General features: G+C 35.0%; 3 protein-coding genes and 1 pseudogene across 3 annotated transcripts in view; 2 read left to right on the top strand and 2 right to left on the bottom strand.

The window, feature by feature from the left end:
- Positions 1-4,662, top strand: part of LOC149189293 (nematode resistance protein-like HSPRO2) — a 7,854-nt gene extending 3,192 nt beyond the window's left edge. The window contains exon 2 of the mRNA XM_089410183.1: positions 4,582-4,662. Within this exon, the coding sequence (XP_089266309.1) occupies positions 4,582-4,662 (81 nt within the window). The remainder of the gene's footprint in view (positions 1-4,581) is intronic.
- A 12,775-nt stretch (positions 4,663-17,437) lies between these two features.
- Positions 17,438-19,221, bottom strand: LOC149189292 (uncharacterized). The gene is made up of 6 exons (XM_089410182.1): positions 19,031-19,221; positions 18,636-18,869; positions 18,439-18,525; positions 18,093-18,209; positions 17,867-17,992; positions 17,438-17,623 (listed from the first exon to the last, which is right to left on the bottom strand). Exons 2-6 carry the CDS (start codon positions 18,774-18,776, stop codon positions 17,438-17,440), a joined length of 657 nt encoding a protein of 218 aa, XP_089266308.1. The 5' UTR covers positions 18,777-18,869; positions 19,031-19,221.
- Positions 19,222-19,737: 516 nt separating this feature from the next.
- Positions 19,738-20,342, top strand: LOC149189291 (LRR receptor-like serine/threonine-protein kinase ERECTA pseudogene; annotated as a pseudogene).
- Positions 20,343-55,155: 34,813 nt separating this feature from the next.
- LOC149189290 (UDP-glycosyltransferase 85A7-like) lies at positions 55,156-59,105 on the bottom strand. The gene is made up of 3 exons (XM_089410181.1): positions 59,021-59,105; positions 58,534-58,887; positions 55,156-55,617 (listed from the first exon to the last, which is right to left on the bottom strand). The coding sequence occupies exons 1-3, from the start codon at positions 59,103-59,105 to the stop codon at positions 55,163-55,165; spliced, it is 894 nt and encodes a 297-aa protein (XP_089266307.1). The 3' UTR covers positions 55,156-55,162.
- Positions 59,106-72,089: the final 12,984 nt, after the last annotated feature.

Here is a 72,089-nt window from a genome sequence, read left to right as displayed (position 1 = left end):
CCTGGAGCAGACGTTGGTTAGACTCACTTGGATTTTCCGGGGGGTTCACTTCACTTGAGACGGTTAAAGTGGAGGAACTTGTGCCGGTCTATTCATTAAGCAGGTTGCCGGGGTAACTGTTCCACCCGCCACTTCTGTACTAAATCCGGCGATGTTGGGTTTCATCTCCAACTAGCGCTTTCGGTCCGGAAGGCTACTGTTTGTGCTTGGTTTGATGCCCTAGATTCTTTAGGCGTGTGCTTCAAATTTGTTTGGTTCTTTAGAGACTTTAGGCAGTTTGCTTTGAGATTTTACTTTGTTTACGTGTGTAGTAGTTAAAAGTATTTAACTGTGGTGGAATTACCGAGACAGTCCCGTAGACTTCGGGGCCAGTCTCCTGAGATTGTTTCCGTGGCCGAATTGTTGAGGACATCCCGTAGAATTCGGGGTGAGGACACAAATTGTGTCTGGGGGGCAACCTCAAGGACAGTATATACCTGTGGTACAATACATTCCTCAAGGTCAACCCCAGCCTCAATATGTACCCCAAGGTCAACCCCAGTAACAGAGCCTTGTTTTGTTCATTTGTTATTAACCTTGGAATTCCCTAGCATTGGTAATCTTCAAGCTTATTACTCTTGATATTGGGGGTTTGTTGGGGACAGGTTTTATGTCTCTCCCTTTCATCCCTATTTGAAGGGACCCATTAACGCACCATCTTATGTGTCAGTGTTAGGCAGTTCCCTTTGACGAATTCCAGCACAACGACTCATCACAAGTCGCCCCTCGACAATAACATGGTGGCCCCACCTCCAGAAAGAATTCATATGTCATGCATGGGTTAGTCTAAATTTGTCAGAGATATTTAAGCTTATTAATGACCCAATTTCTTATGATCTTAGTTATCGTACAATGTTATCTAAGATCCCTTGAATATTACTTAATCCCAAAGTGGTTTACGTGAAAAGTATAAAATATTTACTAAAAAATGAGACTTCCATGCTTAGTACGCTATGCATTGATCAAGACCATATTATTTACTCAAGCTAAATTATTTTCAATGCAATTTGTATAGATATTTTAAGAATGAATAAGTGGGGGAGGATTAACGAGTTGGAAGTTGAAGACCCGGAAGATATGATACAATTTTCAGCAAAAGACTTAACATGGACAGAGATTGAGGGGGACCAAGTTGCAGTTATTCCATATTATCGACTTGATGATTTCATAAGTGGAGAGGAATCAAATGAAAGTGCACCCACCCAATTTCTTCTTAAGAATCACTGAAGTAAAAAAATAGAGGATATCAAAGTCACCAATTACTCAACATTCTTGGAGTACAGTGTGTGAGTCTCTATATGCTTTTTCAAGATATGTGTAATTTTTTCAATATGCATAAATATTATATCTAATTTGCAGTAATTTTTTTACGTACAGTTATTGGTGTTCATATGTTCCACAGTCGACAAGGAGAATTAGGAGTGCATCATCAGATCCAAAGACAACCCGCAATCGACATGAAAGTATTAAAGTTGGTTGCCAATGTCACTTCTTTGTGCGACGACTTGTGATGAGACCAGATGATTCTGTAATAATATATACTGCCTGTAGACATATTGATGAATCCAATGTTATTTGTCATGGGACAGATGCAATCGGAAGGTCCATGAGATTCAATTATGCACCACATTTAAGTTGGCATATGCGATCTACAGTCCAACATTTCGTTAAAAGAGGTTTTAATGCTACAATGATATGGGACAAGTTCATCTCTGATGTGAAGGATGGATCCGGTGAGTTATACACAGGGATACTTCGAGATACCTACATGACAAAAAAATATATAAGTAACATTTACAATGATATCATAAGGCTAGAGTATGTTAAAGATCAAAGTGATCCAAAGAGTGTGGAGTGCTGGTACAAGGAAAACCCAGAGAGTTTTTTCTTCTACCAAAAACAAGATCTTGTTGAAAATATCCCTTTTATCATAGGCATACAAACAAAGTGGATGTGTTCAATGATGCTGAAATACTCTCACAATAATATTATCTCAATGGATTCAACCTTTAGTACAAATAAGTACGGGGTGAGTACATATTTATCCTAAATCCGATTCATTTATTTAACCTCATATTAATGCATGTATCTTATATAAATGTAATTATGCATATTTTTTGTAATGCAGTATCAACTTTACACCTTAATGGTTTTCGACGAACATCACAATGGGGTTCCAATAGCTTGGGTGATATCATCACGCAACACTATAGCTGATCTTTCTAAATGGATGTTGGCCTTACTTGCAATTGGAAACAAAGAGCGACCAGATTGGCATGTTCTTGCCTTCATCACGGATGACGCTACTGCTGAAATTGAAGCATTGAGGTGATGTGTTTATTATTTTTACAAGAGGCATAAAAAATATTGTTAATGTATAATCTCACTAAAAATTATGTTATCGCAGGTCTACGATCAAGTGCAAAGTATTATTATGTGTGTGGCATGCTCGTCGTGCATGGTTGAAAAATGTTGGAAACAAGGTCAAAGGGAGGGAAAACCAAATACGCATTTTTCGTGGATTAGGTGAAATCATGCACATGTGTAAAGATGATGAATCTGTGCGAAAGAAAGTTGAAAGCTTATTTGAAGAATTCAGTGAACAATTTTTTTTTTTGGAATATTTTAGAAATACTTGGCTGTCCAACAACAAAATATGTAAGATTCTTATTGGTGGTTATAATGACTCTATTTTTCATGTCATATGTATACTTATTAATATATAACTAATAAATTTCTTTCTACAGATATGTGGGCAAAAGCATACAACAATTTTCCACATTCAAATATAGATACGAACAACGCCATTGAATCTTACCATCGATATATCAAGGAAAGGTACCTATGTGAGAAGAACAATGCATGCCACAGAAGGGTTGATTGGTTAATCTATGTTTTGTTGACAAAGGGTGTATTATTTTACAATCATATGCACCGTTTAAAAGAAGCTGGTTTTGTACGACCCAGAAAAATACAGGAACAACTGAATTCATCCAGGTGTAGAGCTAAGAAAATCCCAAATGAAGATTGTGTGCCTGATGAAAAGAGTAATGACTACTGGGTTCGTAGCCAAAATAAGGATACTCGTGACATTTGGTACAATGTCATATATAAGGGTTCTAATCTACACTTCTGCAATTGTAATTGGGCCCTAAATGGAAATATATGTAAACATGTATTGAAAGTTGAGATGTTAGTGAGTAACAATGTTTTGGGTGAAAATGTAGCACCTGGTGTCACTGATCCCACGACAGAAAGGCCTAGAATTTTATTTGATTTGAATGAAACACCTATATTGGTCCCAGAAATCCAAACAGAGCTTTTTCCATGCTTTGATTCTCCTCCCAATCTAAATTATCATAATGAAACAAGCATTGATAATTTCGAGAATTTCTCATACAATGTTGAATCGACCAATGTACGACAAGATAGTGCATTCTCTGAACATGATGAGATGGAACGTGTTAACTCATCAACTCTTGAGAAATTGAGATCTATAATACCTACAAATTTGGAACAGGCATATGCATTGAACAACTTGGTAGACAAAGCATGTCAAGAATACAACAAAATGTTTTTCAATACTATAACTCCATCCAAGATCACTACCAAGAGAAAACATAGTTTCTTGAGTCTAGTAAATAAAAAGAGGTGATGTGGTCGCAAGTCAAAGTCAGGGACAGATATACTACAATTTGAAAGGGTTGGACGAGTTCATGCAAGGAAAAAAAGAATGGATGAACAATTGGAGTCATCTTCTCAAAAACAAGGAAATATGGACCACGCGCCTGAGATAATTCAAGATTCTATTATACCCAATATTGGTATGGAAATGTCATGCTATACATTGTTTTACGTTAAATGCGATATATTATCATGTTCAACACATTTGCATGACTATACGAACTATTTTTATTGTTACAGCTGAGGGACCCACATCTCACAACATTCCAAGTTGTCGAATTCGTTTATTCGATGAACATGCTACCGAAAAAAGATCTAGCATTGGGAACACTGCTTCAGCGATTAACACCCCAATATCCTCCCCAAGGGTGCTCCCCCCTATTGTTGAACCAATTAAGATGTATCATCGCCCACACCCACCACCTCTTTCCTCCACAAATTCTTCCATGCCTATAACCACCTCTATAATACCTTCCCAATGCTCACCCCTACCCTTCAATCATCCACCATTCTCATTTTTTCAATCGTCCACCCTTAACATTCCAATTTCCCCCCTTAGGTTAATCCCCCGGCCTACAGTGCTTCCCACTATTGTACAACCGGTGGGGGTGTATCGTCGCCCGCACCCACTACCTTTTCCCTATTTCACATCCACCATGCCTTTATCCAGCGCCCCTGAACCATGCCTATATCTGTCACCAAGTGCTCCGCCATCTACCCAGGAAGGGTTGTCTTCTCCATTGCCTCAAATCCTCACGGTGAGAATGAGTATTTGATCAAAATATCATCATGAATTAATGAAATTGATTATATGCCTTTCAATTTTTACAACTAATTGATTACTGTAATTTTTTGCAGAGACATCAATTTGAAAATCCACCTGGGAGTGCCTCATGGGACGAGGATGACTTAGAGACCCATATGGTAGATCGATCATGATGTTGTTTTTCCATTATGTCATTGATGGGCATGAGATTCCATTATTTATGTTGGAAATGAAGTTCTATTTTGTAAAAAAGAAACATGTATAGTTGGACCTATTTTGAATAAAAAATACATAAATTTATATTTGTGTTTATGACAACATCTCCATTGAATTTTAAATCCTTATGTGGATGCGATGTTATATTCTATCAATGTTACATTACTCTTTGATGAATAGTTGTAACGGATTTTGTTTTTACTAGTTACAAATTATCAAGTTTATAAGTTAAGTGCTTCAACTAACCTTGTAATATCAATTAAACCATCCTTCAAAATAATTATTTGAGCTTTTCAATGGTTGGAAAATATGTATTATAGACTTCCCCATTATTCCAAATGAATCCCTCTTTTGATTTTCTAACTAATGTTTAATTAGATAACGTTTTAGAATTAAAATAATAAAGTATTATAGTGAATTACAAATGTATTGAAAACAAATATCAATTAAACCAACCATTAAACAATTGAAAACAATTAATTAAACCAACCATTGAAAACAATACAATTAATAAAACAAATACAATAGTTTGATCTTTTCGATGGTTCGAAAACTTATGTTATATTGAAACATCCACAAATGACTCCAATTTTAATATTTGTATTTTGGGACGGACCTTCATTGATTTTTGGAGAAAGTTTATTTAATAAGGAAATAAAAATATTCAATATTCTTTTTCAAACTTTTGATTATGAGTTGATTACTCTCTTATTTATTTGAAATTTTGAAAACAAGATTTGTTTTTTTCTTTATATATAACATTATAAGTTAAAATGAGAAATCTAAAACATTTCTCATTAAAATACTAACAAAAACAAAAACGAATATTTGACTTTAACAGTAAAGACATATTTGACTTTAAGAGTAAAGAGATTAAAATACCCGGTTCCCGGAGCTAAATATGATCATAACTATAATGTATCTAGAAAAGTTTTATAATTCCATTTATAAAAATATAATTGAATAATAAGTATCACTTAGTATTTCATTCATCTTTTTGGAATTACTAAAAATATTTTTAATAATAAGTATTATTATTAATATTACATAAGTCTTTTTTGGTCCTGAAGATGATGGGAGGTAAAGAGAACTATTTAATATTAATAATGAATCTTATTAATAAAAAGTTTTAAAAATTTCGGAAAATATTAATGAAATGTTGAATGACATGTAATTATTTCATTTCACTGTATCATAGTTATATCATATTTATTTAAAAAAAATGTAACTTCTAATGTATTTATTGCTTAAATTAAATATTCATTTTTATGAATATTTCAATAATTTTTAGAAATAAAATTTAAAAACTTTTTCTCAATATATTAAAATTATATCATATTTATTTAATGAAAAATGCAATTTCTAATGTCTTCATTGCTTGAGTCAAATATTCAATTTTGTGAATATTCCAATAAGAAATGTTATGGATATTGCATTTTCCCATATAAAGTTGTGTAACCTTTGAAAAATGAAAATTTAATTATAACTAGCAATTGCACTAGATGTTGCAAAGGAAACTTAGTTAGGCATAAATTCGAAGAATCGTGATATATAAAAGATCAATATATATATAAAAAAAAAAAAAAAAAAATCAATGCAAACAAAATTTTGAAAAATAAAACATATAATTACCATTTTATCATTAGAAATATCTTCTACATTCTACATCTCCATTCTTTACCCTTTTACTTTACAAAGTTATCAAATTTATCTGAAACAATTTCTAACATGAATCATATCCCATAATACAAAAGAAATTTAAAATAGAAGAAAAATTTAAAAATGGACAACTTACGCCATCATTTTATTTTTATTTTTAATATTATTTTATTATTATTATAAATAAATAAATTTTTAACTTCCTTTGAAAATTATTCTGTGTGAAATAATTCATACTTCATTGAAAATCCATCTTCAATGCAAATTGTAAATTTATTATTTTATCATTTTTTGATGAAGAACATTTCATATTGAATTGGATTCACTCTCATTACATATTAAAAAAATTAAATAATTGGTAAGTATTGCATTAAAATTATCATTTGAACCAAATTTAATAATTTTCATATTAGATTTTGAAATTATCATTATATTAAGTAATATTGGAAGATAAAACCTTATCACCAATGGCAAATAAACAATTTTCCATTCCAAATTACCATTTGTAGATGAGTGGACCATCTCTGTGGGAAATATCAAGAGAGCACAATTTCCAGATGGGTGGACCATTCGAGATCTATTTTTGGGAAATATTAAGAGAGCACAATTTCCAGATGGGTGGACCATTCGAGATCTATTTTTGGGAAATATTAAGAGAGCAAAATTTCCAGATGGGTGGACCATTCGAGATCTATTTTTGGGAAATATTAAGAGAGCACAATTTATAGATTCATGGAGACAAGATTGATGAATTGATTCAAACACTTCATACATATGGATAGATCCTTAGATAAGACCTCAATCTAAATGAGACCACCTATCCATCTACAAATAATGGGTAACATGTCTTTTCATTATTGATTTGTTAACAAACCATGGATACCATGTATAATGTGTCATTTCATTATTGATTTGCTAACAAACCCATGCTTTGTTTGCCTATTTCAAATTCAAGGCCCAAACTGTGACAGTATGAGATAAGGAAATCATCTCATCCTAGGATGGGGACAATGGGGACAAATCTAGACAGTGTAATTGTACACCATCTTGAAATGCTTACAAAAAAAATGTGTATAACATGTAAATTCAACATTACAATCCTATAGTTTGCTATTTAATTTTAATTAAAAGGAAAAAATGAAAAAACGTATTGCATTTTGTGTGATGTGATTACACTTGCACTTAGTTAATCACAACTGCATATAGCATTCTAATCATGATAGAACAAAATCAAGATATAAATCACAATCTTCCTGAAAGCGAGACTTTATTACAAGTAGAGGGGCACATTGAACTACAGAATATTTGGTTTAGATATCCATCTCGAAAACAAATTGTCTTTCAATATTTTTACCTTTCTATTCATGCTGGCAAGACAATAACACCTGTTGGTCATAACGGATTTGGAAAAAGCACAATTATTTCCATATTTAAACGCTTCTATGATCCCTATGCAGGTCATTTTCAACCCTCTCCTATCAATGAAAACATCTCTCAATAGCCACTCTCTTTTCCAAAATAGACAAATACTAGACATCATTCAACAGATAGAAGTGAAATATGAGAAAAATTCCAGTAGTTGATACTTCCATACCTTGGAAAGAAAATACAACATGCTTAAATTTGGTACATAATTATAATTACATTTATATTAAAACCAGTTCTAGAATAAGAAAGTTCAGACTTTGGAAAAAACTGCCATGAGGAGTCACCAAGGAGATGAGGTTCACAAAGATAAAAAAAAAAAATACTTTGTACACGTATCCAATTTTACATATCAACTAATTACCAATATGCAAATCCAATAATGTGAACACCCACCACCAGGAATTTCTTGGCATCAGAAGGTTGGAATAGTTTGAAGGTTTTGATGATGCTGCAACGTTATTAGAAATATCAACAAAAGATATAGCAGACAACAAATTACAGAGACTATAATCTATGTAATCCTAGTGCTCAAAAGGATTTTCAAAGAGTTGAATCCATTTATACATTCTAAAATTCAATTTAAACCATGAAAAATTATATATATGATGATGACGATGACCACTGAAATCTATCGAATCTTCAGAAAAGAAGGTTGGTAGTGTGTCAAACGTTTTGGAAATAGGCCAAATTCGAGTTTCACTTCGAAACTCATAGGATTACGGAAGATATGCGCATGTGTTCAATGATCTTGTTGAAAATATCCCTTTTATCATAGGCATACAAACAAAGTGGATGTGTTCAATGATGCTGAAATACTCTCACAATAATATTATCCCAATGGATTCAACCTTGCGTACAAATAAGTACGGGGTGAGTACATATTTATCCGTTATATGCGCACATCTTCCGTATATGCGCACATCTTCCGTATATGCCCAGTTTCCGTATATGCGCACATCTTCCGTATATGCGCACATCTTCCGTATATGCCCAGTTTCCTTATATGCGCACATCTTCCGTATATGCGCACATCTTCCGTATATGCCCAGTTTCCGTATATGCCCACATCTTCCGTATATGCGCACATCTTCCCTATATGCCTAGTTTGGGCATATGCGCACATCTTTCGTATATGCCTAGTTTCTGTATATGCACACATCTTCCCTATATGCCCAGTTTCCGTATATGCCCACATCTTCCGTATATGCCCAGTTTTCGTATATGCGCACATCTTTCGTATATGCCCAGTTTCCGTATATGCCTACATCTTCCGTATATGCGCACATCTTCCCTATATGCCCAGTTTCCGTATATGCACACATCTTCCGTATATGCCCAGTTTCCGTATATGCCCACATCTTCCGTATATGCGCACATCTTCCGTATATGCCCAGTTTCCGTATATGCGCACATCTTTCGTATATGCCCAGTTTCCGTATATGCCCACATCTTCCGTATATGCGCACATCTTCCGTATATGCCCAGTTTCAGTATATGCGCACATCTTCCGTATATGCCCAGTTTCCGTATATGCACACATCTTCCGTATATGCCCAGTTTCCGTATATGCCCACATCTTCCGCATATGCGCACATCTTCCGTATATGCCCAGTTTGGGCATATGCGCAAATCTTCCTTATATGCCTAGTTTCCGTATATGCGCACATCTTCCGTATATGCCCAGTTTCCGTATATGCCCACATCTTCCATATATGCGCACATCTTCCGTATATGCCCACTTTCCGTATATGCCCACATCTTCCGTATATGCGCACACCTTCCGTATATGCCCAGTTTGGGCATATGCGCACATCTTCCGTATATGCGCACATCTTAGGTATCTACCCAATTTCCGTATATGCGCACATCTTCCGTATATGCGCACATCTTCTGTATATGCCCAGTTTTCGTATATGCGCACATCTTCCGTATATGCCCAGTTTCCGTATATGCCTACATCTTCCGTATATGCGCACATCTTCCGTATATGCCAGTTTCCGTATATGCCTACATCTTCCGTATATGCGCACATCTTCCGTATATGCCCAGTTTCTGTATATGCACACATCTTCCGTATATGCGCACATCTTCCGTATATGCCCAGTTTCCGTATATGCCTACATCTTCCGTATATGCGCACATCTTCCGTATTTGCCCAGTTTCCGTATATGCGCACATCTTCCGTATATGCCCAGTTTCCGTATATGCCTAAATCTTCCGTATATGCGTACATCTTCCGTATATGCCCAGTTTCCGTATATGCGCACATCTTCCGTATATGCCCACATCTTCCGTATATGCCCAGTTTCCGTATATGCGCACATCTTCCGTATATGCCCAGTTTCCGTATATGCACACATCTTCCGTATATGCCTAGTTTCCATATATGCCCAGTTTCCGTATATGCCCACATCTTCCGTATATGCGCACATCTTACGTATATGCCCAGTTTGGGCATATGCGCACTTCTTCCGTATATGCCCAGTTTCCGTATATGCGCACATCTTCCGTATATGCCCAGTTTCCGTATATTCGCACATCTTCCGTATATGCGCACATCTTCCGTATATGCCCAGTTTCCATATATGCCCACATCTTCCGTATATGCGCACATCTTCCGTATATGCCCAGTTTGGGCATATGCGCACATCTTCCGTATATGCGCACATCTTCCGTATATGCCTAGTTTCCGTATATGCGCACGTCTTTCGTATATGCGCACATCTTCCGTATATGCCCAGTTTCCGTATATGCGCACATCTTCCGTATATGCCCAGTTTCCGTATATGCCTACATCTTCCGTATATGCGCACATCTTCCGTATATGCCCAGTTTCCGTATATGCCTACATCTTCCGTATATACCCACATCTTCCGTATATGCCCAATTTCCGTATATGCCCACATCTTCCGTATATGCGCACATCTTCCGTATATGCCCAGTTTCCGTATATGCCTACATCTTCCGTATATGCGCACATCTTCCGTATATGCCCAGTTTTCGTATATGCGCACATCTTCCGTATATGCCCAGTTTCTGTATATGCCTACATCTTCCGTATATGCGCACATCTTCCGTATATGCCCAGTTTCCGTATATGCCCACATCTTCCGTATATGCCCAGTTTCCGTATATGCCTACATCTTCCGTATATGCGAACATCTTCCGTATATGCCCAGTTTCCGTATATGCGCACATCTTCCGTATATGCCCAGTTTTCGTATATGCCTACATCTTCCGTATATGCGCACATCTTCCGTATATGCCCAGTTTCCGTATATGCGCACATCTTCCGTATATGCCCAGTTTCCGTATATGCCCACATCTTCCGTATCTGCGCACATCTTCCGTATATGCCCAGTTTCCGTATATGCGCACATCTTCCGTATATGCCCAGTTTCCGTATATGCACACATCTTCCGTATATGCCCAGTTTCCATATATGCCCAGTTTCCGTATATGCCCACATCTTCCGTATATGCGCACATCTTCCGTATATGCCCAGTTTCTGTATATGCGCACATCTTCCGTATATGCCCAGTTTCCGTATATGCCTACATCTTCCATATATGCGCACATCTTCCGTATATGCCCAGTTTCCGTATATGCCTACATCTTCCGTATATGCGCACATCTTCCGTAAATGCCCAGTTTCCATATATGCCCACATCTTCCGTATATGCGCACATCTTCCGTATATGCCCAGTTTCCGTATATGCCTACATCTTCCGTATATGCACATCTTTCGTATATGCCCAATTTCCGTATATGCGCACATCTTCCGTATATGCGCACATCTTCCGTATATGCCCAGTTTCCGTATATGCCCACATCTTCTATATATGCGCACATCTTTCGTATATGCCCAGTTTCCGTATATGCACACATCTTCCGTATATGCCCAGTTTCCGTATATGCACACATCTTCCGTATATGCCCAGTTTCCATATATGCCCAGTTTCCGTATATGCCCACATCTTCCGTATATGCGCACATCTTCCGTATATGCCCAGTTTGGGCATATGCGCATATCTTCCGTATATGCCCAGTTTCCGTATATGCGCACATCTTCCATATATGCCCAGTTTCCGTATATGCGCACATCTTCCGTATATGCCCACATCTTCCGTATATGCCCAGTTTCCGTATATGCCCACATCTTCCGTATATGCGCACATCTTCCGTATATGCCCAGTTTCCGTATATGCGCACATCTTCCGTATATGCCCAGTTTCCGTATATGCGCACATCTTCCGTATATGCGCACATCTTCCGTACATGCCCAGTTTCCGTATATGCCCACATCTTCCGTATATGCGCACATCTTCCGTATATGCCCAGTTTGGGCATATGCGCACATCTTCCGTATATGCCCAGTTTCCGTATATGCACACATCTTCCGTATATGCCCAGTTTCCGTATATGCCTACATCTTCCGTATATGCCCAGTTTCCGTATATGCCCACATCTTCCGTATATGCGCACATCTTCCGTATATGCCTACATCTTCCGTATATGCGCACATCTTCCGTTCATGCCCAATTTCCGTATATGCCCACATCTTCCGTATATGCGCACATCTTCCGTATATGCCCAGTTTGGGCATATGCGCACATCTTCCGTATATGCCCAGTTTCTGTATATGCCCACATCTTCCGTATATGCCCACATCTTCCGTATATGCGCACATCTTCCGTATATGCCCAGTTTCCGTATATGCCTACATCTTCCGTATATGCGCACATCTTCCGTATATGCCCAGTTTCCGTATATGCGCACATCTTCCGTATATGCGCACATCTTCCGTACATGCCCAGTTTCCGTATATGCCCACATCTTCCGTATATGCGCACATCTTCCGTATATGCCCAGTTTGGGCATATGCGCACATCTTCCGTATATGCCCAGTTTCCGTATATGCACACATCTTCCGTATATGCCCAGTTTCCGTATATGCCCACATCTTCCGTATATGCACACATCTTCCGTATATGCCCAGTTTGGGCATATGCGCACATCTTCCGTATATGCTCAGTTTTCGTATATGCCCACATCTTCCGTATATGCCCAGTTTCCGTATATGCGCACATCTTCCGTATATGCCCACATTTTTCGTATATGCCCAGCTTCCGTATATGCCCACATTGTCCAGCCATTTTTTCCCAAAATCTAACTAAAAAATTATAAGAATTGTTAGAAATTTAAATATTAATTGTTGATATTGCATAATCCAAGTGCAATAGGGGTTTTGAGGATATTGAATCCCTTTATGCATTCAAAAACACAATTTCAGTAATGAAAAAGATGCAATTTGATCAAAAAATTATATATCCAAATTACGGTGATGAATACGAAAAGCAAAATTCAAACTATATAATGTTTAAAATTATTTAAAAAAATATATACACTAATAAACTTGATCCCTCTCAATATTTAATAGATATGGATTTAAGAAGGATCTATGTGTATTAAAGAAATTCAATCCATTTTAATACTTGATAAACATGAGTTTAAAAGGAATCTACATGTATAAATAGTATCCATAGCTTAAAAGACACCCGTAAAGTATACCACTAATACTAAATGATACATAGCTAATTCAATTTACATGTGTTACCCTTCTTATAAGTTTAAAATTTATAGTAGCAATGTGGATGTGTTAATACTGATCCAAAAATGGGCCAAAATCAATTACTGATCCTCAATCAAATTGCACATTAAGAAAAGTTAATACATAGTAACAATTAGTAATTATTTATGGGTGCTTTGAGAAACCTTAATGCCAATTGAAAAACTTTATTCTAAGTGTAATGGATACCCCCTTCAAAGGGGGTTGCAATCCATTCTCGATGCTTAAGGTCTAGCTTTTGAAACCATGGTTACGACCTACACTAAGATTTCCAAATATCAACTAAACATATTTGTGAAGAGAATTGAGAAAATTCTAGAAGCCATGCTATATCCTACCATGTGAAGATACAAAATCTTGGCCCTTGTTGATCATAGACTTATTGGGCAACTCACTAGGATTTGGCTCTTTCACAAAATTATGAAATCTTGTTTGAAGAATACCTATAAGCCTCATATCAAAAGACACAATGTTGTTGATCTCGTTTCCCGTCAATGATAAAAGTCAACATCCTAGGGACTTTTATATATTCTATGGTGTTTTTATAGAGGTGATACTCCTCTTTCACACACTCACATTTTCTGATTAACTCAAAAATGTGGAATTAAACATTCAACATATTCACCTTTGAGTGGACCATGTGATTTTAAAGAAAATAAATAAAAACAAAAAGAAGTAAATACTATTTAATTACGTCATTCCATGGCACATATCCATTCACATATCATGAGGGAGACACATTTGAAACAAATACATAGACAAAAAATAAAGAAATGGTCCAAATATTTTAAAGAGCTCTAAAATGATTTCATTCAATATCATAAACAATCATAGGAGAACATTCATGAGATTTCAATGCTTAATTAAAAGTATACGAAACCACAAATTCCATGCGCTCTTGGAAATAGCTCTCTATAAGAGTCAAAAAGATATTACACACTTTAAGTTCAAATAGAGCAAGTGTGTAAAGTACTCTACAAAATTCCTAATACTTAAATGTAAATTGAATGCATTCATCCTTAAGGGACTAGAATGGAACTCGAATGGGACTCTTGAGGAACAATAAATGGTATATATTAAGCTAGAAGAAAGCAAAAGGAATGCAGACAGAATTACAAATGTATAACAAACTTAACAAAGTTGGATGATTTAAGACTAGGGAGAAATAAATGGGAATTGCTTCAAATAAAATATAGAACACTCACAAAATTGCAGAAGGATGACTGACTTAATGAATTATCTATCCCTTATAGCATCAAATGTTGGAGTATACATTAGTCTTTTCATATTTGTTAATCTAACCAATGGGGAAGTTATTCAGGATTAACAATTTCATTTAAATATTTTCTAAGCCATTATTTAATATAATCCATAGGAAGGATGATTATGTCGTGTCTTACATCTAATGCAAAAGTATGCTCATATGTTTCTTTTGTATTTGAACATAATTGATTTATGACTGATAGTTGGTCTTCATTCTCATTATTATATGTAACTAACCATTTTTTTATTTCTTCCTTCAAAGAATTTGTTAAGTTGTCGAACTCATTACCCCATAATGTCTTAATAACTTCCAATTCTTGTAGCACATCTTTTGGAACTAACGTGGAGTCTGTAATCATTCTTGACCCATGAATATCTTCAACAACTTTAATACATTTAAAGAAACTATTGCTTCGTTAGTCATTAATCTTTATACACTCGAAAATAGCATCCTTTAACATTTTGATTCTAGCATATAATCTTGCCTTTATCTATTTTATTTGCTCCCCATTTGAAATCCCTTGTTGGGTTTTTTGAAAGTCATTAAGGGTAGAAATTCTAGTAATAAATATCATTAAATCACTATGAGCAAAGTGTTAATCATGTTCCAAGTCCTTTAGCAAATAATTTGTAAAAGAAGAAATCTTTGAGAGAGCTTTCTTAAATTTAGAAATAGCTCCCATGCGTGTTCAGTAACTATTAGTCACATATTGATATTGTCTATGGCTTAAGTCCTAATTCCATTCAATGGTTTTATTGCATTCATAATTCTATTTAGTGTATTAAGCGTGACTGTTGGTACAAGTTCTAGGTTTGGGATAGCTAAAGGGTGCATAAATGAAGGTCTATGGCTGAGAGCTTCTTCAAGTTCATTGATCTTCCTCTTTAATCACATGTTCTCAATTTCTTGCTCTATGTCAAAATGTGTAAGCGTGTCCCTTTTAGCCATATGTAATTTAAGAAGTCTAGTAGGTCCAACTCCTAAGACATCTACTTTCGATTTTCATTTCTTTGTCACCTTCTTGTTCCTAATATGCACCTTCTCAATTTGTAACTTCATACTAGCCTTATCATAATGAGTATTATGCATAGTAATAATTGTTCTTCAAAAATGGTTGGCTCCTATATAGTTAATTATTCTACTATTCTTTGAATTTCTACTAGACATAGTGCTACCCAATCGAGGACTACAATAATATTTACTTTCATGTCGGTGAGCCCTTCTGCTTGTTTTGACTATTTCTTACTAGAACTTATATTACTTCTTGATGAGGTAACCATGGTATGGGATTTATCCAAACTATCATGATGGGGTGGTTCTTCACCATCATCTCCATTAGAGCATCATTCATTACTCTCTCCACAGGTTATAATTATCTCTTTTTCTTAGGGCCTAGGGAGGGACTCCGACGAGTCTGTGGGGCTTATAAGGGTTATACACTTGCAGGGTTCTTCCCTCTTTCCTTGATTTTGGTATTCTATTCTAAAGTGGAATTAACTTTTGTGATTAAATCATCATTTATTCTCTTGGAAGAATTTTCTTGTAAAATTCGAGTTCTTCACACTAATTAAGACAAGGAATGACTTTTGATTTTAGAAATTCGAGTTCATCTCATCATTATAATATCTTAGTTTTATTCTTCCTCATATTTCTTTATCACGACAAAACTTTTCATTAAATATTATGTCATTTTAGCTTGAGAAAAAAGTGACTTTGAATAAAGTGAAAAATAATTTTAAGAAACCTCTTACTTTCGTAATACTTATCCATATATATAATATACATAATCATATCCATAATTTTAATAACAAAAAAAACTTGTTTAGTTTTATAATAAAATAAGATTTATTAAATATTAATATTTTAAATATTAATTTTTATATTAATTAAAAAGTAATTATTATATTTTTTCCAACCCATCGCTTAAATATAATTTACAAAAAATTAAATAAACTTTCTATCAAAATATTTTATTAATTAAAAAAAATAAAATTACAAAATTTCTAAATAAACTTTTTATAAAAAAATTATAACTTTTATACCTTCACTTTATTATTTAAAAATAAATTTAAAGTAGGAACTATATCTCAACTAATAACAACATCTTTTAATTGTAATTCTTATATTTTAGTTTTTGGAAAGAATTAATATTTAACGTAATTAATCATTATTTATAAGTGAGTTAGGGCATAGTTTCAGTCTTATCAAATATTATGAATTCTAAATAATTGAATTTATTTGTAACGATGATGTAATGATGCTAAGATTAAGATTATTTGGAACAAAACTTCCGTTATAACCTTGGACATTGATATTGTTTGTTTTTATGGCCAAGATAAGAGATATTTTTGGAACAAAACTCGCATTATAACCTTGGGATATTGATACTATTTGTTTTAAGGAGAATCCTACCTCGATAACAAACCCACAACTAATGATCCTCTAAACTTTAGGTTTTGTTTTTTGTTTTTTCTTTTGGTTGAAGTAGTTCTATTAAATGCAAGGAGAAAATAACAATAACGCAGAGATAATTTTCATTATTTTATTAATGGTTTTTTTTAGTACATTAAAGTTGTAACTAAAATTAGATGTTGGCATTTTAAAGACATACTTAGCACCTGGAAACAATTTTTGGAAAAAAAAATGATGTATTAAAAAGTCTAAAAAATACAGAGATTACATATATTGAAACTGTCCTTGTAGCCCCTTTATAGATAAAACAATGGCTAAAGTTATATTATTGTAGCCTAAGTCATTTAAACTTGCTGGAATGTTTAGCCTTCAAAGTAGCAAACCTAGTGGGTTTAGTGAGAGCAATGCTAGTTGAGCATATATGCTCTATGTATTGTTTGCGTGACTTGAACCCACGAGCTTTCAAGTCCTTTGGCGTGATTTTGGTCCTTTTAACCATAGCATCAACATTTATCTTTTTTGTTTTCTGTGGAAATTAAAACATTATCAATAAATATCAAAATCCACATAGATATAATGAAAATATGTTGACCATGTAACGAATATGAAAAGACATTTCATTGACTAGCTATCAATAAATATCAAAATCTATATAGATATAATGAGAATATGGTGAACATGTAAGGAATATGAAAAGAAAATGCATTAACTAGTCATAAAAAAATACGTCAATGTTATTATGAGCTAAGATATGTAGTATATAACTTACCTCTCCTAATTTATCTTGAAGTCTAGGTGAATGCCGCAATGGTTGAGGAGAATGTGATTTTTGCTGAGTATCATGTCCACCATCATACATGTGCAAAGGTGTTTTAGGAGATGTATATTCATTACTCTGAACATTAGATTATACATAGATATAAGTATGTGAATCAAAAAGAATTAAATGTAAAAATATGATAAAATTATAAGAGTATAAATAAATATAGTCTTACCTTGCATTGTGACATTGGACATGAAGATGGTTGTAGCATTTGAACCATTTCATTTCCATTCTTCTTAAGGCTTCTACAAGGGGTTTTCATTGATTGTGATGGTTCCAAAGGGAACACCTGCACCATAAATAAGAAATAACACACACGCACATAATAAAAAAAAATCAAAGATAAGGATATATAATACAGGACATCCATTTCTCATCCCATCATTATGGTAAAACATAACAATTTAATCCCATCATTATGGTAAAACATAACAATTTAATCCCATCATTATGGTAAAACATAACAATTTATATATTAATATTTTCGCTGGAATAGGTTATATGGATTAAAAACTTACTGGCCCAGTAACCCCTTGAAAACCTTGAAATCTAGGTGAGCGTCGCAATGGTTGGTGGCTTGAATTTGGGGAATTTTGTTGATTAGGCTATGCATATCAATAACAATGAGAAATTAGTATACAATTATAATAAATATAAATATTATTTAATGTTAAAATGTCTAAAAAATTAATATCTGCAAAAAAATGGACTCAACTGTGTTGTCATTGTCCTGATTGGTTTCATCAAAGTTTAATATATGGCTGTGCCCATCTGATCCTTCTTCCCCCACATCATCGGGAACCTCAGTGCTTGCTTTCTCTTTTATAGCAATATCTATGCGCTTCATTGTCTGCATGCGTCTACGAGGTAGACTCTGATCCCAACGTTGAATTTTTTCACAAATCCTTTGCTTCGAAGTGTCATTAAGCTGATCAAATGTAGCAACTGACTGTGAAAACAAGTTTCAATGAATTTAGTCCACAACAATAAATTAATATTAATAGAAAACATATACAGATAAATACTAATAAATACTTACAGCTGAAAGAATTTCTTCATTGACAATATTAATAAAAAATCATATACAAATAAATACTAATAAATACTTACAGCTGAAAGAATTTCTTCATTGACAAATCTTTTATATGCTTGTTGTCGTGCACGACATAGCCTTGCATCTAAGTCATATTGTATTTTGGCATTTTGCCTTTTAACTGCACTTGTTGATTTGACCGCCCATGTAGCATTTGCATCTCTTGCTCGACCTCTTTGACGTGGAGGAATTGGTGGGAGATTGTGGGTGGTAGTGCGATGATGATTAAGGCCAGATAGCTTAGATCGACTCAAATTCCCCGCACAGCCACCAACAAGACAAGTGAACACTTGCTTGGTGCCTTTGATAGTTACCTCCCATTCATGTCTAATTTCCTCCATTTTCTTACTTCCTTATAAATGAATATGTAAACAACAATGTTGTTAAAAACATCATAAAAACACATTAAAATAAAAATCAATATTCATATCTATTTTTTTGTGGTCACTGTTGCACATCCGGCAAGGACAAAGTCTGTAAGTGCTTTCATCCACTGATTTTAGTCTGATTTTAGTTTAACGATTATGTTTTTTTCTTTGGAATTTCTTGAAAGAAAAAAATTGCAGAGATTTTAGTAAATGTAAATAAAAATTATGTGTTTTTGACGGTGTTAAATTTATTTCTATTCTAAAAATATAATTCAAACACTGTATTTACAAAAATAAAATTTTTGAGATTTTTACCCAAATCCAAAATTCACTATAATAATAACATGTTTAGATCTTTGTGGCAATTGGATTGGATCACTTTGTGGGATATACTCCAGACAATCGAAAGGTGAAAACAGAAATAAATTTTAGATTCCATGGATTAGTTCTGTTTTGTGATTAAATTTCCTGTGAAATTATATTTTTAAGAGTATTGAGTTGATTTTGAAAATGGACAGCTTCCGTCTCAACACCAGCTATTGTTTGCATCTCGTTGGGTTCAGTTTTATTAGTATGTATGATCATTATAGCTCTCTACCGTTCAAATCAGCCTAAGCCATTTACTAAAGGGGATGCGAACAAAATGGGTCAAGGTATTATTTCTCTGGATCATATCATGGATTTAAGAATTATATCAACATCAATATGTGTCCTTTGTTTAAAAAATGCTTTGATGTCCTGACCAGGTTCTCCAAGGTTAGTAATATTGCACATGGACATGGCCCTTCTCATGTATGATGACATAATGCGATTGACAGAAAATTTGAATGAGAAATATATAATTGGTTATGGGGCTACGAGCACAGTTTATAAATGTATTCTCAAGAATTGTAAGACAATTGCTATTAAAAGACTATATATACACACACCATCCACAAAGTTTGCGGGAATTCGAAACTGAGTTAGAGACTGTTGGAAGCATTAAGCATCGGAATCTTGTATTTATTTTTCATAACAAATTTGCATGATGATGAATATCACCCAGGTATTCTTTCAATTGGAGGAACAATGTTCATGAATTTCTAGCGTACAATTAAATGGTGGAGTGCATGCATTTCTGTTGGCTCGTTAATGAATCATACAATTGAGTTGAAAGGATGCAAAATTTATGATTTTGAAAGTTTCCATTGCCTGCTAGAAAAAGCAGAAGCTCGTCCGGTTATTCACCAAAATTTGTGGGTATTTGTTACATGTATACTTACATTCCACTGGAAACCCTAATACAGTTTGTAGTCATTCTGAAAATGGACCCTGAGACTATGTGAGCTTTGGTTAGAACACCTAAGAGTTCCAGGTATGTTATCAACAATGCCCGATTGAACCAGATGACAGGGAAATATGCGACATCGACCTGGAAACCGGATGGAATGTAGCTACGAGCTGGGGAGATATTCTGTTGTTGTTGGATAGAAGACAGTCATGCAGGTCTTTCTTTTATTGACGTGATGGAAATGGAATAGCATCCTAATTTAGAGCTGACCAGTTTACAGGGAATCAACATGAAAGGTACTCCCGAAATACCACTTGTTTCGAGCTGCGAAGAGTTCAAATGAAACATAAAGTGGAGCCCGAAACGCCATTTGTTTTGAGGGTACAAATCACATACAAGAGAGGATTTACAGGGCGGATTAACTTAATAAGCAGTCAAAAATATATGTTTTACAGTATAAATTCCATTACAGTATATATTTTGGAACACAATTTAACTGTCTTTAAAAATGACTATTAATTAATTAACTTCCGTTTGCTAAAAAGCAGACAACAATACAGTAATGGAAACTGTAGACCAAGAAGTAGTAGCGCTAACCTTGCAAACCGCTGCTCTCGATAACCAGTGGCCAGGTGCTCCAGGTCTGCTCTGTTCTGTTCGCCGAATTGAACTGCAGATAATCTGCCGGGACTTTGAAGGCCGGAGGAGGTTGGTGAGCTCTCCCGTCCGGCATTAATCCTTATCTGAGTGGAGGTCACGCGCTATTGATTCGGCGGATCCATACTTCATCAATACGATGCCATCAATAGGATGTGAGGGGAACTGCAAGGTTGGCGGCGGGCAGGGTCGCCGGGGGCTTTTTGCTGGGCAGCCGGAAAGGTATGGTCCATGCCGTCACCGGGCTCTACGAGACTCTAACAGAGGTACCCTCCATAGAATTAACTTTGCTATGGAGGTGTAAATAGGAATTGCCAAATCCTTGTGGATTACTTATGTTATTGTAAATAGCTCGGGGCTGGCTGTCCAGTCTTATTTTAGTCAATGTATTGTAGATCTTATTACCAGCTACACGTCTGTGATGTGATTTGATTTGGATTTTGCGCGAGCTATATTTGTATCCACCATCACCAAGTCCTTGTCGATTACTTATCTTATTGTAAACAGCTCCGGGCCCGCCACCCAGTCCTCCAAACAAGTATGAATCCATGATATATAATAGTATTAGCGACATGATGATTTGACTATAGTATGTGTCGTCTTCTAAAGTCCCATATTAAATAATGTGATTTTTTTCCTTGGCGACGATGACAAAACTAGACCTTGTGCTTATACTATTAGTATAGTTTCTTCCTAATCCGTGGATCTTTTATTTAATAATTTTTTATTCTTATATTAACAATTTATTATACATGTTTCATTTTTTTTTAATATTACTTAAGAACAAGATATATTGCAATTAACTAAAGGTCAAGTTTCAGCAGTTCTACATTAGTTAGGTAATTTATGAATTGATTTTCAAAAATTCTAACATTCATTTATTATAAAAATATTTATAATAATTTTGATATTTTTAAAATTATAATTTTATTAGTTTTATTTTAATTAGAATAATTTTCAAAAACTTTAATATTGAATTTATATATTATTATAAAATTATATATCTATACTTTTATATTTTAAAAACAATATTTTTAATAGTTTTATTGGCTCTATATTGATAAGGAAATTTATGAATTGAATTTAAAAAATTCAAACATTAAATTTATAAAAATAATAATTTAAACTTATTTATGATTTAGATATTTTTAAAATAGTAATTTTAATAATTTTATTGGTTCAACATTAAATTTGTTAAAAACAAATTTTATTTGTTTCTAATTTTCTAAAATAATAATTTAAATTGGTTATAAAATTATTTATTTATAATTTTAATAATAAATTAAAAATCGAATTTTATAAATTTTAATTAATTAAAAAATTTCTAAATTGATTTTTAAAAATTCAACACTACATTAATTTTTTTAGAAAAATTTAAATATGGTGATTCAATAACTTTTATTGATTTTTTTTTCTTCTTCTCATTTAATGGAAAACCTATTTACTAAAATAGACTTTTAGTATATAATAATGTTATTAATCAAATATATATATATATATATATATATATATATATATATAATATTAATTTATATATATATATATATATATATATATATATATATATATATATATATATATATATTTATATTTATAGATACAGATATATATACAATTATTGTTTTTAATTGAAATTTTGAGATAATAAAGTAAAATTTTGTGTTTTCTTTTGGATATATTTTCTAGTTAAATTTGTCCATAATTTGGTAAGAATTGTTAGTTTTATTTGTAAAAAAATTTGTGTGATAGAGATTTATGTATTAAATTTATTTTTACAAATTTTAAACAACAAAATTTGTGATCTCACCCAAATGTATTTCATCTTATTTCTCTAAATAAAAATAAAAATAAAACCTAAAACATAATTATTAATTAGAACAAAATTCATTGATTAAAGCAGTAACATTGTTACCACTTGGCTTTTGTTTTATTTTAATCATTATCGTATTTCTTTTATTGAAAATTTGTACATAAATCTCTATTTTTTTTTTACAAATATCAATAATATAATTAAGAATTAAAGATATTGACATATTTTCTTCATTTATTTTTAATAATAATTTTCTTTCTCTAAACTATATTTAAACCTTGTTTAAATTTTCACATTTATATATTATAAATTACCTTGTATAAAATTTCACATTTATATGTTATAAATTCACTATACGACTTATTAGGATGCCATTTTTTATTTTTTATTGGCGAACTAATTTTAATTGTTATGTCGTTTATATTCGAAATTGATGTTTATGAATGGAATGTCAATTGGATGCCATTTTTTTATTGGAAAAATAATTTTAATTGTTATGTGGCTAGTATTCAAAATTGATGGCTATGGTTGGAAAGTCAATTCGCCCACCTTCAATTTTTTCATTGGTTTTCCTTTGAAGTCACCATTCCAAAGAGGTTCTATCACATAATTTGGACTTGTCTACAAAGCTTCCATTAGAGAATTGGGACTTACTATAGAATTTAGAGATTAAGTTTGACGATAATTGTTTATGGTATTATTTTTTTATAAGAGGAATCACTATGAAAATGGATATTGGGTGTAATTTTAGTATTATAATATGTATTTGAATTTTTTATGAGGAAAATCATATTTGGATATTTCATATGATTTTAGCATAATTACATGTATTTGATGTATAGTGTTTCATAAATTATAAACATGTATTTTTCATGAAATTTATTTTTGCAAATCAATACCAAAGCATGGAGTGTTTATCATAGGGTTTAAGGGGCAGCACAATGTTCTTATAAGATTTAAAGTAGTGTCTTGAAACCTCAACAACCTTTCATACAACACATACAACATTGTGTCTACCAAGTTTCAAAGCCCATATTCACATTCAACAAGTTGTGTGCACACCTAGGATTTAACATGTTTATTATGAGGAATGCCAACCAATATGACAATGCCATCATGGAAGCCCAACATTGACATATGGTACCAAGAATACAAACAATGATCATCACTGTTATGAAGTCAAACCATATTTAGCAACTAATTAAATATTATTGTAGTGACATGTATTCCTATATAAATTTTTTCTAATAGCTAAGGTGGTGGGAAATGTCATAAAAAAATTTCTATCAAGAAAAAAACATCATTTTTGTATTAATATTAATGCAAAGATGTAATTAGATCATGTAACATACATTAAATCGGTTTCACATGCATGACATGATATTGTAATGTGTGCAACATCTAATGTTCGAGAAATATCAAAATCCCCATAGTATTCAAAACAATTTCATAAAAGTCTAGTACTTCAATGTTTATAGTGGGCGTTCAAACTAGATAAACAAATTGATGTCCAAGTTAAAAACCAGTATCCTAAGTTCAATAGATATGAACCTGATAATAAAAAATGTAGATATGGATGAAAAGTTAAGTCTTCAACTAAAGGAAATGTGTCCTCTACTAATTAATAAACACTTCTCTTTACAGGTATTCTTCATATTGTATTTGAACCAGTTGTAATCCCACTCTCATTTTGGTTAATATGTCATCCTTTGAATTTAATTCCCTGTGAATGTGATCAAAGGATATAACCTTACAAATTCTAATAATCTCCATAACTCTAATAGTTGATTGGTCCAATAAAGAAGTGTTTAAGGAAGTATAACCTTTCATCCAATCTATAACATCCTTTGAATCCCATGTCACTTGAAAGTTTAGATTGTTTAAGTGACACAATTAAAATGACTAACATAAACAATTGATTTGTATTATTGTAGTACTTGTTAGGTAATAGTATTTTTGTCACTAGACTAAATTAGTCATTCATGTTAGTCATTTTTAGTTGTACTACTTATGAGGTAGTCATATATTTTAACCTGAGACTAAATTAGTTGTTTATGTTAGTTGGTTTTAGTTCGTCACTTAACAATTCTCATGTTTTGTAGTATTTCACGTGGAAAAGTTGTGGTGACTAACTTTTTTAGTCACCTACTCACTAATTTCATCTTTTTTTACTAGTGTACAGGTCATGAATGCACATTTAAACATAGGGGCCTCATACTTATATAAGAATCTTCAAGAAGGTATAATGTCCTCTCATAATAGTTGCAATAACATCTATTAGCCCATGCATTCATTAACCATTCATCAACAAGTAAAACATATCAAGAGCCATAACTAGAACCTATTATGAAACCATACTTATAATCAACATATAACTAGAATAGTAACCATGATAGAACGACCATCAAAGCCACATAATAACAAGTACAATTACTCATGAAAATACAAGAGGAAAAGAGCTCTTCTTAACATATGCAAAATCCATCCATGTCAGGGACTTCCACATACCACCCAGCCATAGACTTTGCTAAACCAAATCTCTCTTTCAACCAATCACACCCATGCCATATTCCAAGCCTGAATGTGGGATCTCATGGAATAAACAAAGAAAAACCAAACCAACGCTTCCAGAGTCCTAACCACCTCAACCCTCAACCTATGATTCCACCTCATGATCGGATATCACTAACACCAACTAGATCGATATCTACCCAAGTTGTCCAAGGCTCCAAAGCGTTTGTACCAACCACAGCTCTAGGAACTAATAACTCAACCCATAGCCTTTGAGGGCTCTAGAGCCTTTTTCCAACCTAGGTCCATGACTATTAACTCAACCCACTAAGGGCTCCAGAGTGTGTTTCCAACCTAGGCTTGAGGACTAGTAACTCAACTCATCCGGATTTAAACAGGAACGCAATAGATTACAGAGATAACCATAAATACAGAGATGCGATAACCATAAATACAGAGATGCAGCGGAAATAATGCTTCATTCCATTAATGGAAAATACCGAAATATGCTTACAACCAGAAATGGAAATAAACCAGCTAGGGCGATGGTAGCTTATCTCTGAGAAGAGATGTGCGGCTACATGCCTATGAACTGTTCCGAAGTGTGTTACAATGAGGCTCGAAGGCCTATTTATTGTTGAGAAACAATGGAAAACCCTTCACATCCCGAAACCTAGCCCTAGAAGATGAAACGCCAAATTGTGGGCCCCGTTTGGGTAAATTGGTACATCAATTTCCCGGGGTCGTAACTTTGGCATACGATCTCCGTTTGACGCGTACGATAGCTCGTTAGAAAGATCTATCCGAGTACTACCACTTTGGGAGGCAACATCGGACGATGGACCCATGTTGCCCCAAAATCCCAAAAAAACGTCGTTTAGGGCCTCAAAACGGCTCCGGAAGTTCAGGACCTGAAAAACTGCTAAAAGTAGTAAACTGTGCTACAATTTAGGAAACTGAAAAGACTAAAAGAGACAGTTGTGGGGGTCCAAATGGGTTGGTGGGTGGCCACCAACATCCACCTGGATCATTCCTCCCCCCTTACGAAGCAATGGTCCCCATTGCGTTGAGTTCCTCCATCTGCTGAACTTGTCCTGCAATCTCTGATGCGTCCAGTGATGGTGGGAAGCATGGTCGACGATGGTCCACATTGAACGTTTGGTTCCGGCGAAGGAATGGAGGAATGATGTGCTCCAAAGCATTGTTCCCCATAGCCTTGGTACTACTGTAAGGGCCATGTCGGAGTGGTCTGAGCTTCTGATGGGTTCTGGTAAGGCGTTCTTTCTGTCGATGCAACCAGACTTTGTTTCCCACCTGAAACTTGTGTGGTACCCATGTGGGTGAGGAGAAGTTGTTCTTGTGTTTTGTCATGACCGTATCCTTTTGCTGCTGCTGCTGCATGGAGGAACCCTTTGCAGGGGTCATGGATGTAGCAACGATCTTCCCCTTACTTTGGGAGTGAACCAAACAGATGAATTTCCTGGTCTGTGATATGAGCTTGCTGCCTTTTTTGGTAGTGATCAAAGATGTGGCAGTAGGTGGGGCTACCTCTGGTATCCTGTATAATGAATTACTCAAAGAAATAACGACAGCACGAGGCCTTGACTCATACACAGCATGTCGCCTCCACAAGTATGGCTGGCCTAATAATACATCACAAACATCCAGAGGTGTAACATCACACAATACCTCGTCTGTGAAGGGCTTGATGCTGTAGGGAAGGCGGCACTGCGGGCGAACTTTGAGATCTCGTCCTTCATGAAGCCACCCGATACTGTACGGTTGTGGGTGTGGTGTAGTTGGTAGGCCCAACCGCTTCACGACCTCTGCTGAAATGAGGTTCTTTTGGCTGCCACTGTTGACAATGAATTGCAGCGGTGAACCCTTCACCCACATCTGTGAGTGGAAAAGACGCTCCCCTTCCTCTGGATTTTCGGGCTCATCTTTTTGGATCTTGGCAGTGGCAACAGTGGCGCTGGGATCTGCATCAATGATCTGCTTCCCTTTGCCATTCCCCTTGTCGAGTTCTGGCTCAGGGTCGGAACACGCATCTGATTCAGAAGCCTTCAACTCAGCCACCAACGACTGCTTGGTCCGACACTCACTTGTGTTATGAGTGGGACTCTTGTGGAACTCACACCACTTTCCTGTGTCCTTCCTCGGCTTCGTGGTGTTTTTCTTTTCTTGCGGCTTCGACGGGTTGTCTTGGGTCACCCCGCCTTGGCTTTGTCCTTTGGGCTTCGGATTTGTAGATCCAAAGTCTCGCTTCTTCTGTTTGAACTTTTGCTCAATTTTGACAGCGTATCGATATGTTGTGCCAAGTGAGGAGATGTTCAAGAACACCATCTCTTCCTGGATGTATCTGTGCAGGCAGCCACGGTATTTGAGTACCAGATGCAGCTCAAAATATTTGATACCCAACTGTGTGCGAAGGGTATGAAAAATGTTTGTGAACTCCGGCACATCTTGGTCTCGTCCCTGCCGCAGTGTGGTCCATTTGATGTATTTGTCCTCATAGCTTCCGACAGGGTAGTACTGCTCCTTGATGGCATCCCGGAAGTCATTCCAAGTGGGTGCGGCTGAAAATAGTGAGCCTGTACTTTCATTCTTTTGCTCGCAGTAGGTTTCCCACCAGTCCTTGACGTGGGGGGCTGCTTTGAGAAGAGCGAAAACAATCTTTTCCCGACTTGAAAATTCATGAACACAAAAATACCCATCTAGCAGATTTAACCATTTATCTACGGCATCTACGTCTATTTTACCCTCGAAGATGGGGATTTCAAAATTAACTTGTACCTTGAAGGGTGTGGCATTTCCAGAGTCGCTGTTGAAAGCCGATGCATCGCCTCTGGGTAGCCGCTGAAGAATCTGCGCAAAGCTATCCATCATCGTGTTCCTTTGCCGCTCAAGCGCTTCTTCGAGCAAGATTTTGATAGGATCTCCTGCTCCCTCGTCTTTCTTCTCATTCGCCATGGGAGGTCGTCGGGATTTGCGAGGCTGGTCTTGCAAAGGTTCGACCAGTTCAAGCCCTAACTCCTTATATTCCCACCTCGTTGGGGACATGCAAAGAAAAATAGAGAAAAAGCAGACCGCTCTGATACCACTGATCCGGATTTAAACAGGAACGCAATAGATTACAGAGATAACCATAAATACAGAGATGCAGCGGAAATAATGCTTCATTTCATTAATGGAAAATACCGAAATATGCTTACAACCAGAAATGGAAATAAACCGGCTAGGGCGATGGTAGCTTATCTCTGAGAAGAGATGTGCGGCTACATGCCTCTGAACTGTTCCGAACTGTGTTACAATGAGGCTCGAAGGCCTATTTATTGTTGAGAAACAATGGAAAACCCTTCACATCCCGAAACCTAGCCCTAGAAGATGAAACGCCAAATTGTGGGCCCCGTTTGGGTAAATTGGTACATCAATTTCCCGGGGTCGTAACTTTGGCATACAATCTCCGTTTGACGCGTACGATAGCTCGTTAGAAAGATCTATCCGAGTACTACCACTTTGGGAGGAAATATTGGTCCGTGGACCTATGTTGCCCCAGAATCCCAAAAAAACGTCGTTTAGGGCCTCAAAACGGCTCCGGAAGTTCAGGACCCGAAAAAATGCTAAAAATAGTAAACTGTGCTACAATTTAGGAAACTGAAAAGACTGAAAGAGACAATTGTGGGGGTCCAAATGGGTTGGTGGGTGGCCACCAACATCCACCTGGATCATCAACCCAAGTTGTTCCAGGCCTCCAAAGTGTTTGTTCCAACCAACAGCTCCAAGAACTAGTAAGTCAACCAATAACCATAAGGAACATGAGCACCAATCAGAAGCAACAAGTGGAAAAACCACAACACCATGGCTATCTAGGAAAAACCATTGTCAATCTAGGGAATCATCCATCCCAATGACAGATCATAACCAGATAATAACATGCATATACCATGCATCCATGAACAACAAGGACAATCACACATGAAACCTGTTACCTGCAAATAAATCCAATTATAGCTACCGATCCACCTGTTCCCTTGTGCTTTCCCACTTTCCTTTGCCTTCTTTCTCCAAATCCAATGAAAACTATAGTTCTCCAACAATGCTCCAAGATTTCTCTAAGTGTGCAAGAGTATGAGAGAGAGAGAATAGAGAGAGAGCTCCAAGCTAAAACTAACAAAAGCTTCAACTGACAAAAGTTGTGAATTGATCCTCATAAGCCTTTTTATTATTGAGGCCTCTATTTTCTTCATTTTTCCTTAATTTTCCTTCAATGTCCTCCTCATGCAATCCTGTGACCTTTCATCTCCGTTTTCTCCTATTTTCCATTATTTTCATAAATAAAATATCAATTAATGCCACTTTTCCTTTGCTAATGCCTTTTCCAATTTCCATAGCCATTTATTAATCACAAGTGATCGCAGTCACTATGTTTTGCCCAACATTCAACTTCGAATACGTGTCTCGTGACCTTGGTTATTATTTTTTATTTATTTACATAGGAAATCAACCAGGGCCTATTACATTGATCCTATAGGAATTTTTCTTTCAAGTAATTTTTTTAATTCCCAAGTTTCATTTTTCAGTATAGAGTCATATTGTTCTTTCATATCATCCATCCATTCTTTATGATTTTTAACTTGTTCAAAATTCAAAGGCTCAACAACAATCATCACTTGAGTCGTTAAAGCATAATATTTATACTAGATAGGCATCTGAATTTGTCGTGTTTATCTTCTTAAGGGCTCATGTTGCTATGGAGTTCCTTCTCATTTCCTTCTTCTTTTTGGAGTACCTTCATCACTTCTTTGTTTGTGTTGACTTCTTGAAATGCCTTTTTGGATATCCATGTTGCCTTTATTTTTAGATGAGTCAACAACTTCTTCTTCTTCTTTGAAGTTTTCATGAGAATGATGCCACACACTATGTTCATCCTCTTTTAGTTTTTCATCTACATGCTCATGAAATATAACATCTCTGCTTGAAAAAAGCGTGTGAGTACATGGATCATACATTTTGTATGTTCTTTGTTCTGTACAATAACTAATGAAAATTCCTTTGATAACTTTGACATCAAATTTTCTCATATCTTCCTTATGACTATGAGAAAATTCCTTACGTACAAATATTCTCAAATGACTAAATTTAGGTTGAAAACCATAAAATTCTTTAAATGGTGTTTTGTGCTCAAGAAATTTTGTGGGCTTTCTACTCTTGAGATATATTGTTGGCTTCAACCCAAAAGCTATTAAAAATTCCTTTACCTTTCGACATGCTATGAGCACATTCAACTAATGTTATATTCTTCCTCTCCGATACTCCATTTTTCTTATATGTATGTGGTACTATAAATTGTTGTAGAACTCTAAAATCCTTGCAATATTTGATGAAATCTCCTGAAGTGTACTCACCTACTTTATCTGATCGAAGAATTTTAATGCTTCTTCTTGTTTGTTTTTCAACTATATTCTTGAATTATTTAAAGTATTCAAGCACATCACTTTTATTTCTTATAATGTATACCCATGTATATCTAGTGCTATCATCAATAAATAGAATAAAGTAAGAAGCTCCACCAAGTGACCTTGTTTGCATAGAGCCACATATATCAATATGCACTAGTTTAATAATTTCAGGTTTTCTTCTATTAGTATGCATGGGAAATTCTTCCATATGTTGTTTTTCTAGTACACATCCTTCACATTTGATGTGTTGACTTTTAATATTTGGAAGACCTTCTATCATCATTTTCTTTTGTAGTAAAATTAGGTCATTAATATTCAAATGTGCATACCTTTGATGCCAAAGTTCTTCATTTAACATGTTTGTTGATGAAAATGCTTGATGACCTTTCTTTGTTACATCCAACTTGTATAATCATCCTACTGTAAATCCTATTGCAACAACCTTGTAGTTTTCCTGCATATCCTTTACCATATATTGTGATTTAACAAATTTGACTTTTAAGTGTTGATTTGTAATAGTAAAAACTATAACTTCTTCTTTAATCCTCAAACATATATTACATTATGAATTTGTTTTTCTTGTCCATTAGGAATAGTAACACTTATATCTCCATGCCATTTAATTTCATGTGATTTATTGTCTCCTAATAGATATGAGCACCATTATTGTCTTTGTGGTATTTATCAAACCAATCTCTTTTACATGCCATGTAAATTGAAGCACCAAAATGAATGAACCAAGCATGGTCATTGTTGAGCCTCAAACCTGCACTTCTTTACACATCCTCTCAGCCTCCTTTTCCTATTCATTTCCTTCTTTTGCCACTCATTCCCCCATCAAATTGCTCAAATAATTGTATTTTAGGACTTTTTACATGGTTTGTTAATTATGCTAATGACTGTGTTGTTGGTTTAGAATATTGGTTCAAGTGCTGCACTTTCCGCAGCTCACATAGGGTTTCCGCAGCTGATCCCGGTTTCCACAGCCAACCCCAGATTCTGCAACTGTTTTATTAAACGGAATGTTCCAGGTGTCCTCCGGGCAGAAGAGCCACATGGGCAAGTTCGTGGAACCAAGGACATGGTGTGTGTCCTTCCAGCTCAGCCAAACCAGTTATAAAAACCCATGGTCAACGACGGGGCAACTACGGTCAAACAGAGGTCATTGGCGGTGGCACGGCTCTGCGTGTTCGGTTTTAGAGCACGTGAAGAACAGCTGGCCTCTTCCTCAGCCACGCAGATGATGGGAAACACGAATCCAATAGAAGATTTAATGCCCACCACGACCGTTGCCTAAATCTGAGGACTGTGCTAGATTACGTGTTTTTACACAGCTGATAGAATAGCATAGTTTGTGTTAAGTTAGTTTTGTTTTCTCTGCTATAAATAAAGCGTCTCTGCATGCTGATTAGTTAGCTGCTGATATGTAATTTTTGAACCCCACTGTACTTTCTATTTTGCTACATAATATATGAGAAGACCGTTCTGTTTCTAAGCGTGTAACTGATCTTTTAAGCTGGCTGGAGTAGGCAGAGGGCCCCTGTTTACTTAAGGCCTGTACAGTGCTTTTCATTTCTTGCATTTCTTCTTATCAGTTTATGTATAATAGTTGTACAGAATGCTTTTGATTGCTATGTTTTTATCATGTACAATAGTTGTATATAACTTTGAATTATGCTGATTACATTTCTGCACTTTTGTTCATGACTGATCAGTGTGTTTTTGCAGATTTCTTAGGTGCCCGGGACAATTTTCTTTCTTCTCTTTTTACAACTAGTGGCATTTGTGATCGTCTTATCTAGACTGCTGATCTTTATTTTTGATTTTCATTAGTATCATTGCTTTAGTTTGCACTTTACTTTCTGCTCATAGCTTATCAAGTTGTTCATCTTTTAATGGCTCTTTTTATCATAATCAACTAACTTTTAGTGGAGCCAGAACATCACTTAGTGCAGCTTGGTTTATTTTGTTTTAAGACTCACATTGGTAACTTGCTCATAACTCTTTCTTATGTGATCAATCCAGCTGAAGGCAGAAAGGTTAAGGGAAAATTAAGTAGTGTGATTTGTCATTTAGATTGTACATTGCTTAAGATTTAATTGAAGAGTTAAAGTAGTTGTTCTTGTTTTTAATTAAGTTAATGTAGATGTCATTTTCAATCTCATTTTTTATCAGCAGTAGAGGTACTGGGCCAATGCCATTGGTCTTTTATTCGATGCCTTCATTTTTCCTTTAAGAGTTGATTTCATTTCAGTTGTTGTTCAAAGCTTTCTTGTAGATTACTTTTAAGTTTTAAGAAATCATTTAGAACCCATCACAATCACACACACTTCACTCACTTTATTTCATTTCCATCAACCTCACAATAGGCGAAATATATTTGAAAACAAACTTAAAAAGTTAAAAACGACAAAAACTTAAGAAACAGTTGCCTAAGTACATACAGTACACATCACTTCATTAGCTTACGAGCCCCGGGTTGACATTTAAAAGTTGCAATTTAGACATCACTAAATTGACCAAACATTTTGGCGCCACTGCCGGGGAAGTGAAAATTAGGTAGCCAACTCTTAAAAAAAAAAAAAAAAAATTCAAGGAAGGAAAATTAATAACCTCTCAAAGTATGCTCTCCTCTTGCACCTAGAGTGATCTGGAGGATCAGAAAAGAGAAAGTTATTGGTTTAATAGTTTCTTGAGTATGCTCTCTTCTTGCACCTAGAGTGACCTGGAAGATCAGAAAGAGAATTATTACCCTGACTTGAAGGAAAATAAAAAAATTACATGCATAGAGCAAGAGATTCTAGGGGAAGGTTTTTAGCTAGAGCTAAGAGTTTGATTTTTACAAGTCCATCTACTCCAAGGAATAGACAAGAGACACCTCCATCATCTCCTACTTACACTCCTAGCCCTAGGATTCCTAGAATTCAAGAGGCAATAGTTGACTCTCCCACACCATCCATCGAGTCTGAACAAGAAAGAGACCCTTTTCTCTCTTTCATAGGAGGACAAATTGTAATTGAAGAAGTAGAAACATCTGAAGAAGAGGGAGAAATTCCTTCTCGTTCACCCTTAGTAGAGGAACCAGAAAACTCTGAAGTCTCCAAGGGAACTATCATGACAGAGGAAGGATCAACTGGATTCGGTAGGGGTAGAGGTAGAGGAGGAGGAGGAGGAAACAATGGAGGAGGTCGAGGTAACATTGGGGGAAATAGGGATCGAGATAACTCATTCGGGTTTCCTATAGTCGATGAGGACTCCCGAGCCACCATGAAAAACATCTCACCATCTGTCCTCCAAAATTTCCATGGGATGAGGAATGAGGACACTGAAACATTTCTATTTGAGTTTGAAGTCGTTTGTCGAACTTATGATTATCTGGAAGACTCTCAAAAACTCAAACTGTTTCCTTCAACACTGAAAGGAGCAGCTCTGAAGTGGTTCATGGGATTACTCACTCAATCCATTAGGTCTTGGAATGATATGAAACAAACATTTTTGGATAGGTACCTGGACTATTGTATGCCCACCAATCATAAGGATGAGGTATTCAAAATGATTCCAAAGGAAGATGAAAATTTGGAGGATTTGCTTGAAAGATTTCAATACAACTTGAAAGAGCAAAAATTAACAACTTAGATGAGGAGACCTTAAAAGCCCTTTTGTTAAAAGCCATTAGAGATGAATGGATAGACATTTTGAACAAGATGGGGAAGGGAGATATATCTCAACTTTCACTCAATGATATAGCAGAACTATGTGTCCATCTCTCAAGGGGGAAATCTAAAACTCAAAAAGGGCCTAGAGATCCTTCTCTCCTCAGAGCAAACAAATCTGCAACTGGATCAGTAAGTAGGGTTGAAATCGGCAGTATGCTTGATGAATTTAAAACTGACATCTTGGGGAGTCTCAATGAACAACTAGACACTCTTAAGATTCATAATAAGCAGAAAACAGAAGCTGAGGCTTTGGCCATCTTTTACCCAAAGTGTAGAAAGAAACATGCTCTAAGGGAATGTCCCTTGGAAGAAAAAGTTGTAGAGACATGTGTAATTTGCTCAGAGAATCATAAGACCAAGGATTGTCCTTCAATCCCTGGGCTCAAAGCTGTCTTTCAAGAAGATCCAAGTACACTTGAATCTCTCTGTTTTGTTGCAAGGAGACCTTGGCAGGGGCAACAAAATCAAGGGTTTAACAACTCTATGAATTTTCAACCTCCACCAAATTGGAACCCTTGGCAACAACCTTGGCCCCAACCTCAAAATCCTTTTCAAGCATGGGTACAAGGTATGCAGAATCCTTATGGTAGATTTGCTCAATTCTACCAATATCCTCCATCTTTCCAAAACCAACAAGCTCCGCAACTTCCAAATCAAAATCCACAACTATCATTACCATTTCCACAACAACAACAACCTTCTCAACAGAATCTGAATTCTCAACTCTTGCTTCCATTCCAACAGAAGTCAAATCAACTTCCTTCTCAGCCATTTCCAAACCCCAAAAATAAAAATCCTCAAAATGCTTACATGATGGAAGGACAACCTTTTCCTACCTAGATGATTGTTCCTCTTAATGAAGTACAACTCAGATCAGGTAAAGTTTTAGACAAACCTTCTATAAAAGCTCAAGAGCAAAGCATTTTTGAGGAAGAATCTCTTGAAGCTAATAAGGGTTCTGAAGCATCTCTTCAAAACCCAAACACTCAAAAAGAAAAAGAAAAAGAATTAACCCCCACAACTCCCATAGTTGAGCAACCTACATCTCTATCCACACCTCCTTTTCCTGAAAGACTACAAATTGACAAAGGAGTGGAAAAACAAATTTGGTTCCCTGACTATAATTTTATAGATGAATTGAAGAATGTCTGTATCAAGATTCCCTTGTTACAAGCCATTAAGGAAATTCCTATTCTAGCAAAAACAATAAAGGAGTTGAGCCTTAAAAGACCAGGAAGGAAAACAAGAGATACCAGAAGGATCCACCTGGTAGGAAAAATTGCAGACATCATGATGGGAAAGATTACTATGCAGAAATATGTAGATCCCGGTAGTCCAATTGTCAAAAGACATATCAATGGGGTAGAAATACCAAATACTTTGATTGATTTAGGGGCTGCTATTAACATTATGAGCAGGCAAACTATGGAACAACTAAAACTTCCTAATCTTCTTTTTACACCTACTTTATTGCAACTTGCAGATAGATCAATTATTAAACCAAATGGTGTATTAGAAGACATTCCTGTCTCCTTAGGTTCTTGGGAATATCCAGTGGATTTCATGATTTTAACTCCCAAGAGCAATCTATGAGGACATCCTCTTATTTTAGGAAGACCTTGGCTAGCCACAGCTGAAGCTTTCATAAGTTGTAGGTTTGGGGATATGTACATTTCTGATGGTAATTCGACAAAGAAGTTCAATCTGTATCCTCCAACAAAAGCAATCAGAGAAATAGGAGATAATGAGTGGGTTGATGATGAAGATACTATACAACCTGTCTTTACCATTTCTGAGATTAGTGAAGATAGTCAAATTCTGAACACATTAGAAAATTTTGAACCATCTTCAGAATATGACTCCACACAATTTCAGTTGGATTCTGACATAGAGTGTCTATCATCTAGACAAATGTCTCTTTTCTCTATGGAAGAGTTTGGTAGTTATACCATTGAGATCTTTCCAGGAAAAACACTAAACATCAATAGAAACTTGGAAAAATCACAACAGGAGGGACTAACCAAAATCTTGCAAAAACATTCTACTGCATTTGCATGGGAGTATACCGATATGAAAGGTATTGATCCTAAGACTTGCATTCATCACATCTACATTGAGGAAAATAGTAGACCAATCAGACAACCTCAAAGAAGGATGAATCCAAATCTTAGGGAGATAGTGAAAGAAGAGCTCCAAAAGTTACTTAATTTAAACTTCATTTACCCTATTTCAGATAGCCGGTGGGTTTACCCTTTGGTTATAGTACCTAAAAAGAATGGTAAATGGAGGGTTTGCATTAATTATAGAGAATTGAACAAAGCAACCTTGAAGGATCACTTTCCTTTACCCTTTATTGATCAAGTATTAGATACTCTAGCAGGTAAAAAGTATTTCTCATTTTTGGATGGTTTTAGTGGTTACAATCAAATTCAGGTAGCACCTGAAGACTAGGACAAGACCACATTTACCTGTCCATGGGGAACTTTTGCTTACCGAGTACTTCCTTTTGGATTATGTAATGCACCCGCAACATTTCAAAGGGCAGTATTAGGAATCTTTTCTGGTCTAATTCATGATTGTGTAGAGGTCTATATGGATGACTTTACAGTTTATGGTAATTCATTTGAAGAGGCATTAGAAAATTTGGAAAAAGTCCTTATAAGATGTAAAGAAACAAATCTTGTATTAAGTCATGAAAAATGTTTTATGATGTTTACTGAAGGGATTGTTTTAGGACATCATATTTTGGGAGATGGGATTAAGGTTGATAGATCAAAAGTTGAAGTCATCTCCAAGTTACCTATTCCAAATTGTCAAAGGGATGTTAGAAGTTTTCTTGAGTTCACTGGGTATTATAGAAGATTTATTGAAAACTTCACCAAGATAGCATCTCCACTCTTCAAATTACTTACCAAAGACTGTGAATTCAAGTGGGATCCTGACTGTCAACCTGCATTTGAAACTTTAAAAACTAGAATATCTGAAGCACCCATTTTGAGAGGGCCAAATTGGAAACTCCCTTTCCACATTTCTACAGATGCTTTAGATACAGCTCTGGGAGCTGTGTTGGGTCGAAAGGATTTAGTTCCTTATGCCATTTATTACACCAGTAAAAATTTGACTCCCACTGAGTTAAATTATACTGTGACTGAAAAAGAGTTCTTAGCCGTTGTTCATGCAATCAACAAGTTTAGACACTATATAACTGGCTATGAAACTTTTGTCCATACTGATCATTCTGCAATTAGATATCTCATGAACAAACCTGTTACTAATGGCAGAGTTACAAGATGGCTTTTACTTCTACAAGAATTCAATATTATTGTGTTAGATAGACCAGGAAAACAAAACACAGTAGCTGATTTCTTGTCTAGAATCCAAAATACTAACGAAGATTCTCCCGTAGAGGATAAGTTTCCAGATGAATATCTGTTTGCAGTAACTACTAAAACTCCTTGGTATGCAGATATTCCTAACTATTTGGTTACAGGGAAGCTACCTCCACACTTATCTCCTAATGAGAAAAGGAAAATCATTCAGGAGAGCTCAAAGTATTCTTGGATTTCTAATGAATTGTTCAAAACAGGGCTAGATTGTGTGATCAGAAGATGTGTTCGGGAAGATGAAATGCCTGACATCCTTAAGGAATGTCATGATGAACCATGCGGCGGACACTTTGCTGAAAAGAGGATGGCCTATAAAATCCTTTCTTTAGGATATTATTGGCCTTCTCTCTTCAAAGATGCAAAGCAATATGTTAGAAGGTGTGACAGCTGCCAAATAGTTGGGAGACCAACTCCTTTAAATGAAATGCCACCACAGCCACAGGTACTCATCGAACCCTTTGAGAAATGGGCTTTAGATTTCTTTGGACCTATTAATCCACCATCTAAACAAAAGAAGTATATATTGGTTTGCACTGATTATGTTACTAAATGGGTAGAAGCCAAGGCATTGCCTTCTGCCACTGAAAATTTAGTTGTTCAATTTGTTTTTGAGGATATTTTTACTCGTTTTGGTGTCCCAAGAGAAATTGTGACACATCAGGGAAGTCAATTTACATCTAAATTGATGGAGAAGCTGATGGAGGAATACAAAATCAAGCATAGGAAATCTACTCCATACCATCCGCAAGCAAATGGTCAAGTGGAATCTACAAACAAAGTTCTTGAAAGCATCATCACCAAGACTATTCATCTCCACAGAAGAGATTGGGCAGAAAGGCTTCCTGAAGCCTTATGGGCTTATAGAACTACATGGAGGAACACAACAGGACATTCTCCCTATGAACTTGTTTATGGGAAAGAAGTCCTGCTCCCCATTAAGTTTCAAATCAAGACCTTCAAGATGGCAGTTCAGTTGGGGATGAGTCTATCAGAAGCCCAAAAGCACAGAATGGAGCAGCTGAATGAGCTAGATGAAATAAGACAAGATGCAATTTTAAGGACCGATCTAGTTCAGCATCAAAGAGCTAAATGACATGACTGATACATCAAAGAGAAGAAGTTTCAAAAGGGAGATTGGGCGTTACTGTTTGATTCAAAGTTTAAAGACTTCAAAGGGAAATTTCAAACTCATTGGCTTGGGCCATATGAGATTGATGAAGTCTTTAGTAATGGAGCAGTTCGAATCAAGACTATTGATGAGTTTCAAACTCCTCTCATTGTGAATGGCCACTGATTGAAAATTTATCATAAGCCACTCTCAAAAGAGGACTTTGTCAAAATATTCCAAGAAAATTTTGCAATGAGGCTAGTGGAGAAGAATTCTTCTCCTCCATCAGCCTAATCTTTGTTTCTTTCTGAATTGAAAAAAAAAAATTGTGTATAAGCCTGAAAACCAATCTCAGATTGGCAGTCAATATGAAGTGAGAATCAGGGAAACCTGACACTCTATATTTTCCAAAAAAAATCTCTCTCTTTCCATCCTCACTTCATTTTCATTCCATTTCACTTCACCTTCATCATTTTCCATCTCCATTTCACTTCATTCCATTTCATTTTTCCACTTCACTCCATTCACTCCATCTCATTCCATTAATAAAAGTCCCTTTCAGGACTATTTCCATTCAGTTAGTCTTTTTCTAACTAATTTTGTGCAGTTAAAAGGGAGATGTTTAGTTTCCGCAGCTGGAAACCGTTTCCGCAGCTGGAAACCGTTTCCGCAGCTCACACCAGTTTCCGCAGCCAGAAACGATTTCCGCAGCCAGCACCACTCTGTCTCTACAGCTAGCAGCACTCTGTTTCAAAAAGATTAACATCATCATCATCACCAAAGGCAACAAGGATAGGAGGCACCTGCAGGAACAAAAAGAAATCATAGATCAGCAACCTTAATCAACAAATGGAAAAGCCATGAAGGTATGATCAAAATATTTTCCAAACAACCATTTAAATGTCATTTTATGCATAATTATTAAATCGTGGACAGAGCCACTAAATGCAATGATTCGGCAAGATCATACCACTTCTCCTCGACGATAATCCTTCATCCACCTCATACCCTCCTAACGGTCTCATAATCACTCTTAGTTCAAACTCAAATCGAGACTGCGCTTTCATTAATTAGCCGTACAAAGAAGAAGAGACCTATCGTACTACATCTCTTCTCCACCACGATCTCCGCAGCCAATGCTGAAACATGTGCGTAAGCCGCCCGACTCCAAGGGATTTTTCCGTTATTCCATTCTCTTATCACCCCATTTCCGCATGCATTTGAACTCATTCTCGTGTTTGTCTTCTACTCCCTCGCACTCACACCATTTCCACCCTCATTTTCGCTGCAAACTCCACGACTCTGTTTCAAACCCCACAGCTCTGTTTCAAACTCCACAATTCCATTTCAAACCCGTATTGCCTTGCATTACATTGTAGCTATTCCACTTACAACCGTAGTCCATCTATTTTTCCCGTGAGCATCCTCCTTGAGAATCCATACACAGTTAAAGCTTCAACCAAAGTTGAGAGCCGAAGATGGGAAACTGCTTAGAGTTGAACCTGAAGGTTCAAAGTATCTAGAAGGATACCCACAGACAAAGGAAGCATTAAAGAAGGCAAAATGGTTGAAGTTCATTCAAAAATTCAGAGGATAGGATAAGGAGGTAATGAAAGCATTTGCTCGATCATTCAATGGACACACTGTGGAAGTAGGGGACCTGAAATTCACAATCACAGAGAACTCCATAGCAATAGCAACCAGTCTACCTCAGGTGGGAGACCGATGGTTCAAGAACAGAGTGGTGGAAGATCAGGGATGGAAAGATATGCTTAAGAACCCAGGTATGGACACCTCAAAATTCACCAAAGGGATTCCTGTACATGTAATTAAGGAAGAATGGACTGCATTGTTATTACTTGTTCAAAAGTTTGTTACATGTGAGGGCCGCTTTGGCACTATGTATATGTACCATGCAAGAATTATGACGAACTTCATGGAAGGCCATGTCATCAATTTACCCTACTTTCTGTTAAGAAGCCTAACGAAAATGAGTTCCACTGTCCAAAAGAATATAGGCCATATTGAACCTCACTTGTATCATCACGGGTTCATTAAAATTCTCATAGAGGATCAATTGAAAAATAACAATGATACATGGGAAAAGTTTTTAGTCATGAATCATTTTGAAGAGGTAACTGAAGCTTCCACTAGTAGTTCTCCTAGAGTCCCAAAAAGAAGTAGGAGAAGGAAAAGAGATGTTGCAGCCCAAGATCCTCCTATTGTAGAAACTCAGGAGACTACTCAAGAAGAAGAGGTAGAGAGGGATAAAACTAAGAAACAGAAAAAGGAGAAAGGGAAAACAATTGTTCAAGAATCATATCCATCACCTGAACCTTCAGTAGAAGAAGACTCTCAAACCTTGGCTGATAGACTCTCACAACTTCAAGTTGCTGCCCTCTCAAAGAAGAAACAGAAAGAAAAACAGAGTGCCCAGCCAAAGAGCACTAGTACACAAGTGAGAAGAAGCAGTAGACTTAAAGAAAGAATGAGTGTGACTAAAGAAAAACAATCACATTTCATTGATTTGGTAGAAGGCACACCTGACAAGGTTCCAACTCAACTTGACCTTGAGTCCACTCCTCCATGGGAAGAGAGCCCCTTTCAGCCAGAACCTCAAACAGAGTTTGATTTTGAACATAGTCCAAGAAGAATACCTGAAATTGTCCCTGACGAGCAGGAGGTATACAATTATTTGGAGACCTTAGAGCAATCAGTTACAGGTCCAAGAACTATATTGCCTCTTAATGAGCAGGTCCAATCTTTAAAATAAGAGGTGTTTGAGCTAGAAGTCCTGAACCGGCATATTAAACAAGAAAACGAAGCATTGAAAGAAAAATGCAACGTGGACAAAATTGTCCATGACAACACCATGCTTCACTTAGGACTTTGGCAGAAGAAGAACAGAAAATTGAAGAGAAAATGCAAGAAACTGAGCAGGGCCTTGATCAATTTGAAATTCAAGTGTTTAGTTAAGAATCCAAGAACAATTTTGGCAACAAGAAGAAAGAAAAGAAGGCTAGATGTTTTAGCAGAAGCATCTAAGCACATGGATTGAAAAGCAATGACAAAGTTTTGGTTCCATGAGGACATGCAACACCTTCATAGTGGGGGTATGTTGAGCCTCAAACCTGCACTTCTTTACACATCCTCTCAGCCTCCTTTTCCTATTCATTTCCTTCTTTTACCACTCATTCCCCCATCAAATTGCTCAAATCATTGTATTTTAGGACTTTTTACATGGTTTGTTAATTATGATAATGACTGTGTTGTTGGTTTAGAATTTTGGTTCAAGTGCTGCACTTTCCGCAACTCACACAGGGTTTCCACAGCTGATCCCGGTTTCCGCAACCAACCCCGGATTCCGCAGCTGTTTTATTAAACGACATGTTCCAGGTGTCCTCCGGGCAGAAGAGCCACATGGGAAAGTTCGTGGAACCAAGGACATGGTGTGTGTCCTTCCAGCTCAGCCAAACCAGTCATAAAAACCCATGGTCAACGAGGGGGCAAGTACAGTCAAACAGAGGTCATTGGCGGTGGCACGACTCTGCGTGTTTGGTTTTAGAGCACGTGAAGAATAGGTGGCCTCTTCCTCAGCCACGCAGATGATGGGAAACACGAATCCAATAGAAGATTTAATGCCCACCATGACCGTTGCCTAAATCTAAGGACTGTGCTAGATTACATGTTTTTACACAACTGATAGAATAGCGTACTTTGTGTTAAGTTAGATTTGTTTTCTCTGCTATAAATAAAGTGTCTTTGAACGCTGATTAGTTAGCTGCTGATATGTAATTTTTGAACCCCATTGTACTTTCTATTTTGCTACATAATATATGAGAAGACCATTCTGTTTCTAAGCGTGTAACTGATCTTTTAAGCTGGCTGGAGTAGCTAGAGGGTCCTTATTTACTTAAGGCCTGTACAGTGCTTTTCATTTCTTGCGTTTCTTCTTATCAGTTTATGTATAATAGTTGTACAGAATGCTTTTGATTTCTATGTTTTTATCATGTACAATAGCTGTATATAACTTTGAATTATGCTGATTACATTTCTGCACCTTTGTTCATGACTGATCAGTGTGTTTTTGCAGATTTCTTAGGTGTCCGGGACAGTTTTCTTTCTTCTCTTTTTACAACTAGTGGCATTTGTGATCGTCTTATCTAGACTGCTGATCTTTATTTTTGATTTTCATTAGTATCATAGCTTTAGTTTGCACTTTACTTTCTTCTCATAGCTTATCACGTTGTTCATCTTTAAATGGCCCTTTTTATCATAATCAACTAACTTTTAGTGGAGCCAGAACATCACTTAGTGCAGCTTGGTTTATTTTGTTTTAAGACTCACATTGCTAACTTGCTCATAATTCTTTCTTATATGATCAATCCAGCTGAAGGCAGAAAGGTTAAGGGAAAATTAAGTAGTGTGATTTGTCATTTAGATTGTACATTGCTTAAGATTTAATTGAGGAGTTAAAGTAGTTGTTCTTTTTTTTAATTGAGTTAATGTAGATGTCATTTTCAATCTCATTTTTTATCAGCAGTAGAGGTACTGGGCCAATGCCATTGGTCTTTTATTTGATGCCTTCATTTTTCCTTTAAGAGTTGATTTCATTTTAGTTGTTGTTCAAACCTTTCTTGTAGATTACTTTTAAGTTTTAAGAAATCATTTAGAACCCATCACAATCACACACACTTCACTCACTTTATTTCATTTCCATCAACCTCACAATAGGCGAAATATATTTGAAAACAAACTTAAAAAGTTAAAAACGACAAAAACTTAAGAAACAGTTGCATAAGTACATATAGTACACATCACTTCATCAACTTACGAGCCACGGGTTGACATTTAAAAGTTGCAACTTAGACATCACTAAATTGACCAAACAGTCATCATCAGTTTTTGTTGATAAAGCAACATTGGAGACAAACAATCTAAGATTCATGATTTCATGGTTCACTGAATCATCTTTGTTAACATAATTTCATGTATGCCTTATTTGTCTAAATTAATCATACTTTATTTTCATACAATTCTTAGCAAAATGACCATGTTTTCCACATAAATATCACGCATTATGTCTACTTAAATCGGAATTTCACCTTGGTGATGGTGTCACCTTGAAATGATTTTACCTATGGATTTTTTCCTTTATTTTTCACCCAATGTTTTCCTTTGAAAGACTGCTTCCCTTTAGCTACCAATGCTATATATGAATTGGGAGATCTCTTATTAAGAATTCTTCTCCATTTTTCTTATTGCATAAGTATACCTTCCAACTCATCAAAAGTAGGAGCCTTCTCTCTGGCTACAAGAATATTAATAAGCATTTGATATGCATACCATTTAATGTGAAAATAACCAAATCTGCACTAGATATTATCTCACAAATGTCACTAAATTTGTCTTTCAACTCCTTAATTCTAGAAATAAAATTTGATGAGTCACCCGAAAAGCTGAGGTGGGTGCCTTCGTGGCAACTGGCCCACGTTATCCCTTCCCGCGCTCATATGCAACTGGGGTTTTTGGTGAGGTTTTAATGGAGCATTAACTCCGCCACCTTCTCGAGGTTGTCCTGGTCACTGTGTTATGGTTCTATGGCGCGGGTTTTGGCTGTAGCTTGGGTTATTGTTTTTGTTGGTTTCACTTTGCCCCTCTGTGCCCTTACCTACTTCCTTCCAGCTGATGGTAATGACTCTCTGCCTCCCATTGTCTACTGATTCTGACCTCGGCTTCGGTTCTATGTTACTGGATAATGTTAAGATGTTGTATCGACGAGTTTGGTGGCTACTTCTTGTGTGGTTTTTTGAAAAAATGTTGGGCTTTGTGGCCGTCCTGGGTATGCAGTGATTTCTCTATAATTTTAATCGGTTTGTTGCACTTTTGGTTTGTCTCTGTTGCATTTGACTGTGTTTATGGTGCACATTCTTGTCAGGTCCTCACCCTGACTTCCCTGGCGACAGTTTGGCTCTAACACAAGGTAACCTCTCTGCTCCGATTTCAGGCTCCCGCTTTGCTTTTCTTCTGCTAACAATTCTGCTCCTTGTGAGCAGTTGGGGTTTCGTGGCTCAAACATTGTTGGTCTTGGGTTCGACTATGGAACCCGATCTCTACTTCAGGTAACCTTCAGGGTACTCATCTTTACCCTTCTCTCGGTTTATTCTCCATATAACTGGTTATGTTGCCTCTCTAATCGTTGTCTCTTGACTGTGCAGATAATTCGTTCCTCTGTGGTGGTGGCAAGGGTTTCGTCCATGACGGTTACTATTTCTTCACTCTTCTGTTCCGGTCTCCACTTGAACCAGGTAGGCTCCTTCCGGTTTATCTTATATAGTCCTGTAAATTGTTTTTGTAGAAACGAAGTCTCGTTTTTTTGGTACTCAGTTCTATTTGTCCGCCGAAAGTTCTGGGACACAATTTGTTTGTACAGTTTAGCTCTGGTTGTTGAGCGTGGTCCCGTCTCTGTTTTTTTAGTTGGTCCTAGGTCACAGGAACCCTTCTTGGTCTGTAATGAAAATATCTGAGGATTGTTTGGCAATTGTATATATTTTTTTGAAGGCACTATGCGTTATGCTTTGAACTTGTGTTGGGTTACAGGATGTTGTCTTTGAACTATAACAAATCTTTATGCAATGTATGTATATATATTTATAGAAATGATAAATCTTCTACTTGTAAGAATTTCAATGATTTGCTTTCGTGAAGTACCTGAATGAATTCTCTTACAGTGTTTAATTGCTTTGATGTGATGCATAGTCTTGTTAATAGTCCCTCAATCATGTAGTTAATTTCATGCACAGTACCAAATTATAGTCATTCATAATAAAAACAGTTTGATACCTGAAATGCTTCTCTTTACTGTTTTAAAATATTCTGTTAGAGTTTACATCCTCTCATTTTCTATTCTCCTTTGTTGGCAGCAACCTTTTGTTCATCTTTTGATTGTGTATTTAAGCTGCTGGTAGCCTCATTCAGTTGAGGAACTACCTGCAGTTGCAATTTGCAGTTACATTCCCTTTTGTTGTTATTCAAGTATTAATTTATTTAAGACTATTCCATAATATATTTACTTTCAAAAAATAAAAAGTAATGACATTGGCTGTGACAGCCTTCTTAAAAAGAAATAACAATAAAAGTAAACTGAAAAGTAAAGGTAAAAAAAATTATTAAAACAGCATGTCCAGTTGTTGCCTCCCTAAGTGGATTCTCCTGCATTAGGCTCCCGTGGTGAATGAAACTCATGGCTCCTGTCCATGAGCTCTTCAATCGAATACTCGGCGCATTGAATCTTTTCGGCATCCAACCAGGAATTGTCCTCAATTGGGTGTTCCTTCCACTTAACCAGGTACTGTAAGTACTCCTTTCGGCGTGTCTGCCTAGCTACCTGAATATCCAGTATTTGGTCAATCTCCAAAGGCTTGGCTGGGGGAATTGGTCTGATCCATGTCCCTGTCTCTTCGTCTCCTTGGGTGTCCAGTGTGTGTCCTGTTGAACTGTCCTCCATATTAGCATAAATATAAGGGTATAGGTCTGCTACATTGAAAATGGGCGAGATCCTAATACCCGGGGGTAATTGCAGTTCATATGCATTGGCAGAGAATTTCCGTAGTATCTGCAAGGCCCTATCCTTTTCAATTTGAGATTGTTATATTCTCCTTTACGAAACCTCTCCTTTCGTAGGTGTGCTAGTACTAGGTCTCCTACATTAAATTACACTTCCCGTCATTTTAAATATGCCTTTTTATTATATCTTTGGTTGTTGTTATGCAATTTAGCTTTCACCTTTTCGTGAACATCATTAATCATTTTGGTGAAATCTTCTCTGTCAGCACTCCTCCATTCCAACCGACCCAAATCTCATAACTCGTGCACTCCATGGGGGTGCATGCCGTATAGGATCTGGAAAGGGCTTCTGCATGTACTCCTATTGGGTGAATCGTTATAAGCGAACTCCACTTGTGCGAGTACGCGATCCCACTGTCATGAATTCTCTCCAACTAGAATATGTAGCAGATTTCCCATACTTCGGTTTGCTCGTCGGTCTGTGGATGATAAGCTGAGTTGAAGTTCATTTTAGTATCTAATTTCTTCCACAAAGTCTGCTAGAAATGGCCCGTAAACTTCACGCCCCTATCCGAAATAATAGACTTTGGTGAGCCATGCAGTCTGACAATTTTTGTAAAGAATAAATGGGCTACATGCATGGCATCGCTGGTCTTTTTACAAGGAATAAAATGTACCATATTAGTAAAGCGATCCATTACTACCATGATTGAATTGTATCCCTTCTGTGTCCTCGGCAAACCCAAGACAAAGTCTAAACTGACTAAGTCCCATGGCCTATCTGGAACAGGTAGGGGCGTATACAGTCCCATATTTTGACTGTGTCCCTTTGCCAGCTAACACATCTTACATCTAGCCACATACCATTGTACGTCTCGCTGCATCTTTGGACAATAATAGAAATGACTTACCTGTTCCAAAGTCTTGCCTATGCCAAAATGTCCAGCTAGACCACCACTTTGTTTCTCCTGAATTAAGTTCTCCTTCATTGAACATTCTGGAATACAAAATTGTCCTCCCTTGAATAGAAATCCCTCCTGTATGTTATAATCTAACCAAAAACTATTGTCTCTCAACAAGGGATTCTAAAAAGCTTCATATGCTTCCCGAAAATCTGCATCTGTCTCATACAGATCTTTGAGATGTTCAAAGCCCAACACCTGCACTCTACTTTCTTGTAAAATAAAACTTCTTCTACTTAACGCATTTGCCACTTTGTTGGCTTGTTCACTAATGTGTTTCAACACAAACGTGAATCTCTTGAGATATTCCACCCACTTCACATGTTTATGATTTAGCTTATTATGTTGCATGACATATTGCAAAGCAGAATTGTCCGAAAATAGAACAAATTCATTTCACAGCAAGTAGTGTCTCCAATGTTTCAGCGCTTGCACCACTGCATAGAATTCCTTTTCATAGGACGTGTATTTATGTTTACTCTCATTTAATTTCTCATTGAAATAGGCCACCGGTTTATCCTCTTGACTGAAGACCACTCCAATGGTTGTCCCACTACCATCACAACGAACATAAAAAAGTTTGTTAAAATTTGGTAGCTTCAAAAAGGGTCTTTCAGTGATCTTATTTTTCAGCAGCTGAAAGCTCTTTTCAGCCGACTGAGTCCAATGGAGAGATTGATTTTCTTTTTTGACGGTGTCCACCATGGGTGCACAAATCCCACTAAAATATTTTATAAACTTCCCGTAAAAACTTGCTATCTCATGAAAACTCCATACTTCAAATAAAATTTTTGGGGATAGCCAGCTAACTATGGTTGCAACCTTTTATGAATCCATATTTAACTCATTCTCTGAAATCACGAATCCCAAATAAATCAACTTCTTCTTAAAAAACGTACATTTCTTCAAATTCAACAACAATTTATTCTGTTGTAATTTTTCCAAGGCACACCTGACGTGTCAGAAATGTTCTTCCCTAGTCTTACTAAAAATAAGGATATCATCCAAATACACAATAACGAACTTCCTGATATATTGTTTCAGCATCTTGTTCATTAAGCGCATGAATGTGCTGGGTGCATTGCTCAATCCAAATGGCATGACCAGCCATTCATACAGGCCCTCATTGGTTTTGAAAGCAGTCTTCCACTCGTCTCCTTCTCAAATCCGTATCTGATGATAACTGCTTTTTAAATCAATCTTTGAAAAATACACTGCTCCACTCAAGCAGTCCATCATATCATCCATTCGTGGTAAAGGGAACCTGTATCTAATTGTAATCTTATTGATTGCTCAAGAGTCGGTACACATCCGCCACCCTCCTCCTTTCTTGGGAGCTAAGACTGTTGGAACTGTACACGGACGTAAACTTTACCAAATCATCCGTTTGTCCAACAACTCCTATACCTGTTTCCTAATCTCCTCATTATCCTTTGGACTCATTCAGTAAGCAACTTTGTTGGGTAAACTAGCTCCTGGGATGAAATCAATATGGTGGTTGATACTCTGTTTTGGGGGTAACTTATCTAGCAAATCATCTACTACTATATCGCTGAATTCCTATAACATATCTTGAATTTCCTCTAGCGAATCCTTAATTTCAGTGTGAATTAACACTGTCCTCGGCCTCCACACAATCGCAAACTTTATTTCATTATTTTCAATCTGTTGTAGGAACTCTTTTCCCCTAATAATAATGCCTTTGTCTTGCTGCTCTTTGTAGGAACTCTTTTCCCCTAATAATAATGCCTTGTGTCCTCTTCCTTCATGGGTAGCAACGTATGCTTGATCCCATCTTTCACAAACTTATAACAGTTTGTCATTCCATCGTGCACTACCTTCCTGTCATACTGCCATGGTCTACCTAGGAGTATATGGCACACATCCATCGGCATAATGTCACATGTCACCTTATCCTTATACCTGCCAATATGAAATTCCACTTCACACTACTCATCAACAAGTAGTTGATGCCCTTTTTGTAACCAAGAAACCCGGTATGGGGTTGGGTGTTTCAATCTTTTTAAACCCAGTTTCTCTACCATCTCTCTGGCTACCAGGTTATCAGTTCTTCCACTGTCAATAATCAGTTTACAACACTTCCCATGTGACTTACACATAGTCTAGAACAAGGCTTTCCGCTGTGTCTGATCAGCTAACTCTTTATCTGGCTTCAGCAAGACTTTGTTCAACACCAAGGCCTCTCCTATTGCAGGCATGTTCTCCACTTCTTGAGGTGGGGCCTCAACTTCCTTTAGTTGAGCAACATATGCTCCTCTTTGTCCCGCTTGATCACTTTCAGGACATTCAAAAGACCGGTGTCCCCATTTGTGACACTGATAGGCATTCCCTCTACCTCTGTCGTTACCTCTCCCTCGCTGGTAAGGCCTTCCCCCTCTAGTGGTACCTTCTTTATCAGATGACCCTGTAGTTTTTGAACTGCTGCCTTCATCACTGCTGCTGGCTATTCTGCCTCTACCAAAGGACTATTCCCTTCCTTGGCCGGATCCACGTCTGCTCCTGGCATTTTGTTTCATGGTGATCTTCTCCTCTGCTTTTAAAGCACTTTGATATGCTTCTTCTATAGATTTGGGATAGAGAATACTGATCTCATCCAGTATCTCCATCCGTAATCCATTCACGAACCTTGTTGTCTTTTCTGGGGTATCATCGACATAACCCGGTTGCAGATTCACTCTATAAAATTATTTTTTATATTCTTTCACAGTCGTTTCTCTTTGTTTCAGGTTCTATACCTATCTATATAGAGCAATCTGATATACTTTCGGTAAAAACTTACCTTTCATCTTGGCGATCATTCTGGTCCACTTTTTAATTGGTGGCTTATTTGATCTCTTTCGCTCTGCCTGCACAGTGTCCCACCACAGTGTTGCATGCCCCTTTAGTTTTGTAGCTGCAAATCTGACCCTCCTATCCTCACTGATTTCCTCACATTCGAGGTATTTATCCAACTCGCTAATCGAGTCCAATAATACTTTAGTGGATAAATTGGCATCATATGTTAATAGTTCAGGGTTCGGTTTGCTGCTTGCTAACAGAACATATTTCAACAATCTTATCTCTGGCCCTTCCTCGTCAGGCCCATCTGTGGTAGCTGTAGCTTCTTCTTCACTATCGTCACCACCTTTTAGATCCCTATGCCTCCCTGCTTCTACTGTTGTTAATCTAGCACTAAGGGTCCTGATTTCCTTGCACAGTCCTTCGTTGGCTACCCTCTGAATAGCTCTAACGCTACCCCTTCTTCCTTGCTCCCTAATTTATTCTTCCCTAAGGAAAGAACTACTCTGATACCAAAATTTGATGACTCACCCCAAAAGCTGAGGTGAGTGCCTTCGTGGCAAGTGGCCCACATGATCCCTTCCCACACTTTTATGCAACTGGGGTTTTTGGTGAGGTTCTAATGGAGCATTAACTCCACCATCATCTTGAGGTTGTCTCGGTCATTGTGTTATGCTTCTATGGCACGGGTTTTGGTTGTAGCTTGGGGTATTGTTGCTGCTGGTTTCACTCTGCTCCTATGTGCCCTTACCTGGTTCCTTCCGCTTGATGGTAGTGACTCTCTGCCTCCCACTGTCTGTTGGTTCCGGCCTTGGCTCCGATTCTATGTTACTGGGTAATGTTAAGATGTTGTATCGACGAGTTTCGTAGATTCTTCTTGCATGGTTTTTCGAAACAATGCTGGGCTTTGTGGCCTTCCTGGGTATGCGGTGATTTCTCTGTAATTTTAATCGGTTTGCTGCACTTCTGGTTTGTATCTGCTACATTTGACTGTGTTTATGGTGCGCATTCTTGCCAGGTCCTCAGCCCGACTTCCGTGGCGACAGTTCGGCTCTAACACAAGGTAACCTCTCTGCTCCAATTTCAGGCTCCCGCTTTGCTTTTCTTCTACTAACAATTCCGCTCCTTGTGAGCAGTTGGGGTTTCGTGGCTCTGTGGTCGTGGCTCAAACGTTGTTGGTCTTGGGTTTGACTATGGAACCTACTCTCCACTTCAGGTAACCTTCAGGGTACTCATATTTACCCTTCTCTCGGTTTATTCTCCATATAATTGGTTATGTTGCCTCTCTAATCGTTGTCTCTTAACTTTGCAGGTAATTCACTCCTCTATGGTGGTGGGAAGGGTTTGGTCCTTGACGATTACTATTTCTTCACTCTTCCATTCCGGTCTCCACTTGCACTGGGTAGGGTCCTTTCTGTTTATCTTATACAATCTTGTAGGTTGTTTTTGTAGAAACGAAGTCTCATTTTTGTTGGTCCTCAGTTCTGTCTATCCGTCGAAAGTTCTGGGACACAATTTTTTTGTACAGTTCAGCTCTGGTTGTTGAGCGTGGTCCCGTCTTTGTTTGTTTATTTGGTCCTGGGTCACAGGAACCCTTCTTGGTGCGTAATGAAAATATCTGAGGATTGTTTGGAAATTGTATATTTTTTTTAGAAGGCACTATGCCTTATGCTCTGAACCTGTGTTGGGTTATAGGATGCTGTCTCTGAACTATAACAAATAGTTATGCAATGTATGTATATATATCTATACAAATGATAAGTTTTCTACTTGTAAGAATTTCAATGATTTGTTTTCCTGAAGTACTTGAATGAATTCTCTTGTAGTGTTTAGTTGCTTCGATGTGATGCACAGTCTCGTTAACAGACCCTCAATCATGTAGTTAATTTCGTGCACAGTACGAGATTATAGTCATTCACAATAACAACAGTTTGATACCTGAAATGCTTCTCTTTACTGTTTTAAAAACATCCTCTGGTTTTCTATTCTCCTTTGTTGGCAGCAACCTTTTGTTCATCTTTTGATTGTGTATTTAAGCTGCTAGTAGCCTCATTCAGTTGAGGAACTACCTATAGTTGCAATTTGCAGTTACATTCCCTTTTGTTGTTATTCAAATATTAATTTATTTAAGACTATTCCCTAACTTACTTACTTTCAAAAAATAAAAAGTAACGACATTGGCTGTGACAGCCTTCTTGAAAAGAAATAACAATAAAAGTAAATTGAAAAGTAAATTTAAAAAAAAAATCTTAAAAGAGCATGTCCAGCTATCGCCTCCTTAATTGGATGCTCCTTACTGATGTTTTCATTTTCTTCCATTTTAATCTAAGGAAGCTTACTTTTTAGATATAATATTCTGTTTGTGTGGTTTTCATGACATACAAACCTTTGAGAGTGTCCCATGTCTCCTTTGATGTTCTGCAATCTCGAATGTGTGGGATAATGTAGTTGTTTTGTCACCGCTCTCAATCTTGAATTGCAGCAAATGTAGCTTGAGGGTGCTTTCACTTGTCTTCAAATATTGTAGCCTTCCATCAAAATCTACAATTTAATATTCTAATTTACATAATTTTCTCATTTAATAAATAATTCTCCACTTATACATTTTCCATAAAACTTGAACTTATAAAATAAGACAAATATAAACTCTCAAATACCAATCACCAACCTATAATCATATTTTACTAAGTTTCACATCTCATTTATAATATAATCTTATTTTACTACACTTCACAACTCATTTATCATTGGACAACATGGCTATATTTGCAGATTCGACACAATGCCAAAAACGATGGCTGCTAACTCAAACTCAGATCACAAGATGAGCAAGACACATAGCACCATATAAACACAAACTTTATTCACAACAGTAATTTGAAACCTTGCTTAGTATCGCTTCTTGTTGATGCCCTGCTACAGCTACTTCCTTTTTCTATTGGAAAAAGCCATATGTCCCTAATCCTATGTCCACTGGCCTCCTTAGCTTTCATAGAGAGAATTTTGCAGGAAAACGTTTGCTCCAAATCCACCTTTCTCAGAACGTCTGGAATGTATTCTAAACATTCAATGCGAACAAACACTTCCACCAGCGAAAAGAATCAAATCTCTCGTCAGATCACGCTCAGCAATTCCATGGCTTTGACATGATAATTGAAGCGACGGCTTATTAACAACTATTTTTCCCAATGTAATGAGGTCATCCCCACGCAGTTTCAATCCACACGCACTTCATTTAACACGAGCCCACTCGCACCTATTGTTCCTTCAATTACCGATTTAACAATGGGCGCAGATTTCCGCTGAATTTATTTGGATTCAAATTTCTGCTGTTGACAGCCATTACAAGCACATACCTTCACAGCTTCCACTTCCACAAGCTCAATGCTGCTTCGCTCTTTACACACACTCCACGACTCTGAAATGATACAGAACCTCACTCTGATACCATATCAGAGATCGAACTATCAGAAAACGATTTTATACTTCTTTAACATAAGAATATTCTATACTTATAAGTTATAACCAAAGGAAAGATATGATCATCCACTTAAATTACAACTTACAGTTAATGAAACAACCAGTTTTCAAAGAATTCTTTGGAACATTAAATCCTATGGTTATTTCTAATAATTTAAACATAGAAATAATCATTATAATACTTCATATCTCCAACATATAAAATCTTTTTTGTTTTTATTCTCTTTAGTTAGCTAATAAATAGATTCAAGGTGATTATATTTATTAGTACAATCACATTAAAGATATTATTGTGATTGATATAGCCTAAGGCTTCATAAATATAACAAAACAAATTATTGCAACACTAAAAATGTCTTACTAATGCACACATTTACTTAATTAACCATGTATAAAAAGATTATGGGTCAACTTGAAAAAAAAATTACACATTTTATTGTAAAATGGACTATTTTACTAATTATATATTAATTTCCCTATCTATTTATAATATGAACTTTTAGAATTGGAATAATCACAAATCCCTAAGAAATTGGTGGGCAAAAATCTAATTTAACTTGATAAAAAAAAATTACACACCTTATTTTGTTAAATAAAATTTGCTTATATATTAATTTCCCAATATAATTAGAATATAAACATATTAAAATTGACATAATTTTAAGAAATTAGTAGGCAGAGAGCAAGTGACAAAAACATAATTTTTAAAATTTATTAAAAATCAATACAAACTAACAAACTCTATAACACACTATAAAAACCATTTGATGGTGCTGAATAGCTTATTCTCCATTCTCCCAATCATTTCCTTACCTATTCTAGAATCCAAATCACATCCTTTTGTTTTCGGATGGGAGTCTTTTACTCATCATCATGTCTTTAACGAAAGTGTTTAAATTCAGGAAAGAAGACCCTCCGGGGAGGACAGCCTTTGTTGCGCACTCCTTGAGTCTGAGAACGCTGTCTCTCATCTTTTCTCCTTCCGCTGTTTTCATCATTCTCCTCACAACATCCTCAATCTCCTCTTTCATGACAACCTTTTGGTGATCCATATCTACATCTTCAAAATCCAGGCCGATCTTCCACACATCCTTTGCGAATCTGCAGTTGAGAAACTGATCGCCAAAATATGGGAATCCCACCACAGGAACTCCCATGCCCATACTCTCCAACATAGAGTTCCATCCACGGTGTCCTCCTCCTCCCACAAACTGCTGCACGAATCCCTTCCCTCCAAAAAATTGGGAAGGAAAAGAGGTCCCACGGCAAGAGCAGGACAGCCATTCAAAGAGAGAGCTGTCACTGCATCCTTCCCTTCGAGCTCCTCGAAAGTATTCACCAATACGTAGTCGCCTTTACTTTGCTTCTGCGATTCATACAGAAGCGCATTGAAAGTAATATCCCGATGATCCTGAGCGCGATAGAAGGATAGCAGGTCGGTTGGCTTCAATGGTGGGATGTTTCCAGGAAGGCAAGTGACGAGCTTTCTCGGATTTTTCGCTTCGCTTACTGAAAAGTTACAAACAAAAGTTTAGTTGGAATACACATTTGCAGAACAAATGAAAACAATGGACTGATATAATTCTGGATATATAGGAAGAATTTAAAAAAATATATATGAATGCGCTTTTAACTTTCATTTTCAAACTCTAACAAACTCTAATACTTCGTTGCATCTAGAGTAATCGAGAGCTTTTACTGTGTAGGTATTATAAGATATATCCGACTGTAACTTCAAAGAATTCCACCTATAGTAATCAAGAATATTTACCGGTTAAACCTAATATTAATTAATAATATAATAAATATCTTTGCATTTCTCTTTCATTCCTCTTAAAATTTAATAAACTCAAAGGTAAAATACTATTCATTCTTAATCATAGAAGATACTAATGTTTAATTCTTGTGCCCTAACACAGCAAATTGCGACCTTCTAAGGTTTAATTTGTTCAGTGCGTACGTTCCATAGACATTGTGAGTTTCTAAGGCTTCTTGTTTAGCAGCCTCTCTCGGGCACGGAAGTGTAAGTTTTGGTTTTTATTTCTGCTTTTTTGTGAACCCACTCAATTTGTATAATGTATATACAGTTTGAGTGGGTTTAATAATTAAAAGTTGTATTTTTTTGTTAAAATAAACTTACGGAAAATAGAGTAAATTAGATAATAATTAATAAAATTATATTTTTAAAAATAGTTTATATATATTAATTATATTTTTATTTTTATGAAATTTATAAATTAATATTTTTAATAATATAATTATGTAAATTAAAATTATATATAATTATATAGCAGTAAATATAGTAAACTAATTATTATTATTTTTTTTTATTACAGAGGAATCGGCAAGTGGAGCAGCCTAGCAATTCGTGTTACACCACTACCACTATAAGCAATTCGTGTTACACCACTACCACTATAACCCCTCGGAAACTGGAGCACCCTAGCAACTCTCATTACACAGGGTCCGCTACCACTATAACCCTTGGGAAACTGCGCCGGCACCCCTCCACAGCTTCCGGGCACAGCTTCGGCGCTAGTCCGTGTTACACCACTACCACTATAACCCCTCGGAAACTAGAGCACCCTAGCAACTCTCATTACACAGGGTCCGCTACCACTATAACCCTTGGGAAACTGCGCCGGCACCCCTCCACAGCTTCCGGGCACAGCTTCGGCGCTAGTCCGGGGATTTGAACTCGTGACCTTCATAGTCCGGGGATTTGAACTCGTGACCTTCAGTACAGAACACGCCTTTCTAAGGAACTTCACCGTATTGTGATTACCAACTCGCCTACCCGGTGGGGCTAACCAATTATTTATTTATATAAAGAAAGATAATTTGTCTTTTTAAGAGAGAAACCAAGTTGATATATATATATATATATATATGGCAATGAACATAGTAAACCAATTATTTATTTGTATAAAGCAAGCTAATTTGTCCTTTTAACATAGAAAACCAGAAACATGTGGATGCCTTTATTGGAAAGAAAACATGTTTGTCTTTATTGGAAAGAAAACAAAAAACATGTTTGTCTTTCTTGGAAAGAAAACAAAAAACATGTGGACATTTTTGGGATTAAGAATGTAGATGTTCTTTCAAAAATATGAAAAATAAAATGGTTGATCTTTTAATCATTAAGACAAACATAAATCCCAATGCCACCTCTTCATTATCACATTTAAACAATCAATATGATAACTTATAAAAGTTTTACACAAAGATAAAACCCAACATCCACCTATTGATTATCACATTTAAACCATCCATATGATAACTTAAGAAAGTTTTATGCTAATTTTTGTTTCATTAGAATAAAAATTGAAAAAATATTAAAATAAAATATTCATCTAATATGGAAAGAACACTGGTATTTGTATTTAAAAATTTCTAATTGATATAAAATGATATAATATATATTTAATTTTTTATATTAACATTAAAAATATTATATAAAAGATGAATATTATTAATATTAAATTATTTTTTAGTATAGAGTTAAAAAAATATTAAATAAAAATATTTATGTTATATAAAAAGAGTATTAATTTTTATATTTAATTTTTTGGAATTTTTAAATATATTATTAAAAATGTTTAAATATGTATACTAGTATTAAAATAGTAATGTATAAAAAGTTAATAATGTTATTGATATACCATTTTTAAAGTTAAAATTAAATATAAAGTTCATTTAGAAATCAATTTATGATTATATATTTTGTTAGTCAAGATTTATGTAAAGATATGTAAAATTCTAAATAATTTTCATAAATATTTTATATTTTTCAATAAATTTCAAAATATTAAAAAATTATGTTTATATTAAAAATGTTTAAATATTTATATTAATATCAAAATAATAATGTATAAAAAATTAGTAATGTATTAAATAAAGATTTTCTGTAAAAATTAAATGAGAGAATTTTTATTTTGCTTTCTATTTAAGCCTTTGTCATGCTTTGCCTCTTCATGTGATCAATAATGAACCACACTTGTTGATTCCAAATGCTTCTTATGTGATTTCTACCCAAATTTTTTTCTTATTTTAATATGATCACATAACCCTGAATTCACAATTAATAATATTATTAATATACGAATTTTAAAAGTTAAAATAAAATATAAAATTTATTCAAAAATCAATTAATAATTATATATTTCGTTCCTAAATATTTATTGGAAATATGTTAAATTCTAAATTATTTTTATAAATATTTTATATGTCTTAATAAATTTCAAAACATTAAAAAATAATATTAAAATAAAAATATTTTTATATCTATTTAATTTGAGGATGAATCTATCCAAATGCAGAGACATAGACAGAGACTTAGACCATAAATGTCCCAGAGGCAAAAGGAAGTTCGCATAGCATTGAGAGAATCTATATAGCATACAGATAGCAAATAGAGAAACATACCATTTACTGGAATATGTCCCTCGGAAAGAAGTAAGTTGACGTAGCATTGAGAAACGGAGCAAGCAGCACATATAGGCCAGAAGATAACCCTCGGCACTTTCATATTGCTTGCGACCTGTTCCGTGCAAGACATGAAGGCGTCTGTGACGATGAATGTGATTGGTGGATATGATGGTGATTTCTCTTCAGCGCCTCTAAGGATGTCCTCCAACGCGGGGCCTAACTTTTGCAGTGCAACAAATAATTCGCCCAAGTTGGAAGTGCGGCCATGGTCAGGCGGTAAGCCATCTGGAATAGACAGAAATCGAATTCTTTCGAATTCTTTGTCCTCGCTGCTCCAACTCAGGGTGGTCTCTGGAAACAAGAGAATTAGCATCTTTTGAAGCTTCCATCATGCGTTTGTGTATCCACTCAGTATTGACGAAAGTGACGAACACTCCCCTAATAACGAGAAGCTGGGCCAAATTCATGAAAACATTTATATGACCTTGTGCAGGAAATGGCACAATTACTGCGTGCAGATCATGCTTCCCCTTTTGGTCCAACGTATCCATGTCAATATTGGCAGACATTATCAGTTTGTCTTCCCTTAATCCACTACCAGAGTTTACGACTGTGGATTTGAACTGTTACTCATGCACCTTCTATAGTGGATTATACAATTAGAGCAATACGCTCACTTCTTGTATGGGCAATGGAGAAAGCATTGTAAAGAAAATTGCAAACCAGGTTTTAAATGATTGATTGGTAAGGTTTCGTTATCGTCATCTACTTCAACTTGTTGTTTGTCATCCATTGAATGGTTGGTGGCGAGGAGATGTGACTCTTCTCGATCTCTGGAGTCATTGTCAATTTATAACATTCATTTATAATTCTTTTTTGTCTCAAGTTAAAGTTGAACCATAACATTTTTATACATGCTTAATCAAGTAAATGTGTGCATTAGTTTTTTTTGTTATATTTATGAAGCGTTCTTTTGGTTATATTTATGAAGCATTCTACTATATCAACAATCTCACTCTCATTGTACTTGCTCAGTTTGTGTCAATATTATAACTCAGAAAGTGTGGTAAGAATATTTCACCATAAATAAAATATTTGGATGTTCCTGTGAATAACATAATTTTTTGTCAACTTAAAAAAAATGATAGAAATAATTAAAAGTGAAAAAAAATAAAACAAAAAGGAAAATGAACTATTTTCTAAATAAAAAAATAATGTCAACTATAATTAAAAACAAAAATCAATATAGCTATTTGATTACTTTAAATTACATTACAACTTAGAAGATGTAAAAATATAAAATTTTATACAATTTAATATATATATATATATATATAGAGAGAGAGAGAGAGAGAGTATTTCCAGTTTTAAGTGTGGAAGATGTATAATTTTTATACTTATTAAAAATGTTTCAATACAAGATTTAGATAAACTATTTAAATATCTATACTATTATATATATGAAAGAAAATAATTATATATATTGAAAGTGAAAAAAAATAATTTCTTAACAAGAATTCCTAATAAAAACATTAAAAGGGAGGTGTGCAATTCTTTCAATTCTTAATATAAAACTAATATGTGGCATTTAAAAAATATTAATAATAAATTTAAAAATGGATTATAAATAAAATATTTCAATCATTTTGGTTCTACTATAAAATAAATGTGAATATGGGAAAACCCCTTTTAGATTTGAACATTTGAGAGGTGTGCAATTCTTTCAATTCTTACTATAAAATTAATATGTGGCATTTAAAAAATATTAATAATAAATAAATAAATAGTTGGATTATAAATAAAATATTTCAATCAATTTGGCTCTACTATAAAATAAATGTGAATATGGGAAACCCCTTTTAGATTTGAATATTTGACTACCCTAAAAAAACACATGTCCTTAACCATTAGCTACAGTTTAATTATTTCAAAAAATGTAATATACCTTAGATATGTTATTAAATTTATGATTGTAATGTAATAAATAAGTATTATGTAACAAAAGTCATATGACAGTTATTAGGTAATATAATCATTAATATGTAATATTGATTAGTTATAGAACAATTGTTACATGATATTTATTTACTGCATTATGATAATATTTCTTATAATATACCTTAGGTATACTACATAAACCTTCTTCAAATTTAAGAAGATTACTTAAATTTGATGAGATTTTTTGAAATCACAAGGAAAAATTAGTCCTTTTGTATATTTTTCAATTAAAAAGTGTTTATTATAAGAGATATTCCTTCTATCATTAAATTTGAATGGGTTCCTAGATTTTCAAAAGTTTATCCACATAAAATCTGAGGAACCTTAAATTTGATTTGACCATTGGCTTGCCATCTGTCACTATATGTCTAGAAATTCAAGGCATCACCTAATAGACTAGGTCCTTCTTAAAAGATTATGAATTTCTCTAGATTGTAGCTAATTAATTATGCATCTAAAATAAGAAAAACAAATTGCAAGAGTCATCCTTCCCATTGGATAATAGATGCTCTTTTGTGAAATTCCTCGGGTGCAGCCTAAGCAACATATATGTATCCTCCTAAAATAACAACAATAGCAAAAAGTAGAAACAAAGACATGAAGATTATCCATAACAACAAAGTTATTGATACAATGAAATAATCAACTCCACATCCAATGTCTAGACAAAAAGGAAATAATATTGTAGTGAACATGTACTAGAAAGCAACATCAAGAGAAAGCACCAATAATAAAAAATGCTAAGGGCCAAAAAGTAGGAGGCCTAGCTAAAAAATGGAATAGGAGAAGAGTTAGTAGGTGATTTTTCCCAAGCGAAAAAGAGAGTCTGAGATGAATTCCTGGAAGTGGATCGAGCCCAACGAGGTAGAACATCTAATTTTGGACACAATTTCAGCTTCCTTATTGTGCTCATGATAGATTTGAGAGAAGGAAATCTGAATGAATGATTGAGATATACTTTTGATCTGTTGTTGCCAAGAGAGAAGATTCAGATTCTGGAGTTTACATCAGTTGTTGGCCTAATCGATAATAACTTTAGAGTCCCCAAAGATGGAAATTCTTGTCAATCTAATCCAGGAAGCACAATAGAGAGTGCCCCATATGGCCAAAAGCTCAGCCCTATTATTTGAACCCTGTCCACCAAACCAAAGGAATCTGAAGAGGTGATGAGGTTCCAAATAAATGATCATTCTACAACCACATGACCCAAAGGAACTGGCTCCATCAAAGAAGCCAACTAGAAAGGAAGACCAAAGATCAAAGGAGGGGCGAGAGGGGTGAGGAGAAGGGAAGGGCTTAGGAGAAAATTCTTTAAAGAGGGCCATGATCGAAGAGTTGGTTCTGTAGACAGGAGACTGGGAGGAATCAAAGATCAGTGCATTAGGTGCTCTCCAGACTCCCCATAAGAGAAAAAATGGAAGGGTCCTGAGAGATTTATGCACAACAAACCAATGATAGAGGCAGTCAGGGATGTGATCCCAGATTGGGACAACTAGGGATTCCAAGAGACTGAGGAATTAAAATATATAGTTGTAAAACATAAATATGCTACTGACTTAAATCAAATTGTTCTGTGTTCCCTTTAACATACAGAAAATTGTCCAAAGTTGAGAATACATCCCACTAGAGTGTGTTAAAGGGAAAAGGAACCATATATTTCTTTGCCATTTTTTAATAGTTGATCCTATTCCAATTTTATTATAGTTGGTTGTATTTGTATAAAAGGGAAAACCTTATCTCGATTGAGGGTTCTCTTAACTTGCATACATTGATTCTCGGGCCCACCATTTTTGTCACTCTTTGAATAGACGGACATTGGAGTTATTACGAGAATTGTTGATTGTCGGAAAACTTTTACAACATAACTTATTCTATACCCGATAGATTGTGACATTTAATATTTCTCCTTTGTCCTGGCTCCATTTAATGCAGAGTTCAAGACATGGAATTTGGACTATCTGTGGGTCCTATGCTAACACATAAATCGAGGATGGAGTAAGTTAGGTTTGAGAAAGTTATTTCTGGATCTCAGTGTATATGATATTTTCCAGTTATAAAAATTACCACACACACACACACACACACACACATATATATATATATATATATATATATATGCACACACACAAAGTGGATTAAAGAAGTTATAAGTTGGGGAGCATGAAAATATTGACTTCCAATATGTGATTAAGATGTTGTAAAATTCATGACAATGACATTAAATATTTTCATTATAACTATTGTCTTATTTAAAAAAAATTAAAAATCGTATAAAAAATTATATATTTTATGTAATTATTTCTCGTTCATAATTAAATTATATGTTTTTAATTTCTTGAATGTTTAGGATTTAAAAATTAGTTGAATTTGTTATAATTTAATGATAACTATTATTAAAGCAATAATCTGGAGATAAATCAAAAGTAATATAAAATTTTAAAAAATAAAAGATTAATTATACAGTGCTTGAATTATTATATATAAAAATAGAAATAAAAATTTATGGTATTATTATAATAATATTCAGAGGAGTGAAATGATAATTTGGATGTATAATGATGATGAGTATGATGATTAATGCCCACTAAGGCTTATATAGTCTATGAGACCTTAAGAAGGTAATAGATTAAATAGCGTTCTTTAACATCTTATTTATATGGGCAAAAAGAACTGGGAGAAGGTTTCCAAATCACCATATCTTTTATGACTTAAAATGTTAATAAGGTTGCTAAAGGACAATAGCTCTAGTGGTAGCTAGCAGGTTTAATTCCCCCTCCACATGAGTTCTAGTATTTGAAGACATGTTAGACTGTGTGGAAAATTTTGAACAAGTTGAATGCCTGACTAGTAATTCCTATAAGCTTGAATGGGATTAAACATGAGTATAAGGTGGAAAATCTAAGAGAAAGTGCTTTAATGTGATTATAAGATGGACAATCTAGGAGAAGGTGAATTTTACTATAAGATAGACAATCTAAGAGAAAGTTTTTTAATGTGAGTACAAGATTCAACCCTCCTAGGCTTGGTGGCAAACTCTTTCATGTGAATATAAGATGGACAATCTAAGAGAAAATGTTTTTTATCTTCAACCCTCCTATTATTGGTGACAAAATCTTTCATCCCAAGGTGTTTTGAGAATTCACCAATGCCTACATAAGTGACAAACCCTTTCATCCCACGGTGTTTTGAGAATTCACCAATGCTTAATTTCATTATGAAACTCATTGGAATTGGTTCTAATATTGGAAATGTTCATTTTCAGCTTAACACTAGTCAAGACAGAGAGATAATTTTGGTTTTCCAGATTGGGGTGATCACCTCCTTATAATATTGCACTTTCCTTTTTTCCCTCCAACTCTTTATTTTCCAACAATTTCTCTTTAAATTTGGAAGCAATATTATTTTTGATATTATCTTAATTATGTAAGATGATCTCCTCTTTATTCCCCAATGGTCTAGCGAAGACTGGGCATCCTTATGCCATCCTCACTTCAATCGATGGTGGAGGTTTTGGCTAAAGGTAGAAGCAATTTTTGGAAACCCATTTGCATCCATATTGTATAACTTCTTCTTATATATAAGATACGTAGTGATTAAATAAAATATTGAAACAAAATTAAAAGAGGAAAATAAATTATTTATAAGGTGAACCCATACCTTTTTATTGATCTCTTGTGATACCTTTTCACTTGGTAATGTTCTTTTAATATTTTCTAATGATTATGATTTATATGTTTTCATGATACATTTGGTAAAGTATAATTGGTAATGTTTTTGTGTTTTATTTTTATTTTCATTTAACTAATAATATTTTTAAATGAGATTTATTTTATTTCTATTTTTATTTAATTGGTAATGTCTTTATATGATATTTATTAAGATATAATTTAGTGTAATTGTTTTAACAACATTTTAAAGTTAGAGAATTGCATATTCCACAATTCGGAAGAATGATTGAAATGAATTCAAATATTCTATAACAAGTTCAAAAAAGTAAGACATGCAACAAGTTAATATGTAAGAAGTTAATGTTTTCATATGAAATTTTTGGGAAACACTTTTACATTAATGTTTATTGTGATTTATATTTTTGTATAAATATTAATTTTATTGTTGTGGACTAAGTTATGACGGGGATAATTTGGTTAATATTGATAAATATGTACAACCATTCAAAAAATAAAAGTAAATTTAAATTATATGACTTCATGAATATGAGTAACTTTATGTGAATATAAAGGTTTATTGTTACATTTTAGACACAATGAGGTTTATATAGTTAATTAAGGGAGGATAAAGGAATTTGGAACCTTTTTAGTGCTACAGGGGCAATGAAATATAGATACGACCAATAAATAGTTGTAATGTGTGGGAAATAAATTTTGGTAATTATTTTAGTATTATTTGTCTTTTATACTTGTCCTCATAATAGAATCTTCTGATACGATTAATGAGAGTAACAACTTGGCAATCATGGCCAATATTAACAACTATATTCTAACAATTATTTCCTTATATTAAAATATTATTTATTTAGTCATATCTAACTGTTATATTATAACGACTAAAATTTTTCTCTCCATCTATTTAACTTGATGCCAATATCAGGTTCTTCATCTTGTTCTAGCGATGAACCACACTGGATGGTTCGAAACGCATCAACAAAACTCTGATGATGTGATTTTTACAGAAAATTTTCTAACTTTTCATGATCATGGCAGAGTTTGAAAATGCAATTCCAGTTGATATGAATGATGGGTTCAAATATAAAATGGATTCAAGATGATTATTGAGCATAACTACTAATTAATGGTTATTGGATTTTTTTTCTTTGAGGATATTGCATTTTGAAGATGGGAAGAATGGAGATAAAAGCCTAACCATGGACATTAAGAAAAGAACATCAAAAATGAAGTAACATACAATCACATAATATGTTCAACTGATCGACGTAACATGTGGTAGTAAAGAAGACACTATTCATTTAGGAAAGATGTGGAGATGACCAGTAAATTATCGTGGATATTCCATTGGAACAATCCATCATAATAGATCTAATAAATATTGAATTTTTCACTGTGAATATTAATTATTTTAGAACTCAGATTCTTTATTTATTGTTTGTATGCTTAAATATAAATTAGTTGAAATGCAAACAATATAGAGTGAAAAGAAATACACACACTAATCAAAGTAAGCACAATTTTTCCCTTGGAAAACCCTTATGGGAGAAACCTAGCTAGAAGGTGAGGTTGCTTTGATCTCTATTCTCTAGTATGGAAAAAGTGTAGATACAAAGAAAGAGGTACTCTCTATAGATTTACCTAAGACCTATGGCTTATAAAGTTGCTACAAAATCTTAAGCCCTTATTTTTCCCTCTAACATCCCACTCCCAATTTCTTTGCTCAAATATGGAAGAGAATGTAATAATATGAAATGTAACCCCTACTCCTCCTAGCATCCTAGTATTTAACATAACACAATAGCTAACTATATGAAAAGTTTGACTCCCTCAACCATCAACTAGAGTTATGATTTTGGACATTCTCGAGTCTTTTTTAAATTACACACATGGCTAGCCACATATGCATGAGTAGCGGGGATTAATGTGACATCGACTTGTAGCATGGTGGTTAGTATGGTAGATAAACTTGCGAGATGCATAAATTTTGCATACAAAGTTCGAGTACCAGATGATCTCGCACAAAGAAGAATTTTTTTACCCCAGAAAAAAATGTTTAATGCCTCAAAATGGCTTTGGAAGAATTCATACCCAAATTAGGACCCATTCATAAAAAAGACTGTACAAGTTGATTCATTTAATTCTTCCACTATGAAAACATTGAGATAGATGAAGAACACTATAATAATTCAATCTGAAATAAGATAAATTATAAATGGTAAATAGTATCACAATTTCGTAAATTACATATGAATGAAGTCAAAATTGGAAGAAACTCACCCCTCAAACAATACAAACCTATGAGAAGATAGAAAAATAAGTATAAAGAAATGGGGGTTTTAAGAAATGAATGATGATAACCTATTGCATTGCTCATAACCATGACCAATCTATAATGATGAGATAAACATAAAAGAGTAATATATAGATACATAAAGTTAAATATGTGGAAGTTTCTCAAACAAGTGTAAGAAATCAACTAGAACATGATGGAGGCTTTTTTAATTAGGGATAGTCATGATGAAATAACTTAGCACTCTATTGTTATATTGTAAATAAGCATGTGGCAAGTGGTTGTGGAATCACATATGTCTGGAAATGATTTCATATGTGGTAAAAGAAAGAAACTATGTAGACTAATAAGAAAACACCTAGCATGAAGTGTATGAAGGAATTTTGTGAGAACTTCTATAATGAGAGTTTGAGAAGGATTATGCATAATTGAAAAAACTAGTGAGAATCAACTAAGGGCACTTGCGGAAGAATGATGACCCCAAAAGTGGAAATGAGGCTATCATGAGGAACACATGCCCACAAGAATGTGTGCTTCTTCTTAGGAATTCACATGTGTTCTTAGTTGTTTAGGCTCTGTAATGCCCAAGTTACCAACTAGGACCCCATCGAGGCTACCTGCTTAGCATGGCTCAAAAGTGTGTGTGCATTATTAGGAAATATAATTATGCAATTTGAAAACCTTAGTTTTATGCACTATGAAAACCCTTGCTTCGTGGAATTTGAAAACCATAGCAATGTGGAATGTGGAAACTCCAACATAGTGAGTTCAAATTTGAGTGCATAATTAGAAAATGTGAGTAAACACACCAGACTATGCATCACAAATTGGCGACGTATGTAGATGTATATTGAAGTGAAATTTCAAGACCTTAGTTTTGTGAAATTTGAAAACACTGCTTTTGTGGAATTTGAAAACCCTCGTATTGTGGAATTTGATGGAATGGAATCGTATGGATGTAATTGTTGTTTATACCATTATGACTAATTTATTCCCAACACTCTATTTCTTTATTTCCATTTACACATTTTCTACTCTCTTTCTCTCTCTCTCTCCATCTCTCTCTATTTATATGTGATACTTGACTATCTAAGTTTAGTTATAGGATTAGTTAAAGGTAGATCAAATTCTCATTGTAAGAATTTTGATATCGGCATTTAAAGTTACCCAATAAGAAAGAGGTAAGAATGGATCGGTTCGTTGTTCGACTCAAGGCCCATTTGTGGCCCTTAAAATGAATACATATACATGATACACATTTATTAGAACATGAGGTGGCAGTTGGGCCACATCCTGCTTCATACTAATGAATCCAAGGATGAAATTAATTTAGTAACTAATGTTGGAAGAAAAACTCCAAGGTTTACATTAAATGTTGGAAGAAAATGCTAATTCTACTATAACCAATAATTTGCTTCACAGTTCTCATTGCCAATGTAACATAGTTGTTTTATTGTTCTTCACTTTAATTTACCTATATTTAAATTAACCAACAAAAAATCACTACCATATAACACTTGTTTATAATGTGATATATTTATTTATTTATTTTTAATTATATACATTTTTTATATCAATTAATTCAAATAACCAAAAAATAATAAATTAATATATATATATATATAGATATATATAATTTATTTTTATTGCAATTTCATTTTATAAACTTAAATATATTAATTATAAATTTTAAACTAAATAATTTAGCTTTATTGCAATTTCATTTAATCAACTTAAATATATTAATTATAAGTTTTAAAATAATTTAATGCGTTTGTTTTAAAATAATTTAATGCGATTCGCTTCTTGTTAATTATTTTCTTCCCTTTTCCAATTTCCTTTCCATATTTATATAAAAAACGTTTCATTCGATTTGTTATATTAATTAGACTAATTTAGTACTTAAATTTTACCTCATTTTCAAGTTATTCGATTCTTGGTCAGACATCATTACTTAATAATAATAATGAATGCTTTATAAAATATCTATATATTATTATTAATTAGTCAAATAGAATTTATTTAAAAATGGTTTGTAAAAATGTAATGATTAAGGAAATATGTTCATTTAAATTATTTAAGAGTTCAAATTAAATTTATATATAGTATATCAATTTTTATATACAGACTATTTTTTAATATCAATTTTTATATAGAAAATGTTTTTTTTTAAATTTATATTGTATTGCTTCAAAATATGTTTATAAAATATTAAAAGATAGTATTGTTTATGTTATATGGTAACAATTTAACTCAAGGGAAACCAAATCTCTTGATCATGGAAAAGATTTCACATAATATGAATTGATAGCAATTAGCACTAAGAAATTTATGACAACTAATATAGATTGAACTACAAAAAGTAAAAGACAACTACCAAGTGGTGAAACATAATATGAAGAGTCAAATGAAGTGCTTGTTCTAGCTTGTGCAGGGGGTTTCAATTCACATCGTATATGGATTTCAAGGTGAGCAAACCAAGCATATAACCTAGCAAAGAGATGAGCACTAGTAACATTGTACATGCTTGATTTCGTTTAGAGAAGAGATTGTATCATTACGATATTCATGTTTCTCCTTCATCTACCTAGGAGTGTCTTCATCAACCAATGAAGGGTGATGGAGTTTAGATTTTCTGAAATGACTTTGGATTGTGAGAAAGGTTTAATGAGATACACAACGTTAACTACCCATAACTTGGAAAATAATTACCTCTCCTCGTGCCACTAAATATTTATTAGCCTGTCAATTCGTTCGTTTTTATATTAAAAAGCAATTATTTCAAATGCTCACCGCTCTTATTCGCACATCACAATCTTTAAAAGGATGCAATATAGTGTTTCCCGCTCTATAAGGCGAAATGCGATTGCGAATGTCCCAATATCGCATTTCGCAAATTGTTAATGGATGTTGTATTGGCATAGCTTAATTACTTGTGAAGCTTGAGGAGTGCGATTTGCGAAATAACAAGGTGCTTTGATCGGGATATCACAACGGGAGGTTTGATCGTACATCGCAATTTTCTAAAGGATTTTTATGATCATCACATGGAAAAGTGCGATTTGCGATTTGCGATGAGGGTCACATCCTTGGGTTGTTTTGCAATATTTTTTAAGGCAATTTCTTAGAGTTAGGTTTTATTATCCTAAGACTAAAAATTTAAAAATGGTCCCCATTTATGTCTCTATCCTTAGGTATTGTTATCCATAAATGGGGGGATTGTTTCATAGTATAACATCAACCAACTATTGCAGTGTGTTTTATAGTTGGATCTCTTGTAATGGTTGTTGCAAGTACTCTTCTTCCTAGTATCCATCATTTTCCACTTGGTTTCCATCGCATTCTTGAATTGGCTTCCTAGTTTCTTGCAATGGTGGAATATTTTATTGATAATCTACAAAACTATTAACAATTTTCTTAACCTCTATATCACTTGTAGTTTTTTTATACATCTATATTTCATTAAATATAAATCCCTTCTTCTAACAATTTTGTGCTTAATTGAATCCCACAAAACATAACCAAAATCACCATCCACATATCCTAGAAAAATACATTTAATGGATTTATAATCTATCTTGGTTTTATACTATCTAGGAATATGCATAATGCTTCACATCCAATTTTTTTTCAAGTGAGAATAGTTTACCTTCTTACCGATAAAAACTTCTTCAATAATGTCACCATCCAAGGTTATAGTAGATGCTTGATTGATGAAGTAACAAATTGTTCTTACTATTTCTATCAAAAAATATTTTTCCAATATGGAATTTGAAAATATACTCTAAACTTTCTCCATCATAATGAGATTCATCGTTTCTATAGCACCATTATATTAAGGAGGACTAGGAATAATCTTCTTATGTTTTATGTTGAACCTATGTATAATAATTCTTGAATGCGTTGCATCAATACTGTCCATTGTTATTGGCCATGAAACACTTGAGTATTTTGTTAGTCTCTCTTTCAACAACAACATGGTATTTATGAAATATCTCAAATAACTTTCCTTCAATTTTAAGGGAGTAGGACCAAACCTTCCTAGATGCTGACACAACCTAAGTTGCATCTACCCACATTATGCAAATAAAATTCCATGTCACACTATGTATCTGTCATGTCCCAAGATAAACACCAATATCAATGGTGAAAACCCTCTATAACGAATGTCTAATAAGAGGAAATATAACATTTGACGGAAACTTACTTTATCAAAGTTTAATTCTTTAAGTGGAAATATATTCGGTTCTCTCTTAATCCTTATAACTCAACCCTTCGGTTGATTTTATTACTCGCGGCAACAAAATATCATATAATCTTTGACTCCGATTTTAATCACCCATGCTTATCAACCATACCATGGTCTTTAGAATTTGGTTAAAACTCAAACTTAAACCATAATACATCAATCCCGCTTATTTCTATTATAATTCCCCTATAATAGAAATATTTCATAACCCACACTTAAACCTTACCTTTCCTCCATTCCAAAAACCTTTGCATATATATATCTGTGCTCTCCTTAGCGCATTAAATATTCACCATCGATCTCATTCCTCAATCCAACGGCTATCGCATCACCCTCTCACCAACTAACCTAGATAATCTCCACCGTCGATAAATCCCATCCAATCGAACAGCTATCGCACAATCTCGTGTAGATTCTTGCATGACTGATATCAGGTCGAGAACGCACGAGAAATGTGGTTTTCCCTTTCCATCATGTGATATGTGTCAACCCCTTAGGCTAATCACACGAAATTATAGGATATCGTTTACCGCTTTGAGGGCATGAGAGATACTGCTTACTGCCTATGAAGACCGCTCCATCATTCTACACATTTTCCACCCTTCTGTCGACACCAGCCTTGATGTGATGCATCCATCTATTAAGTTAATCTCCTGCGATAAGATCTTCGTCGCTCATCTTCCATTAATCATGTTTGTTGATATGACTGATCCGACGGTTCCTGTGCACTGTTACGTTCTTTTGTTTCTTACTGTGTAATAGCCCATTCGGCTTTCTGCCTATGTATTTGTTCTCACCTTACGATATTTACTTGTTCTGATCTCGATATCCTCTAAGTCCACTTTTGACTCAAATAATCCCTAAGGATCCTCTCTGGATCCACAAAACATGAAACAATTCCTAATCTAAGAATTACAATTAATTCCTAATCTCCCAATCTCTCAACTATCCTAATTCTCTCATGTTCTCCAACATTCGAGACTTTTACAAACATGCCTCACATACTTAATTAAATACTATTCTTAATATCTCTCATTAAAATCACTCAAAACCTTAATAATTAGTTTAATTTAATACTCACGAAACCAACCTCCTTGAAAATAGAAGACTCCCTATGTCTACTAAAATACAATGAAATTGGTGAGCTGGATGCTCCTGCATCAGACTCCCAAGGTTAAAATAATCATGATCTCCACATCATGTGTTCTCATATGTTGATAGAAAACCTCTAGGGTCCCAAACTTTAGTTTGTAGTTGTTTGAATGTTCTGTTCCTTTGTTGTTGTTGTATGTTTGTTACCTTTTGTTTCATCTTCCTCTCCTTGTCAATC

Source organism: Pinus tabuliformis, chromosome 3_1 (genome assembly GCF_031772625.1).
Source record: "Pinus tabuliformis cultivar Carrire ecotype Pingquan chromosome 3_1, CPIR1, whole genome shotgun sequence".
NCBI lineage: Eukaryota > Viridiplantae > Streptophyta > Pinopsida > Pinales > Pinaceae > Pinus > Pinus tabuliformis.
This window is presented reverse-complemented; position numbering and strand designations above follow the sequence as displayed.

Coding starts and splice junctions, on each gene's coding strand:
- LOC149189292 (XM_089410182.1), bottom strand. CDS start 18,776: ATGCAGACAATGAAGCGCATAGATATTGCTATAAAAGAGAAAGCAAGC. Junction 18,526..18,635: donor ATCAGGACAATGACAACACA/GTTGAGTCCATT, acceptor TGATATGCATAG/CCTAATCAACAAAATTCCCC. Junction 17,993..18,092: donor GTCCAATGTCACAATGCAAG/GTAAGACTATAT, acceptor TCTAATGTTCAG/AGTAATGAATATACATCTCC.
- LOC149189290 (XM_089410181.1), bottom strand. CDS start 59,105: ATGTCTGCCAATATTGACATGGATACGTTGGACCAAAAGGGGAAGCAT. Junction 58,888..59,020: donor TGTGCCATTTCCTGCACAAG/GTCATATAAATG, acceptor TCTTGTTTCCAG/AGACCACCCTGAGTTGGAGC. Junction 55,618..58,533: donor GGGACATATTCCAGTAAATG/GTATGTTTCTCT, acceptor GTAACTTTTCAG/TAAGCGAAGCGAAAAATCCG.